Source organism: Scardinius erythrophthalmus (genome assembly GCF_964197995.2).
Source record: "Scardinius erythrophthalmus genome assembly, chromosome: 2".
NCBI classification, from domain to species: Eukaryota; Metazoa; Chordata; class Actinopteri; order Cypriniformes; family Leuciscidae; genus Scardinius; species Scardinius erythrophthalmus.
Window position 1 is genome coordinate 70,081,292 of NC_138222.1, and position 72,089 is coordinate 70,153,380.

General features: G+C 40.7%; 2 protein-coding genes across 3 annotated transcripts in view; one reads left to right on the forward strand and one right to left on the reverse strand.

The window, feature by feature from the left end:
* The first annotated feature begins 9,718 nt into the window (after positions 1 to 9,718).
* Positions 9,719 to 42,012, forward strand: LOC308686867 (uncharacterized protein). The gene is made up of 9 exons (XM_081358935.1): positions 9,719 to 9,859; positions 10,765 to 10,874; positions 13,086 to 13,170; positions 13,697 to 13,892; positions 14,118 to 14,186; positions 14,315 to 15,249; positions 39,588 to 40,363; positions 40,471 to 40,674; positions 41,325 to 42,012. Exons 1-9 carry the CDS (start codon positions 9,747 to 9,749, stop codon positions 41,561 to 41,563), a joined length of 2,727 nt encoding a protein of 908 aa, XP_081215061.1. The 5' UTR covers positions 9,719 to 9,746; the 3' UTR covers positions 41,564 to 42,012.
* A 6,519-nt stretch (positions 42,013 to 48,531) lies between these two features.
* The window catches only part of LOC308683257 (butyrophilin subfamily 1 member A1-like), a 33,378-nt gene continuing 9,820 nt past the window's right edge, over positions 48,532 to 72,089 (reverse strand). The window contains exons 3-9 of one of the 2 annotated variants that reach the window (XR_014029241.1): positions 71,169 to 71,528; positions 68,493 to 68,786; positions 58,040 to 58,141; positions 57,929 to 57,949; positions 55,499 to 55,540; positions 53,190 to 55,375; positions 48,532 to 53,055 (exon numbers count right to left, since the gene is read on the reverse strand). Coding sequence is in view for 1 of the 2 variants with exons in the window: in XM_081353616.1 (XP_081209742.1) it covers positions 54,783 to 55,375; positions 55,499 to 55,540; positions 57,929 to 57,949; positions 58,040 to 58,141; positions 68,493 to 68,786; positions 71,169 to 71,528 (1,412 nt within the window). In the remaining variant the exon portion in view is untranslated. Of the gene's footprint in view, positions 55,376 to 55,498; positions 55,541 to 57,928; positions 57,950 to 58,039; positions 58,142 to 68,492; positions 68,787 to 71,168; positions 71,529 to 72,089 lie in introns of both variants that reach the window. The other variant, XM_081353616.1, reaches the window with a different exon arrangement.

Here is a 72,089-nt window from a genome sequence, read left to right on the forward strand (position 1 = left end):
TAAATACAAGCACCACCTCAGAATAACACGTTTTTATATTTAAATACATGCAGTTAATTAGCATTACTCAAAATATACAGTAAAATGTACTTATTTATATATTAACTATACTTCAATACGAGATATACTCCCTTATACTCGAGATACAGTCATATTTACTCAATGAATTCTTTAAGATCAGATTTAGATAAAAGCGTCACATATTAAATGCACAGAAACAGAACACTGTAATGCATGAGCAATATTGATAATTTTATAAATATGAACCATTTAGGAGGTCTAAAAAAATACATAATTTGCATGCATTAACACTAGAGCTGCCAAGGCAGTCATTTTGACTTTTAAAACTTTGCAATGTACTAACTTTGTTGAAATAAAACCCATGTAACTATAGGACCCTGACTTTTCCTAAATGTGTCTATATTTTATTTTATCATTGTTATTTTATTAAAATTACAAGACACAAAAGAGTTTTGAGTATTTCTATCTTCAATGGCCATAACAGTCACACTGACCGTTTGCTCCTTTTTCCCGCTCTTGAAGATGCATCGCCGTTACCTAGCAACAACAGTTGTTTGTTCAGGCTATAGACCTTATGGCGTGTGTTATGCGCATGCTCAGCCGCATCTAACTTCCACTGTAAACACATGTATGATACGAAAACAAAACCATCGAGCGAAATACCGGAGTGAACATGGCTGTGAACGACTTTTGCAGATTATGTGAAGTAAATCTATGCATCCACGGTACAATCAGCGTCTACGTCACGGCTCTCAGCCCGCCCTCTGTTTGTTGATTGGCCGGCTGTTTTCAGGCCGGAGGAAAACGGGGAGATAGGTCGCTATCTCAGACTGAGTACAGAAGCTAAATGAAATTGAGCAGAAGTACGAAGTCTGACGTAGTCAGGCTATAGACCTTATGTAGCCCCGCCCTTTCTCAGCGCCGCGCTCGTTGTCTTTTGACTTCCGGTCTGTATTTTCACAGCGATTTTGCGTGTTTATGAATGAACGGCTCGTTTTAAAATCTTCCCGGTCGACTGACATTTGTTAACCCTTAATCGCTGTTAAAAAAGGACAACATTTAAGCTGTTTGGGGTCATTTTGACCCCAAACTTTTAAAGAGCAATTGCATAAGGAAATATACATTTTTTATATGGAAAACTATATATCATTTTTTTTATTTACTTCTCAACTATACATTTATGCTGTGTTTTTGTGGAAATTTTGAAGTTTTTTACCTATTTACTGCACAATTACATAACTAGGCCATAAATTGGCTCATGAAAAATGATTTTTTAAAGAAAAAATCACTTAAATGATGATCTTAATTAAATCTAAATAGTTTTTGGACATTGCTCTATGTGTTAGAGATAGAATACTGACATCTGCTAGTTTGTGGAAAAATTTTAGAAATTATAATTAAAGAAAGAAAGTGCAATGACCACATATATCCAATAGAGGGCCATAGAGACTCATTCATTTTCACTTTATTGTTTGTGATGCTTCAACTTCTCCTCACAACTTTGATATATATATTTTGTGAATATTTATTTAAACATTTTGAAATACATAAAAAAATCTGTATTTTTGTCAGAGTTAGAATTTGTTGTTGTTTTCTGATATATTTTGAATTATCTGCTTTTGCAAATTATTATACATACATTTGCAGAACCATTACAAGTCACCACTATGACATGACTGTGGTGTGTGTGTGTGTGTGTGTGTGTGTGTGTGTGTGTGTGTGTGTGTGTGTGTGTGTGTGTGTGTGTGTGAACAAGCTTGTTCCATGTTGCATATGTGACATTTTTCAGATTTATGCCAGTTTAGTTGATTTTATTTGCCAATTTCTATAAAAATGCTCTCTGTTGCAGTGACATAGATGTGTGTGTTTGTGTGTGTGTGTGTGTATGAGATAGAAAGTTCGTTCCACTTTGGGTTTATGCTCTAGGACCAGACCTTGATTTAAATGTAATTTTTTTTTAGATTTATGCCAGTTTTGTTTATTTTATTTGCCAATTTCTATAAAAATGCACTCTGTTGCAGGGACATACACGTGTGTGTTTGTGTGTGTTTGTGTGTGTGTGTGTGTGTGTGTGTATGAGATAGAAAGTTTGTTCCACTTTGGGTTTATGCTCTAGGACCAGACCTTGATTTAAATGTAATTTTTTTTTTAGATTTATGCCAGTTTTATTTATTTTATTTGCCAATTTCTATAAAAATGCTCTCTGTTGCAGTGACATACATGTGTGTTTGTGTGTGTTTGTGTGTGTTTGTGTGTGTGTGTGTATGAGATAGAAAGTTCGTTCCACTTTGGGTTTATGCGCTAGGACCAGACCTTGATTTAAATGTAAATTTTTTTAGATTTATGCCAGTTTTGTTTATTTTATTTACCAATTTCTGTAAAAATGCTCTCTGTTGCAAACACATACATTTGTGTGTTTGTTTATGTGTTTGTGTGTGTCTGTGTGTGTGTGTGTATGAGATAGAAAGTTCGTTCTACTTTTTATTTATGCTCTAGGACCAGACCTTGGTTTATATGTATAAATTTTCAGATTTATAATGGATTTAATTTTATTTTTTTGACAAACAAAATAAAAAAAAGTCATTTTTTTCATTTTCCCATTCATTTTCAATGTGGGGTCATTTTGACCCCAAACAGCTTAAACGGTAAATTTTTTTTTACACACCTTTAGAACAACCAAATCAAGCCCAGTTTTTTTGTGCATGTTTAGATAGGTTATTTAGGAAAAGTCCCAGAGTTTCATGCCTCTGATATGAAGGTAACATTTTTAAAAAATGAAAGAAAAGTCCAGTGGGGTCATAATGACCCCAAACAGCGATTAAGGGTTAAGACATCTGCTTTAAACATTACAGTCCTCATGATAATTTTCGTTAACTTTACATTAAGTAAATCCACTTCAAGAGGTAATTACTCCTGGACAGCAGCGCCATAGAAATACACAGAGCGACCGCAAAAACGGAAGTTAAAAGACAATATTCGAAAGATGGCGGCGCGCTCGTTTCTCTGGCGCATAAGTGCTGCGTTCCAGTGCACTTTTAGACACGCACTTGCGAACTTGCCTAAGCACTTCCCCTCGGGGGAATCCCTGCCGCCATTTTGAAGTGTGTTCCACTTCGTGAAGTGGACGAGGGAAGTTTAGATGGACAGACCCTCGATTTTGACCGAGGGAGCGAGTCTACTTCATATGTACACTTCAGGCACCTATATGTCCCACAATGCAGTACGATTGTGACGTCACCAAAGATCTCGTCTAATCACCACCACAACAAACAACTCTATGATATATTAATTATATATATTTTTTTAATTTAAAACAACCCACGCACACCTATGTACATTTGGATGCTGCATTAAACAAATTCTTAAAGGGAAACAGATGTAAATAATAAATCAACTCCACAGCTGATTCCAAGTGATCAAGGGCTTAGGACGTTCCAGTTCAGCCCATTGCAGTTTCCGCCAGTAGTGGGCACTCGTGCAACACAAGCAATGACGTACATCCGAGTGAGTGAGACGGAGGTAAGTTAGCGAGTGAAGGGCATGACAATTTTGGACTGGAACGCAGCAAAGGTCTATTGCAAAGCTGGAATCTAGCTTTAGCTTCGAGCTAAAACCAAATTGAAAAATTGAAAAGAGAATATCAGAGCAATGTCAGCAAGAAGAGTGACTGCCAGCGAGGCCCATGATCAGAGCCTTGATGAGGCTGATGGAGATGTTCCAGGAACGTTAGGCTGCGATCTTGTGAGTTTCTTAGCCCATACATAGGCTAATATTAGCCCTGATAAAATACATAGTTCATGAAATAAAACAAACTAATTAGGCTTTAGGATTTATTTTTGTGCTGTGCCAACCACAAGAGCACTCGAGCGGCATGAAGCGGCGAAAGACGGCACAGAGAGTTATACTGTTATACAGTCGGGTGACGTCATGACAGCGCTCGCCAAGCGCACCGCTGAAGATGCCCACCGCTCCACCGCTGAAGATGCCCACCGCTGAAGATGCCCACCGCTCCACCGCTGAAGATGCCCACCGCTGAAGATGCCCACCGCTCACCGCTGAAGATGCCCACCGCTGAAGATGCCCAACGCTGAAGGTGCCCACCGCTCCACCGCTGAAGATGCCCAACGCTGAAGATGCCCACCGCTGAAGATGCCCACCGCTGAAGATGCCCACCGCTGAAGATGCCCACCGCTCCACCGCTGAAGATGCCCACCGCTGAAGATGCCCACCGCTCACCGCTGAAGATGCCCACCGCTGAAGATGCCCAACGCTGAAGGTGCCCACCGCTCCACCGCTGAAGATGCCCACCGCTGAAGATGCCCACCGCTGAAGATGCCCACTGCTGAAGATGCCCACCGCTGAAGATGCCCACCGCTCCACCGCTGAAGATGCCCACCGCTGAAGATGCCCACCGCTCACCGCTGAAGATGCCCACCGCTGAAGATGCCCAACGCTCCACCGCTGAAGATGCCCACTGCTGAAGATGCCCACCGCTCCACCGCTGAAGATGCCCACCGCTGAAGATGCCCAACGCTGAAGATGCCCACCGCTCCACCGCTGAAGATGCCCACCGCTGAAGATGCCCACCGCTCCACCGCTGAAGATGCCCACTGCTGAAGATTCCCACCGCTCCACTGCTGAAGATGCCCACTGCTGAGAATGCCCACCGCTGAAGATGCGCACCGCTGAAGATGCCCACTGCTGAAGAAGCCCACTGCTGAAGATGCCCACCGCTGAAGATGCGCACCGCTGAAGATGCCCACTGCTGAAGAAGCCCACCGCTGAAGATGCCCACCGCTGAAGATGCCCACTGCTGAAGATGCCCACCGCTCCACCGCTGAAGATGCCCACCGCTCCACCGCTGAAGATGCCCACTGCTGAAGATGCCCACCGCTCCACTGCTGAAGATGCCCACTGCTGAGAATGCCCACCGCTGAAGATGCGCACCGCTGAAGATGCCCACTGCTGAAGAAGCCCACTGCTGAAGATGCCCACCGTTGAAGATGCGCACCGCTGAAGATGCCCACTGCTGAAGATGCCCACCGCTGAAGATGCCCACCGCTGAAGATGCCCACTGCTGAAGATGCCCACCGCTGAAGATGCCCACCGCTGAAGATGCCCACCGCTCACCGCTGAAGATGCCCACCGCTGAAGATGCCCAACGCTCCACCGCTGAAGATGCCCACTGCTGAAGATGCCCACCGCTCCACCGCTGAAGATGCCCAACGCTCCACCGCTGAAGATGCCCACCGCTGAAGATGCCCACCGCTCCACCGCTGAAGATGCCCACCGCTCCACTGCTGAGAATGCCCACTGCTGAGAATGCCCACCGCTGAAGATGCGCACCGCTGAAGATGCCCACTGCTGAAGATGCCCACTGCTGAGAATGCCCACCGCTGAAGATGCGCACCGCTGAAGATGCCCACTGCTGAAGATGCGCACCGCTGAAGATGCCCACCGCTGAAGATGCGCACCGCTGAAGATGCCCACTGCTGAAGAAGCCCACTGCTGAAGATGCCCACCGCTGAAGATGCGCACCGCTGAAGATGCCCACTGCTGAAGAAGCCCACTGCTGAAGATGCCCACCGCTGAAGATGCCCACCGCTGAAGATGCGCACCGCTGAAGATGCCCACTGCTGAAGAAGCCCACTGCTGAAGATGCCCACCGCTCCACCGCTGAAGATGCCCACTGCTGAAGATGCCCACCGCTCCACTGCTGAAGATGCCCACCGCTCCACTGCTGAAGATGCCCACCGCTGAAGATGCCCACCGCTCCACTGCTGAAGATGCCCACTGCTGAAGATGCCCACCGCTCCACTGCTGAAGATGCCCACCGCTGAAGATGCCCACCTCTCCACTGCTGAAGATGGCCACTGCTGAAGAAGCCCACCGCTGAAGATGCCCACCGCTGAAGATGCCCACTGCTCCACTGCTGAAGATGCCTACTGCTGAAGATGCCCACCGCTGAAGATGCCCACTGCTGAGAATGCCCACCGCTGAAGATGCGCACCGCTGAAGATGCCCACTGCTGAAGAAGCCCACTGCTGAAGATGCCCACCGCTGAAGATGCGCACCGCTGAAGATGCCCACTGCTGAAGAAGCCCACCGCTGAAGATGCCCACCGCTGAAGATGCCCACTGCTGAAGATGCCCACCGCTCCACCGCTGAAGATGCCCACCGCTCCACCGCTGAAGATGCCCACTGCTGAAGATGCCCACCGCTCCACTGCTGAAGATGCCCACTGCTGAGAATGCCCACCGCTGAAGATGCCCACCGCTGAAGATGCCCACCGCTCCACTGCTGAAGATGCCTACTACTGTAGAAGCCCACCGCTGAAGATGCCCACCGCTGAAGATGCCCACTGCTGAAGAAGCCCACCGCTGAAGATGCCCACCGCTCCACCACTGAAGATGCCCACCACTGAAGATGCGCACCGCTGAAGATGCGCACCGCTGAAGATGCCCACTGCTCCACCGCTGAAGATGCCCACCGCTGAAGATACCCACCGCTGAAGATGCCCACCGCTGAAGATGCCCACCGCTCCACCACTGAAGATGCCCACCGCTGAAGATGCCCACCGCTCCACTGCTGAAGATGCCCACTGCTGAGAATGCCCACCGCTGAAGATGCCCACCGCTGAAGATGCCCACCGCTCCACCACTGAAGATGCCCACCGCTGAAGATGTGCACCGCTGAAGATGCGCACCGCTGAAGATGCCCACTGCTGAAGATGCGCACCGCTGAAGATGCCCACCGCTGAAGATGCCCACCGCTCCACCGCTGACGATGCCCATCGCTGAAGATGCCCACCGCTCCACTGCTGAAGATGCCCACTGCTGAAGAAGCCCACCGCTGAAGATGCCCACTGCTGAAGATGCCCACCGCTGAAGATGCCCACCGCTGAAGATGCCCACCGCTGAAGATGCCCACCGCTCCACCGCTGAAGATGCCCACCGCTCCACCGCTGAAGATGCCCACCGCTCCACCGCTGAAGATGCCCACCGCTCCACCACTGAAGATGCCCACCGCTCCACTGCTGAAGATGCCCACCGCTGAAGATGCCCACCGCTCCACTGCTGAGAATGCCCACCGCTGAAGATGCCCACCGCTGAAGATGCCCACCGCTGAAGATGCCCACCGCTCCACCGCTGAAGATGCCCACCGCTGAAGATGCCCACCGCTCCACCGCTGAAGATGCGCACCGCTGAAGATGCCCACCGCTGAAGATGCCCACCGCTGAAGATGCCCACCGCTCCACCGCTGAAGATGCCCACCGCTCCACCACTGAAGATGCCCACCGCTGAAGATGTGCACCGCTGAAGATGCGCACCGCTGAAGATGCCCACCGCTGAAGATGCCCACCGCTGAAGATGCCCACCGCTGAAGATGCCCACCGCTCCACCGCTGACGATGCCCATCGCTGAAGATGCCCACCGCTCCACTGCTGAAGATGCCCACTGCTGAAGAAGCCCACCGCTGAAGATGCCCACTGCTGAAGATGCCCACCGCTGAAGATGCCCACCGCTGAAGATGCCCACCGCTGAAGATGCCCACCGCTCCACCGCTGAAGATGCCCACCGCTCCACCGCTGAAGATGCCCACCGCTCCACCGCTGAAGATGCCCACCGCTCCACCACTGAAGATGCCCACCGCTCCACTGCTGAAGATGCCCACCGCTGAAGATGCCCACCGCTCCACTGCTGAGAATGCCCACCGCTGAAGATGCCCACCGCTGAAGATGCCCACCGCTGAAGATGCCCACCGCTCCACCGCTGAAGATGCCCACCGCTGAAGATGCCCACCGCTCCACCGCTGAAGATGCGCACCGCTGAAGATGCCCACCGCTGAAGATGCCCACCGCTGAAGATGCCCACCGCTCCACCGCTGAAGATGCCCACCGCTCCACCGCTGAAGATGCCCACCGCTCCACCGCTGAAGATGCCCACCGCTCCACCGCTGAAGATGCGCACCGCTGAAGATGCCCACTGCTGAAGATGCCCACTGCTGAAGATGCCCACTGCTGAAGATGCCCACTGCTGAAGATGCCCACCGCTCACCGCTGAAGATGCCCATGGGACAGTGGATGCACTAAAGGCCTTCACTGCTCTACTCTACATTCGGGGGCGCAGCGTGGAAAAAGCATGGACTTAGCGAGCTTTTGCTCGGCCGACTGGGGCTGTGCATTTTTCAAGGAGACCATGTCCCAGACGCACGCCCGCAGGAGGACAGGTCTGCCCTGATGACCGAGGTTGGGGAGAGACTCGTCCAGAACAGCAGCGCTTGATGAGCAGCTCTTCCCGACAAAAGCCAGGAGCAGCTTCACCAAGTGTATCGCAAGCAAACCTGATAAATTTGGTATAAAGTTCTACCAAATATATGGTGAATGGTGTGCCATATCTGGGTGAAGACCAAACGCGGAGGCCAGGCCAGCGACCAGGAGACAGTGTGGTGTTGAACATGGTTGAGCCTTACCTGGGGAAGGGGAGGAACAACCTTTATACTTCCCTCGAACTGGCCAAGGCACTACCGGACGAGAAAACCAGCCTGGCACAGTAAAGAGGAGCAGACGAGAGCACCCCCCACGCGTAACGGAGCAAAGACAATGCAACGTGTGAAACTCAGTGAAAGCCCCCACACGCAGATGGCCAGTGTTTGTGTATAATGTCCTGGCTGCAATAAATGCTTCCGTCCAGTTCAAGAAATGCAGCAATGAGAGGATGTCACGGAGAACTTCATAATGAAACTCGCAAATGAACTTCGCTCCGACCACATGAGCGCTCCACAAGTGACGGTGCGAGAGCCAGGAGCCGATGGACGGAGAGGGCAGTGCCACTGCGGAGGACACCTGAAATGTCTTAAGGCTGTGTGTGGGAGCAGCACACGAGACTACCTGTGTTCACTGTGAGTAACTGATCCAGCGTCAGTGAAACTGATGCACTGTTCGCCCCCAAAACAACCCGAGTTAGCCCGCTTAGTGGAGAATACTGTCATTATGATTTCACTGCATGATATTTTTGCTCACTAAAACAAATATTGCTTAATAAATCAGTTTGTTTTCTCGCAGTTTATTATATTTTCATATTCTTTTCCCGTGATGGTCAGAATGACTGATTGACAGTTGCGTTTCATATGTGAAACGTTTTACCTGTGCATTGAAATGCATATTGGCGATGGTTTTGTAAGTTATTGTATTCTAATATCCAAGGATGAATACATTTGTTTTCATTTTAGAAAGAAAATAATAGAAAATTGATCAATTTCGACTTTGTATCTGTAATTACAATAGCTGTTCAGTGGCTGTCAATTAACTAATACATTTTCACATACAGTAGAATTAAAATGTAGTGTTCTGATGTTTATTATTATATCCTAACAATTGCAGATCCATTTATTCTTAGATTTGATAGCCAGTGATGCACTGATCAATATAAATGATTAGTTTATAATATTATTGTATATAGATGATGCACAGAAACATGAACATTGTAATGTGTGAGCAATAATAAAATAGACAACTGTGTAAATATTAACTATTTAGGAGATCTAAATGCATAGAAATTCCCATGCATTAATTTAAATTATTTTCAATTGAATGCTCGAGTTTCTACTTGAGTTTTCCATGAATGCTGTCTGTGATGCACTGATCTATATAAGTGATCAGTTTATAATATTACTGTTTACGCTGGAGCCCATGTCAGGGCCTGGCTAGCGGAGGGCTTCTGCGCATGCGCACCGGAGCAGCGCTAATGGCGGAGAGCGTGCGGTCGCCGTTCGATTACCGGGATCCCCCGACCCTCGACAGCGACGGGGACGGCAGCAAGCCTCCGCCACCGCGCGGGTGAGTCTCTTCCGCTAACGGAACCGATCGGGGCGTTTAATTCGGTGGGGAACGCTGGGATTCGCGTGCGTGCTAACGGCTAGCAGGTCCGGTTCTGTTGTCCTCGTGCCCACCGTGATGAGAGAACACCCGTGGCCGTTCTATCTCGTTCTCTGAGTTTGCGTGTGTCTTTACAGTGTGTGTGTGTTTACAGTGCGTGTTTTCCTTACTGCTTTACCGGGGAACCGTAACGCGGCCGCGACTCGAACTATTAGCAAAACACCGCGCGAGTGCGCGAAACCTGTGAGCGCGTGCATGTGTGCAGGCGACCGTTACAGCAGTTTGCCATGGTAACCGTAACGCAAAACATCGAGCGAATTTTTTTTTTACGACCGATGGCGATTCGTTTTGTGCTTCAATGTGTCCATTAATCGCTTTCTTTAACCCATTTTGATTGGCTTAGTTTTGCTTTTCATATCTAACTAAATTGTCAAACAGTTAACATATGCATTTTGTATACAACGATAGTAATAATTTACATTAGAATGTGTTTGTGTTATGTATATGATGTCTGATATATCTATATATATATATATATATATATATATATATATATATATATATATATACATACATACATACATACATACATACATACATGTGTGTATACATGCATGCACACACACACACACACATATATATTTATATTTATACATACATATATAAACACATACACACACACACACACACACACACACACACACACACACACACATATATATAACAGGTGAACTTTTTTTGTGATAATTAATTTTAACATTATTATTTACATGATTCTTTATTTATTATTAATTTTTTGTGTTTATTAAACTGTTATTGTCAGCACTGCATTGTTCTGCATGTAATGCTGTGTGTGTGTTTCGCAGGCGTGTGTGTGGCAGGAAGAGGAAGGGGACGCCGGTGAAAGTGTGTGAACGAGTCGCGTATGTGACGGAGGATGAAGAGGAGAGTCTGTCTGAACACAGTTACAGCCCAGGTACTATTTTATATACATAAATGCATACATACACACACAAACACACATACATACACACACACACATATATATATATGGGGGAAAATGTTTGCGCACTTTTAATCCCATTTCATGCATTTATATACCTTTAGGGACTATAATGATACAAAATCCAGGAAATAATTAAGTTGATTATTGATAAATTTTGCCAAAAAGAATATAGTAGGCTACTAAACTATGTATAAGAAAAAGATGTCTTACTTACTTTATTGTTTATTAGGGGCCGATCGCCAAGACTTTAGGCCAGGGGTGGGCAAACTACGGCCCGTTAGGCTGTTTAATCCGGCCCGCCGAGTATTTAAAAAAAAAAAAAAAAAAAATTCGATCTTATGAAAGTGTGAATACCACGAATTGTATTTGTAGTGCATAATATGTTTTCGCGTGCATATGATATGCACTTTATGGCGTGTAATAGGCACGCACTCCACACCCCTAATCCTAACCAAGGGGTTTACAGTGTGTAGCATGCACAAAAAAAAAAAAAAAAACTTTTTGGCATATAAATGGCACGAGAAATAAAATTTTTGGTATAGATATGCACTTTCATGAGATCGTGCTTCATAATCTGCTACTGGGCCGGCCCTCTGTCAAATTTTTAAAACCCAGTGTGGCCCTTGAGCCAAAAAGTTTGCCCACCCCTGCTTTAGAGAATCATTTTATAAAGTCAAAAATGTTCACCATTAATGTTTTGTGTGTAAATAAAATGTAAATAATGCGAGACTCAGTTTCCACTGTAATGTAGAAACAACATAGACAGTATATTTTAAATAATTGTTTAATGGCGTATTTTTATGAATGAAGGCCTGTATCACTGATATTAATATAGCTACTGATGTCTCCATGAAAATGATTTTTTACTTTTGAAAATTATAACAACTTAAACAATCCTCAAATAAACCCAAAAAGAAATGTAATATTTACCTGTGCCTTTCCTGTCTAACAGGTATGCGGATAAAAAATCATAACAAACGAATTTGTAGGTGGGGGGGGGGGGGACACGAATGTGTGTGTGTAATTGGTTTTCTAAACTGGTATTATCTAATTGTGTAGTTAAATTTACCAGCTGACAGATATTCAACATAATTCATGTGTGAGACAGTCTAACAGAAGGACGGGCTAAACCAGTCAAATTAGGGCTGAACGATACCTCGAATTTTCATCGTCATCGCGATATTAACTCGCGCGATGAACACATCGCAACACACAGCCTGACACGATGAATAATGCCTGGTTCAGATTACAAGATTTTTGTGTCTGTTACGATAGTTACGGTGTCAGATTACTCGATTTTGACTCCTAAAATCTTGTCGTGGACAAGAAACATGTCAGACTACACTTCCGACCAGTCATCGCCGTCACACGCACACATTCACTCGCAAACATTCACGCTCACTCACTCACTTCAATTACACTCACTCACTCACACACTCGCGCACACACACACACACTCACTGTCCCTCGCTCACTCACTCGCGCCCACACACACACTCGCTCACTGGCGCACACACATACTCACTGTTGCTAGCAACCTCGCTCACATACTCAACACGTAGTGGAGGACCGTTAAAAAAATTAAACATGCTAGTCTTTCTGTCGTGATGTCGTGAAGCATCGCAGATGCGACGTAGGTTGTCGCCCACATACGAGAAACGATCGAATCTTGCGTCCTGGGGCCCGTTGTCGTTTACGAATTCCCACAACACCCTACGTCAAACGGATCGTGCCAAAACCGCGCTAAAATTGTGAAATCTGAACCAGGGTGGTAATAAACGTTTGACCTAACACGCAAAGAACCTATTAAAGCACTAAGAGATGGGATATAGCTAACATTCACATTTGAATATTTATTGTAAGTCATATCGTCATCGCAATATTAAACAATGTTATCGCACATAGCAGCTTTTCCTCATATCGTGCAGCCCTAAGTCAAATATCAACTGAGTTCTGCTCATATTTCATTACCATTCTCTAAACTATAGCGAATAAACTGATAATGTGAGAAATGCTGAAGGAGTCTGGATACATTTTGTTTTGACTGTATATCATTCTCAAGCTTAAGCTTTAACAAACTTCCATTTTTAAAAGTATAATTTGATATGTTAAGCTGTACAGGGTTAATTTCCTCATGTTTTGTGTGTGATTGACGGTTTTAACCCTTTGTTGTTGTGTAAGGGGACGAGCCGTACGCAGAGGGAGCAGAAGATCGTCTTCCCCCGCCGGGGAGCCCGTACTTCATCACCGACCCGTCACAGCTCTGGTACTGATGCTCTCAACTCTTAAAGATGTTGTTTCAGGCTCTACTAGAACAGGTTTTCCTGCTGTAATGTTGATTATTCTCCTCATATTCTCCATTGTTGCGGCTCCTCTCTTCCCAGTCTGTCAGTAACGCTCTGTTTACTTCCTGTCTCTATGAAGCCCCTCCTTCTGAAAAGCACACTGTGCTCTGATTGGTCGGCTGGAGCAGTGTGTTGTGATTGGTCGAGCGCTTCGAGAGTGTTTTGGAGATGCCCCACCCCTTTCCATAACCGCCAGTTTAACACACTACTAACTAACTCAACCAGGCCCCGCCCCTTTATTCTGCGCATTAATTATTATAATGAGGAATATTGTGACGTGTTCGTTCCCGGAAGAAATTCAAGACTACAATGTTCAGAAACACTGACACTGATTTAGAGGAGAACTGCATTTTTCATGCTCAAACAGCAGCAGAAACAGCAGAATATGGCTCTTTAATGCGAGTTCGTATTGTGTGTGTGTGTGTGTGTGTGTGTGTGTGTGTGTAGTGTTCCTGAGCTCGGGGAAGAAGGAGCGAGTGGCGTTCGAGGTCCTGTGCTCTTCCACCCGCCGGCCAACTGCAGGATTAGAGAGGTGCATTGTGGGAATCAGGTCCGGCTTGTCGTCATAGCGATTCGAGACATTGCCAAAGGTGAGGAGATCACAGTGGACTACAGCCTGAACGACTGGGGAGAAAACGCCTTGGTGAGTCGGCTGAATACAGTTACATTATCAAACAATTAATCAGATGTTATTTTCCTATTGTTCAGTTAAATTAGAATTTATTAATTGTCACATGTTTAACTCCCACACAACCTTTATGTTTGAAAATCCCCGATGGGCCCGTGATGTTAAACGTTCCAGGTCCTGTTGAGACTCAGTGTGTGTGTGTGTGTTTCAGCACATTCTTCTGTGTTGTGTTTAATACAGGGGTTTCACAGCTCAGTGTCTCCACGCGGCTTTGAGTGTGGATTCAACCCAGAGGGAGACATCAAGAAGGTGAATCACACACACACTCACACACACTCACACTCTTGAGGAAAACATCTTCCCAAAAACACTTTCAGTGTTAGATTTTTAGATGATAGTGTCTCACTTCCAGCTCATTTCTGTCTCCGTGTCTGTAGGAGGAGGATCCCGGTTCCCTCCCTCTCTCTCTCAATGTTTCCGACTACCTCACTCCCTCATGGTCTCTGTCTCCCTCCTCCTCTCCGGCGTCCCACTCCGAACCCAGCGACTCCGACCGCGAGGATGAAGAAGAAGAAGAAGAAGAGGAAGACGACGATGACGACGACGACGATGAAGAGCTAGAGGAGCTGAGGGGCCGAATGATGAGGCGGCGCAAGAAAAGAAAAACCTCAGCCAGTGTGAAGAAAAAGACTCAGCCCCGCCCCCTTTCGTTCGCTAGCCCCGCCCCTTCATCCGCCTCCCCCTTCCAGCAGCCTCTAGCCCCGCCCACCACCAACATAAACAATAACATAAACATAAACATCGGGCACGGCGCGAGTCGCAGACACTGTCCGTACTGTGGACGCCACTTCCGCTCGCTCGCACGACACCTGGAGAAACACCACGATCAGCAGCCTGAGGTTCGAGCCGCCATGGAGCTATCGCTACTCCCCGCTAATGCTACGCCCACCGACTCCTTCCTCTCTCCCGCTCAACCCTCGTCTTCCTCGCTGGGAACGCCACTGTTTTCCCGAGAGCAAGAGCCTTTGTCTTCGCCATCTAAACCTGGAGCCGTCTCCTTCTCGCTCTCGGTGTCTCCGCCTCCGAATACCTCGAAGAAGACGAACGCGACGCCGATGCCCACTAGGAAGGGTGTTAGCAAGAGCGTTAGCAAGAGCGTTAGCAAGAGCGCTGTAACACACACGCCTCCACCTCCCGCCAGGAGGGGGCGCCCGCCGAAGAGAGAGAAGGAACTGCAGCAGAAGAAACAGGAGGAGATGGAGAAGACAAAAGAGGAGGCGCAGCCCACGCCTGGAAAAGAGGAGGAGGAGGAGGAGGAGAACGAGTTGCACGTGAAAGGAGACGGAGAAGAGAAGAACGGTGAAATGACGAGGTAAGTTTTTGTTTGAAACTTTTGTTGCTTATAACAGTTCGCTTGAAATCAAAACTGGAGTTGAATGGAAGCTTGTTTCCGCCACAAAATAAAAATGGTAATGACAATTTAGTCTTTTTATCTCAGAATTGTGTGATATAAGGGATCTGTGTTAGGCCCTCTATTATTCTCAATATATATGCTGCCACTTGGAAATATTATAAGGAAACATGGAATTAGTTTCCATTGTTATGCTGATGACACTCAAATCTATATTTCATCACGGCCAGATGAAAACGCTAAATTATCCAAATTGACAGAGTGTGTTAAAGATATAAAAGATTGGATGACGCATAATTTTCTTTTATTAAATCCAGACAAGACAGAGGTACTACTTATCGGTTCAAAAAACCACCCACAAAACCTCTCACAATACAACTTTAACATAGTAGGGTGTCCTGTTACTTCATCCTCTACAGTAAAAGACCTGGGTGATATATTAGACTGCAACCTGTCTTTTGAAAATCATATTTCATATGTTACAAGAACAGCCTTTTTCCACCTTAGAAACATTGCTAAGCTACGTAATATCCTATCAGTTTCTGACGCAGAAAAGTTAGTTCATGCATTCATGACCTCGAGACTAGATTACTGTAATGCGTTATTAGCCGGTTGTCCTGCATCCTCAATAAACAAGCTACAGTTAGTCCAAAATGCCGCCGCTAGAGTTCTAACTAGATCAAGAAAATATGATCATATAACACCGATTTTATCATCCCTACATTGGTTACCTATAAAGTCCCGTATTAATTACAAGGTATTGCTACTGACTTATAAAGCCCTAAACGGCTTAGCTCCAGTCTATTTAACGGATCTTCTATCGCCCTATAATCCATCGCGCTCTTTAAGGTCACTAAATTCGAGGCTTTTGGTCATACCTAGGATATCTAGGTCCACCAAAGGAGGGAGAGCATTTTCACATTTAGCACCAAAACTCTGGAATAGTCTTCCTGATACTGTTCGTTACTCAGACTCGCTCTCCCAGTTTAAAACTAGATTAAAGACGCATCTCTTCAGCCAGGCATTCATATAATACTTTTAATCCTACAGTTAAATCCGACCTCTAGTTCATAAACGCCAGAGGAGAACTGGCCCCCGACTGAGCCTGGGTTCTCCCAAGGTTTTTTTTTTTCTCCATTAGGTCACCTGATGGAGTTTTTCGGTTCCTTGCCACTGTTGCCTTTGGCTTGCTCAGTTGGGGATATTTGGGGATATTTAATTTAATTAATCAATCAACGATACTATTGATCAGCATTACCAAACGTAGACAAACATTGATGTATTGTTCTAATTTATTACTGTGAAGCTGCTTTGATACAACCTGTGTTGTGAAAAGCGCTATATAAATAAACTTGACTTGACTTGACTTGATATAAAGTTGCAATTGCGAGTAAAAAAGTCAGAATTGCGTGATATGAAGTTAAAATTGAGTTATAAAGTCAGAATTGCGTGATATAAAGTCAGAATTGTTAAGTGGCAATTGTGAGTTATAAATATAAAGTCAGAATTATGTGTTATAGAGTCAGAATTAAAGTCAGAATTGCGTGATATAAAGTCAGAATTGCGTGATATAAAGTCAGAATTGCGACATGTAGTCAGAATTGCGTGAAATAAAGTCAAAATTGTGATATAAAGTCAGAATTGCGTGATATAAAGTCAGAATTGCGTGATATATAGTCAGAATTGCGTGAAATAAAGTCAGAATTGCTTGATATATAGTCAGAATTGCGTGAAATAAAGTCAGAATTGCGTGATATAGTCAGAATTGCGTGATATATAGTCAGAATTGCGTGATATAGTCAGAATTGCGTGATATATAGTCAGAATTGTGTGATATAAAGTCAGAATTGCGTGATATAGTCAGAACTGCCTGATATAAAGTCAGAATTGCGTGATATAAAGTCAGAATTGCCTGATATAAAGTCAGAATTGCGTGATATAAAGTCAGAACTGCCTGATATAAAGTCAGAATTGCGTGAAATAAAGTCAGAATTGCGTGATATAGTCAGAATTGTCGGATATAAAGTCAGAATTGCGTGATATATAGTCAGAATTGCGTGAAATAAAGTCAGAATTGCGTGATATATAGTCAGAATTGCGTGATATAAAGTCAGAATTGCGTGATATAGTCAGAACTGCCTGATATAAAGTCAGAATTGCGTGAAATAAAGTCAAAATTGCGTGAAATAAAGTCAGAATTGCGTGATATATAGTCAGAATTGCGTGATATAGTCAGAATTGCGTGATATATAGTCAGAATTGCGTGATATAAGTCAGAATTGCGTGATATAGTCAGAACTGCCTGATATAAAGTCAGAATTGCCTGATATAAAGTCAAAATTGCGTGAAATAAAGTCAGAATTGCGTGATATATAGTCAGAATTGCGTGATATAGTCAGAATTGCGTGATATAAAGTCAGAATTGCCTGATATAAAGTCAGAATTGCGTGATATAAAGTCAGAATTGCCTGATATAAAGTCAGAATTGCGTGATATATAGTCAGAATTGCGTGATATATAGTCAGAATTGCCTGATATAAAGTCAGAATTGCCTGACATAAAGTCAGAATTGCGTGAAATAAAGTCAGAATTGCGTGATATATAGTCAGAATTGCGTGATATAAAGTCAGAATTGCCTGATATAAAGTCAGAATTGCGTGATATATCAGTCAGAATTGCATGATATAGTCAGAATTGCGTGATATATAGTCAGAATTGCCTGATATAAAGTCAGAATTGCCTGATATAAAGTCAGAATTGCGTGATATATCAGTCAGAATTGCGTGATATAGTCAGAATTGCGTGATATAAAGTCAGAATTGTTATTAAGTGGCAATTGTGAGTTATAAAGTCAGAATTATGTGTTATAGAGTCAGAATTAAAGTCAGAATTGCGTGATATAAAGTCAGAATTGCATGATATAAAGTCAGAATTGCGTCATGTAGTCAGAATTGCGTGAAAAAGTCAAAATTGTGTGATATAAAGTCAGAATTGCGTGATATAAAGTCAGAATTGCGTGCTATAAAGTCAGAATTGCGTCATATCAGAATTGCGTGAAATAAAGTCAGAATTGCGTGATATAGTCAGAATTGTCGAATATAAAGTCAGAATTGCGTGAAATAGTCAAAATTGCGTGATATAAAGTCAGAATTGCGTGAAATAGTCAGAATTGCGTGATATAAAGTCAGAATTTCCTGATATAAAGTCAGAATTTCCTGATATAAAGTCAGAATTGCGTGATATAAAGTCAGAATTGCGTGATATAGTCAGAACTGCCTGATATAAAGTCAGAATTGCCTGATATAAAGTCAAAATTGCGTGAAATAAAGTCAGAATTGCGTGATATATAGTCAGAATTGCGTGATATATTGTCAGAATTGCCTGATATAAAGTCAGAATTGAATGAAATAAAGTCAGAATTGCGTGATATATAGTCAGAATTGCGTGATATAGTCAGAATTGCGTGATATAGTCAGAATTGCCTGATATAGCCTAAAGTCAGAATTGCCTGATATAAAGTCAGAATTGCCTCATATAAAGTCAAAATTGCGTGAAATAAAGTCATAATTGCGTGATATATAGTCAGAATTGCGTGATATAAAGTCAGAATTTCCTGATATAAAGTCAGAATTGCGTGATATAAAGTCAGAATTGCGTGATATAGTCAGAACTGCCTGATATAAAGTCAGAATTGCGTGATATATAGTCAGAATTGCGTGATATATAGTCAGAATTGCGTGATATAAAGTCAGAATTGCGTGATATATAGTCAGAATTGCGTGATATATAGTCAGAATTGTCGGATATAAAGTCAGAATTGCGTGATATATAGTCAGAATTGCGTGAAATAAAGTCAGAATTGTGTGATATATAGTCAGATTTGCGTGATATAAAGTCAGAATTGCGTGATAGTCAGAATTGCGTGATATAAAGTCAGAATTTCCTGATATAAAGTCAGAATTGCCTGATATAAAGTCAGAATTGCCTGATATATAGTCAGAATTGCCTGATATAAAGTCAGAATTGCGTGAAATAAAGTCAGAATTGCGTGATATATAGTCAGAATTGCGTGATATAGTCAGAATTGCGTGATATAGTCAGAATAGCGTGATATAGTCAGAATTGCCTGATATAGCCTAAAGTCAGAATTGCCTGATATAAAGTCAAAATTGCGTGAAATAAAGTCAGAATTGCGTGATATATAGTCAGAATTGCGTGATATAAAGTCAGAATTGCGTGATATATAGTCAGAATTGCCTGATATAAAGTCAGAATTGCGTGATATAAAGTCAGAATTGCGTGATATATAGTCAGAATTGCGTGATATAAAGTCAGAATTGCGTGATATATAGTCAGAATTGCGTGATATATAGTCAGAATTGCGTGATATAAAGTCAGAATAGCGTGATATATAGTCAGAATTGCGTGAAATATAGTCAGAATTGCGTGATATATAGTCAGAATTGCGTGATATAAAGTCAGAATTGCGGGATATAGTCAGAACTGCCTGATATATAGTCAGAATTGCATGATATATAGTCAGAATTGCGTGATATAAAGTCAGAATTGCCTGATATAAAGTCAGAATTGCGTGAAATAAAGTCCGAATTGCGTGATATAGTCAGAATTGTCGGATATAAAGTCAGAATTGCGTGATATATAGTCAGAATTGCGTGATATAAAGTCAGAATTGCGTGATATAGTCAGAACTGCCTGATATAAAGTCAGAATTGCGTGAAATAAAGTCAAAATTGCGTGAAATAAAGTCAGAATTGCGTGATATATAGTCAGAATTGCGTGATATAGTCAGAATTGCGTGATATATAGTCAGAATTGCGTGATATAAGTCAGAATTGCGTGATATAGTCAGAACTGCCTGATATAAAGTCAGAATTGCCTGATATAAAGTCAAAATTGCGTGAAATAAAGTCAGAATTGCGTGATATATAGTCAGAATTGCGTGATATAGTCAGAATTGCGTGATATAAAGTCAGAATTGCCTGATATAAAGTCAGAATTGCGTGATATAAAGTCAGAATTGCCTGATATAAAGTCAGAATTGCGTGATATATAGTCAGAATTGCCTGATATAAAGTCAGAATTGCCTGACATAAAGTCAGAATTGCGTGAAATAAAGTCAGAATTGCGTGATATATAGTCAGAATTGCGTGATATAAAGTCAGAATTGCCTGATATAAAGTCAGAATTGCGTGATATATCAGTCAGAATTGCATGATATAGTCAGAATTGCGTGATATAAAGTCAGAATTGCCTGATATAAAGTCAGAATTGCCTGATATAAAGTCAGAATTGCGTGATATATCAGTCAGAATTGCGTGATATAGTCAGAATTGCGTGATATAAAGTCAGAATTGTTATTAAGTGGCAATTGTGAGTTATAAAGTCAGAATTATGTGTTATAGAGTCAGAATTAAAGTCAGAATTGCGTGATATAAAGTCAGAATTGCATGATATAAAGTCAGAATTGCGTCATGTAGTCAGAATTGCGTGAAAAAGTCAAAATTGTGTGATATAAAGTCAGAATTGCGTGATATAAAGTCAGAATTGCGTGCTATAAAGTCAGAATTGCGTGATATCAGAATTGCGTGAAATAAAGTCAGAATTGCGTGATATAGTCAGAATTGTCGGATATAAAGTCAGAATTGCGTGAAATAGTCAAAATTGCGTGATATAAAGTCAGAATTGCGTGAAATAGTCAGAACTGCCTGATATAAAGTCAGAATTTCCTGATATAAAGTCAGAATTGCGTGATATAAAGTCAGAATTGCGTGATATAGTCAGAACTGCCTGATATAAAGTCAGAATTGCCTGATATAAAGTCAAAATTGCGTGAAATAAAGTCAGAATTGCGTGATATATAGTCAGAATTGCGTGATATATAGTCAGAATTGCCTGATATAAAGTCAGAATTGAATGAAATAAAGTCAGAATTGCGTGATATATAGTCAGAATTGCGTGATATAGTCAGAATTGTGTGATATAGTCAGAATTGCCTGATATAGCCTAAAGTCAGAATTGCCTGATATAAAGTCAGAATTGCCTCATATAAAGTCAAAATTGCGTGAAATAAAGTCATAATTGCGTGATATATAGTCAGAATTGCGTGATATAAAGTCAGAATTTCCTGATATAAAGTCAGAATTGCGTGATATAAAGTCAGAATTGCGTGATATAGTCAGAACTGCCTGATATAAAGTCAGAATTGCGTGATATATAGTCAGAATTGCGTGATATATAGTCAGAATTGCGTGATATAAAGTCAGAATTGCGTGATATATAGTCAGAATTGCGTGATATATAGTCAGAATTGTCGGATATAAAGTCAGAATTGCGTGAAATAAAGTCAGAATTGTGTGATATATAGTCAGATTTGCGTGATATAAAGTCAGAATTGCGTGATAGTCAGAATTGCGTGATATAAAGTCAGAATTTCCTGATATAAAGTCAGAATTGCCTGATATAAAGTCAGAATTGCGTGATATATAGTCAGAATTGCCTGATATAAAGTCAGAATTGCGTGAAATAAAGTCAGAATTGCGTGATATATAGTCAGAATTGCGTGATATAGTCAGAATTGCGTGATATAGTCAGAATAGCGTGATATAGTCAGAATTGCCTGATATAGCCTAAAGTCAGAATTGCCTGATATAAAGTCAGAATTGCCTGATATAAAGTCAAAATTGCGTGAAATAAAGTCAGAATTGCGTGATATATAGTCAGAATTGCGTGATATAAAGTCAGAATTGCGTGATATATAGTCAGAATTGCCTGATATAAAGTCAGAATTGCGTGATATAAAGTCAGAATTGCGTGATATATAGTCAGAATTGCGTGATGTAAAGTCAGAATTGCGTTATATATAGTCAGAATTGCGTGATATATAGTCAGAATTGCGTGATATAAAGTCAGAATAGCGTGATATATAGTCAGAATTGCGTGAAATATAGTCAGAATTGCGTGATATATAGTCAGAATTGCGTGATATAAAGTCAGAATTGCGGGATATAGTCAGAACTGCCTGATATATAGTCAGAATTGCATGATATATAGTCAGAATTGCGTGATATAAAGTCAGAATTGCCTGATATAAAGTCAGAATTGCGTGATATAGTCAGAATTGCGTGATATAGTCAGAACTGCCTGATATAAAGTCAGAATTGCGTGAAATAAAGTCAGAATTGCGTGATATATAGTCAGAATTGCGTGATATAGTCAGAATTGCCTGATATAAAGTCAGAATTGCCTGATATAAAGTCAGAATTGCGTGAAATAAAGTCAGAATTGCGTGATATATAGTCAGAATTGCGTGATATAGTCAGAATTGCGTGATATAAAGTCAGAATTGCCTGATATAAAGTCAGAATTGCGTGATATAAAGTCAGAAGTGCCTGATATAAAGTCAGAATTGCCTGACATAAAGTCAGAATTGCGTGAAATAAAGTCAGAATTGCGTGATATATAGTCAGAATTGCGTGATATAAAGTCAGAATTGCCTGATATAAAGTCAGAATTGCGTGATATATCAGTCAGAATTGCATGATATAGTCAGAATTGCGTGATATAAAGTCAGAATTGCCTGATATAAAGTCAGAATTGCCTGATATAAAGTCAGAATTGCGTGATATATCAGTCAGAATTGCGTGATATAGTCAGAATTGCGTGATATAAAGTCAGAATTGTTATTAAGTGGCAATTGTGAGTTATAAAGTCAGAATTATGTGTTATAGAGTCAGAATTAAAGTCAGAATTGCGTGATATAAAGTCAGAATTGCGTGATATATAGTCAGAATTGCCTGATATAAAGTCAGAATTGCCTGATATAAAGTCAGAATTGCGTGAAATAAAGTCAGAATTGCGTGATATATAGTCAGAATTGCGTGATATAGTCAGAATTGCGTGATATAGTCAGAATTGCCTGATATAGCCTAAAGTCAGAATTGCCTGATATAAAGTCAAAATTGCGTGAAATAAAGTCAGAATTGCGTGATATATAGTCAGAATTGCGTGATATAAAGTCAGAATTTCCTGATATAAAGTCAGAATTGCGTGATATAAAGTCAGAATTGCGTGATATAGTCAGAACTGCCTGATATAAAGTCAGAATTGCGTGATATATAGTCAGAATTGCGTGATATATAGTCAGAATTGCGTGATATAAAGTCAGAATTGCGTGATATATAGTCAGAATTGCGTGATATATTGTCAGAATTGCATGAAATAAAGTCAGAATTGCGTGATATATAGTCAGAATTGCGTGATATAAAGTCAGAATTGCGTGATATAGTCTTAATTGCGTGATATAAAGTCAGAATTTCCTGATATAAAGTCAGAATTGCCTGATATAGGCCTAAAGTCAGAATTGCGTGATATATAGTCATAATTGCCTGATATAAAGTCAGAATTGCCTGATATAAAGTCAGAATTGCGTGATATAAAGTCAGAATTGCGTGATATAAAGTCAGAATTGCGTAATATAAAGTCAGAATTGCGTGATATAAAGCAAAAATTACATGATATTAAGCAAAAATTGCGTGATATAAAGTCAGAATTGCCTGATATAGGCTATGCAGAATTGCGTGATAAAGCCAAAATTGCATGATATTGGCCTAAAGTCAGGATTGCGTGATATATAGTCAGAATTGTATGATATAAAGTCAGAATTGCCTGTTATAAAGTTGCAATTGTTTTATAAAGTCAGAATTGCCTGATATAAAGTCAAAATTGCGTTATAAATTCAGAATTGCGTGATATATAGTCAAAATTGCCTGATATAGTCAGAATTGCGTGATATAAAGTCAGAATTCCGTGATATAAAGTCAGAATTGCGTGATATATAGTCAGAATTGCCTGATATAAAGTCAGAATTGCGTGATATAAAGTCAGAATTGCGTGATATATAGTCAGAATTGCGTGATATATAGTCAGAATTGCGTGATATATAGTCAGAATTGCGTGATATAAAGTCAGAATTGCGTGATATATACTCAGAATTGCGTGAAATAAAGTCAGAATTGCGTGATATATAGTCAGAATTGCGTGATATAAAGTCAGAATTGCGTGATATAGTCAGAATTGCGTGATATAAAGTCAGAATTTCCTGATATAAAGTCAGAATTGCGTGATATAAAGTCAGAATTGCGTGATATAGGCCTAGTCAGAACTGCCTGATATAAAGTCAGAATTGCATGATATATAGTCAGAATTGCGTGATATAAAGTCAGAATTGCGTGATATAAAGTCAGAATTGCGTGATATATAGTCAGAATTGCCTGATATAAAGTCAGAATTGCGTGAAATAAAGTCAGAATTGCGTGATATATAGTCAGAATTGCGTGATATAGTCAGAATTGCGTGATATAGTCAGAATTGCCTGATATAGTCAGAATTGCCTGATATAGCCTAAAGTCAGAATTGCCTGATATAAAGTCAGAATTGCCTGATATAAAGTCAAAATTGCGTGAAATAAAGTCAGAATTGCGTGATATATAGTCAGAATTGCGTGATATAAAGTCAGAATTTCCTGATTTAAAGTCAGAATTGCGTGATATAAAGTCAGAATTGCATGATGTAGTCAGAACTGCCTGATATAAAGTCAGAATTGCGTGATATATAGTCAGAATTGCGTGATATAAAGTCAGAATTGCGTGATATATAGTCAGAAGAATTGCGTGATATATAGTCAGAATTGTCGGATATAAAGTCAGAATTGCGTGATATAAAGTCAGAATTGTGTGAAATAAAGTCAGAATTGCATGATATATAGTCAGAATTGCGTGATATAAAGTCAGAATTGCGTGATATAGTCAGAATTGCGTGATATAAAGTCAGAATTTCCTGATATAAAGTCAGAATTGCTTGATATAAAGTCAGAATTGCGTGATATATAGTCATAATTGCCTGATATAAAGTCAGAATTGCCTGATATAAAGTCAGAATTGCGTGATATAAAGTCAGAATTGCGTGATATAAAGCAAAAATTACATGATATAAAGCAAAAATTGTGTGATATAAAGTCAGAATAGCCTGATATAGGCTATGCAGAATTGCGTGATAAAGCCAAAATTGCATGATATAGGCCTAAAGTCAGGATTGCGTGATATATAGTCAGAATTGTATGATATAAAGTCAGAATTGCCTGTTATAAAGTTGCAATTGTTTTATAAAGTCAGAATTGCCTGATATAAAGTCAAAATTGCGTTATAAATTCAGAATTGCGTGATATATAGTCAAAATTGCCTGATATATCTAGTCAGAATTGCCTGATATAAAGTCAGAATTGCGTGATATAAAGTCAGAATTGCGTGATATAAAGCAAAAATTACATGATATAAAGCGAAAATTGCGTGATATAAAGTCAGAATTGCCTGATATAGGCTAGTCAGAATTGCGTGATAAAGCCAAAATTGCATGATATAGGCCTAAAGTCAGGATTGCGTGATATATAGTCAGAATTGCGTGATATAAAGTCACAATTGCGTGTTTTAAAGTCAGAATTGTGTGATATGAAGTCAGAATTGCCTGATATAGTCAGAATTAAAGTCAGAATTGCGTGATATATAGTCACAATGGCGTGATATAAAGTCAAAATTGCGTGATATAAAGTCAGAATTGCCTGATATAAATTCAGAATTGTCTGATATAGTCAAAATTGCATGATATAAAGTCAGAATTGCCTGTTATAAAGTTGCAATTGTTTTCTAAAGTCAGAATTGCGTGATATAGGCCTAAAGCGCATAGGCCTAAACGCAATTCTGGCAACCAGTCACCTAAAGCTTTAATCAAGAGATGTTCAGAAGCGTCAAGTTCATAAGTGACTAGGAGAACAGCAGTATGAAAACCGAACAGCAGCTACTGTTAGTGTTGACAAAGTAGTGTAAATTATACACACCTTGTACTGCTCCATTATTTTACATAGCTCGGTGAACACAGACACACCGCGCTCCCTCTCAGTGCGTGTGCACGCGCGCGTCTTTTGCATCAGTAAAATGCGATCGGTTAATTTGAGTGACAAGTTTTAATCACGCATTGAATCGAAGCAAGCTTTTATCAGCTATTTCAGTGGCCAATTGTTTGGAGTTAAAAATATATAACTTGCGCTGCATATTTAGTCATTTTTGCCTCTCAGATACAGGATTATACATTTGCTTTAACAAGCAGGTTGTTTATTACCATGGCAACCGCTCGCGTGTCATGCTGAATGCGGGTTTCATGTTTAAAAAGTAACTATACATAATAGACAGAAAGATGCAGACAACTATACATTACTTAAGTTTATTTTTATTCGTTACGATATTAATCAACTGTTGTTTTCAAGTAAGCTTCATGCATTCCCCGTTGCGAACGCGCACTCCTCTATACTGTAGCCTACGGGTGCTGCACTGCTCTAGTTGACTGCTGCGCCTTTCTCCTCGAAAATATCACGTTAACAACAACCCTTTAGAAAACGTAATTCCTTTGTGGATCCTCTTGATCTGCTTTCTCGATGTTTCTTTGACAAATCTCAGTGTCTCAGTCTCACGCACGCTGCACGTGAGTTAACCACACCCACTTATTTACATGTCACGGTATCACCGAATGAAAAAATCTGTTACGGTTGACATTTTCTACCGCGGTAACGATATATACCATCATACCGCCCAGCCCTAGTCAGAATTGCCTGATATAGTCAATATATATAGTCAAAATTGCCTGATATATCTAGTCAGAATTGCCTGATATAAAGTCAGAATTGCGTGATATAAAGTCAGAATTGCCTGATATAAAGTCAGAATTGCGTGATATAAAGTCAGAATTTCCTGAAATAAAGTCAGAATTGCCTGATATAAAGTCAGAATTGCCTGATATAAAGTCGCAATTGTGTGATATAAAGTCAGAATTGCCTGATATAAAGTCAGAATTAGGGATGGCGAAAACAAAAAATTTTCTTGACCGACCACCGAGCCTCATTAGCCGGTTGAAACCGGTTAACCGATTAGTTTAAAATATGCTAGTAGGGCTGTGCGCATGAGCAATAGTCACATCGCCGGAACATGCGATGTGAAGGGTAGTAGCACCCATGGTGTATTAAGAGAATGATGATTTCGTACAAAAATTAAAGTCAAAATCAGCTATTTGGGACTATTTCGTCTACAAAAAGGAGGATGTTGACCAAAAAGAGGTACTTTGACTGGAGTGTTATAAAGTTGTGGATGGTTGTCTTTTTTAAACAAGTCTTTTGTCTTTTATTTTTCGTGTTCGCATTTATGAGGAAAAAAACTATTTTACGTGACAGTTCTCCATTACGGACGCGACCGATCAAAGCGGCACTAAAAGACTGCTTTAAAACTTTCACAGAGACCTCAAACAGAAAGCACAAAGCCTTTCTTTAAAACGAATTTCGTTTTGTATTAATTGTATCTTAATTTTAATCAGTGTTTCATTATCCAATTTTCTAAAATAAAAAGTAAATAGCAGATAGCTATGCACGACACACGGAGGCGCCAGCGCCTGAACTGGAGCTAACGTTAAGCTATCATCCATGAACCGAAACTCAACGTATAAGGTAGCCTATACTCGCCTCACACACCTAAAAAAAAAATAGAAATAGATCTATTATCTACAGAAATCTCTACTTTTAAACAGAACCATTCAAAACAAAATAAAACGATTTAATCCGTAAATGTGTATTTCTCTCCGGCGCGTTCATTACTGCGAAGATCGCGAGTCAGACTTCACCTTTGCAGCCGACACAGAAAACACTTGTTTATTAATAGACAATTAAAATGTCTCATCGCAATATTTTACATATTCATTCATTCATCATTACTTTTGCTGGTTCTTTGTGACAGCTTTTAGGTGCCGTTTACATGAACGCGTCACTGCATCAGCACCGAAAACAGAGAGAGAGAGAGAGATTTTTATTTACTTATTTTGAGGAAATAATGAACAAAAAAACATCTGTTAAGAGCGCCGCCAAGTTGGATTGCGTAGAACGTTCACCGAATTCTGACAGAAATATGTTCTAATTTTGGAATAAAATATTAAGTGACCTTTTTGTCACTTGTAATGAAGCTTGCTTATTAGTGAAATTATTAATATGGAATGGTAATTATTGACTTTAGTATATTGATCATGGCTCGCAATACATATCGTTGGGAAAAAAATAGCCTATCGCAATGTAATTTTTCCCCAATATCGTAATATTTTCCTAATATTGTGCAATATCGTGATTGCAATTTCGCAACTCTGTCGCATCTTGGATCTCTCTGCCGCTCTGCCTCCCGCTTTGGCTACCTTTCTCACCCGAAGCTTGCGGGTGTCGCGTTTTCAGGTGATACATCATATGATGTGTTACTACTGTATTTAAGCACTGTCTGTATCACACAAGTTGCAACTTACATCTGTGTCATTCTTTTTTGGTGAAATGGTCTCACACACTTCTTTGCACGCTTCATCCTGTCGTCTGCCCTGGCTCTAACCTCGAGTGTTTTAGCCTGTTGCCTTTACTTTTCGCAAACCTTGTGAGGGCGCGAACCCAAACGCTGTGACCTTGCGCCAAATGTTTTTATTGGTTTATTAAGTACAAACAGGCGAGTTATGAAAAATTGAGTGTGAGGGATTTGTTCACTTCACACAAAAAGAAATTGGAATGAGATGGCTAACTGTAGTAGCGTTTAGTCCACTGTCTATATTAACCTAATTTAGAGATGACTTTTTTTTTTTTAACCGACTACCGACAATTTTGACCGGTTAACGTTGATACGGTCAACCATCGGTCAAACGGTCATCGGTTAACATCCCTAGTCAGAATTGTGTGATATAAAGTCAGAATTGCCTGATATAAAGTCAGAATTGCCTGATATAAAGTCAGAATTGCCTGATATAAAGTCAGAATTGCGTGATATAAAGTCAGAATTGCGTGATATAGTCAGAATTGCCTGATATAAAGTCAGAATTGCCTGATATAAAGTCAGAATTGCCTGATATAGTCAGAATTAAAGTCAGAATTGCGTGATATAAAGTTAGAATTGCGTGATATAAAGTCAGAATTGCTTGATATAAAGTCAGAATTGCCTGATATAAAGTCAGAATTGCCTGATATAAAGTCAGAATTGCCTGATATAGTCAGAATTAAAGTCAGAATTGCGTGATATATAGTTATAATTGCGTGATATAGGCTTGGCTAAAGTCAAAATTGCGTGATAAAAAGTCATAATTGCATGATAGTCATAATTGCATGATATAAAGTCATAATTGCATGATATAAAATCAGAAATCTGTGATATATAGTCATAATTGCGTGATATAAAGTCATTATTGCGTGATATAAAGTCATAATTGCGTTATATAAAGTCATAATTGCGTGATATATAGTAATAATTGCGCGATATAAAGTCAGAATTGCGTGATATAAAGCTGCAATTGTGTGATATAAAGTCAGAATTGTGTGATATAAAGTCAGAATTGCCTGATATAGTCAGAATTGCCTGATATAAAGTCGCAATTGCGTTATAAAGTCAAAAATGTGTTATAAATTCAGAATTGCGTGATATAAAGTCAGAATTGCCTGATTTAAAGTCGCAATTGCGTGATATAAAGTCAGAATTGCTTGATAAAGTCAGAATTGCGTGATGTAAAGTCAGAATTGCGTGATATATAGTCAGAATTGCGTGATATAAAGTCAGAATCGCAAAGTCAGAATTGCTGATATAAAGTCAGAATAGCGTGATAGAAAGCCGCAATTGCGTGATATAAAGTCAGAATTCACTGATGTAAAGTCAGAATTGCCTGATATAGACAGAATTAAAGTCAGAATTGCGTGATATAGGCTAAAGTCAAAATTGCGTGATAAAAAGTCAGAATTGCGTGATATTTAGTCTAGTCATAATTGCATGATATAAAATCAGAAATCCGTGATATAGCCTATAGTCATAATTGCGTGATATATAGTCATAATTGCGTGATATAAAGTCATAATTGCGTGATATAAAGTCAAAATTGCATGATAAAAAGTCAGAAATCCGTGATATATAGTCATAATTGCGTGATATATAGTCATAATTGCGTGATATAAAGTCAGAATTGCGTGATATATAGCCTAGTCATAATTGCGTGATATAAAGTCATAATTGCCTGATATAAAGCCGCAATTGCGTGATATAAAGTCAGAATTCCCTGAGGTAAAGTCAGAATTGCCTGATATAGGCTAGTCAGAATTAAAGTCAGAATTGCCTGATATAAAGTCAGAATTGCGTGATATAAAGTCGCAATTGCGTGATATAGCCTAAAGTCAGAATTGCTTGATAAAGCCAAATTGCGTGATGTAAAGTCAGAATTGCGTGATATATAGTCAGAATTGCGTGATATAAAGTCAGAATTGCCTGATATGAAGTCAGAATTGCGTGATATAAAGCCGCAATTGCGTGATATAAAGTCAGAATTGCCTGATATAAAGTCAGAATTCCCTGATGTAAAGTCAGAATTGCCTGATATAGTCAGAATTAAAGTCAGAATTGCGTGATATATAGTTATAATTGCGTGATATAGGCTAAAGTCAAAATTACGTGATATAAAGTCATAATTGCATGATATGAAGTCAAAATTGCGTGATTAAAAAGTCATAATTGCGTGATATATAGCCTAGTCATAATTGCATGATATAAAGTCAGAAATCCGTGATATAGGCTATAGTCATAATTGCGTGATATATAGTCATAATTGCGTGATATAAAGTCAAAATTGCATGATAAAAAGTCAGAAATCCGTGATATATAGTCATAATTGCGTGATATATAGTCATAATTGCGTGATATAAAGTCAGAATTGCGTGATATATAGCCTAGTCATAATTGCGTGATATAAAGTCATAATTGCCTGATATAAAGCCGCAATTGCGTGATATAAAGTCAGAATTCCCTGAGGTAAAGTCAGAATTGCCTGATATAGGCTAGTCAGAATTAAAGTCAGAATTGCCTGATATAAAGTCAGAATTGCGTGATATAAAGTCGCAATTGCGTGATATAGCCTAAAGTCAGAATTGCTTGATAAAGCCAAATTGCGTGATGTAAAGTCAGAATTGCGTGATATATAGTCAGAATTGCGTGATATAAAGTCAGAATTGCCTGATATGAAGTCAGAATTGCGTGATATAAAGCCGCAATTGCGTGATATAAAGTCAGAATTGCCTGATATAAAGTCAGAATTCCCTGATGTAAAGTCAGAATTGCCTGATATAGTCAGAATTAAAGTCAGAATTGCGTGATATATAGTTATAATTGCGTGATATAGGCTAAAGTCAAAATTACGTGATATAAAGTCATAATTGCATGATATGAAGTCAAAATTGCGTGATTAAAAAGTCATAATTGCGTGATATATAGCCTAGTCATAATTGCATGATATAAAGTCAGAAATCCGTGATATAGGCTATAGTCATAATTGCGTGATATATAGTCATAATTGCGTGATATAAAGTCAGAATTGCGTGATATAGTCATAATTGCGTGATATAAAGTCAAAATTGCATGATAAAAAGTCAGAAATACGTGATATATAGTCATAATTGCGTGATATATAGTCAGAATTGCGTGATATATAGCCTAGTCATAATTGCGTGATATAAAGTCATAATTGCGTGATATAAAGTCAGAATTGCGTGATATATAGTCAGAATTGCGTGATATATAGCCTAGTCATAATTGCGTGATATAAAGTCATAATTGCGTGATATAAAGTCAGAATTGCGTGATATAAAATCAGAATTGCCTGATATAGTCAGAATTAAAGTTAGTTGAGTGATATGTTAGTTATAATTGTGTGAGATAGTCAAAATTGCGTGATATAAATTCATAATTGCGTGATATAAAGTCAGAATTGCGTGATATATAGTCATAATTGCATGATATAAAGTCAGAAATCCGTGATATATCATAATTGTGTGATATAAAGTCAGAATTGCGTGATATAAAGTCAGAATTGAGTGATATAGTCATGTCGTGATATAAAGTCAGAATTGCGTGATAAAGATAACTATATTAGCAGTGGACGATATCGTTCTGTTTATTTGTCGACTGCCGCTTTAAATGCTGGAGCTTGTTACAGCAGGATGGATTCTGATTGACTGTCAAATAAAAATTTTAATTTTGAATATTCATCGAATTTAAAGAAACCTGCACATTCAAATGCAAAATTCATTTCTGCACTAGTATAACCTAATTTTCCTTTCATGCACATTGAGGAAATTATGATTATTTAAGAACAACTGTTTCAAAAGTTAATGCACATTAAAAAGTGAATTTCATTTCAATAAACGATTTTGACTGTTTTGACTAAAACAATCATGAACCATTTAGAAAAACCAAACTGGATCAACACACCTGTCCAGCAGAATCAGAGCCTCCTGAATGTCAGATCGGAAGCCCTTCTGCCGGCGGAGTTCTCACAACCTTTTGAATGCTTTTCCGATGTAAATTCGGGACTTCGCGTTCCTTCTCCTTTTCCCTCTTCTTTGTTATTTGTTCATCGGAGCGTCATCTCTTTGGTCGTGTGTCGGCCATATCAAAATTCTCAAGACTATAAATTTTTAACGTTAGTCGTTGTGGTTGTCTAGGACATCTCTCCTCTAGCTAACTTCCCTCTTCATGCTTCTCTCTCCTCCACCCCCCACACCCCCTTTCATGAGCATGCGCACTAACCCCCCCCACCCCCACCCCCAAATCATTCTTGTCGGTGATTGGCTGGAACGCTGTTTGTTATGTTTCGTGGTCCAGGCTGGGCCAGTTTGTTTTTGTTGCCGTTTGTGGAGCCTGGGCTGTCTACAGAGACCGCGTTTCTTCACAGTGTGTTCAGGTGACAGGCAGCTAGCGGATAGTGAGGAGATGCTAGCGTATAGTGAGGAGATGTTTGCTGGATGTGACAAAAAATGTTTTGGCCTAAAAAACGTGTCACATCGCTTAGAGCAGCTTTAAGGATTGCCTTTAGAACTCGAAAATAATTCAGTTGCTGATATTTTAAAAAAAAATTGAATTTAGCTTTTCAGCCATTTTGACTGCCCTAATTCTGATTGGCTGTCAGTGTTTTTTTTCGTTCATCCGATTATGTCGTTATTGTTATAGTTGTGCTGTGGACTCTGGTAATCTTTTTTATATTTAGAACAATATCTTTATTTATCGTTACAGTGATAGTCTTCAGTGTGAACGGGCTTTAATGCAGTGCTTTTTAACTTGTGGGTCACAACCCTGAAGTGGGTCGCAGGTCTGTTCTGAAACAGTGCTATTGGACTGTGCAGGTGTGGTGACAAACTAAATTCTATCACTGAATAAGAGACAAACATTTCCAGTTGTCTTTGATGAGGTTTATTTAGGCCAGCAGTCGTACAGTCACACATCCTTCATCCTTTATAGTCTTGACTCCCAGAATGTTATCTTTCTAGGCCAATGATGGTATTTTCAAGTGGAGGCCCTCCTGTCACGTACCAACACTCTTTACCATTCAAATACAATTCCATATTATAATAAGGTTTATGTGTGCTCTTTTATATCTGTCATATGATGGTCACACACAGCTTAAAGATAACATTTCTTCCACAATTCCCCAATTCATTGATAAATAATACAATAATACAGCAAATTTAAGTCATTATTTCACATTATACTCTTCATCTCTGATTTTCATATAAACGATCACTCTCTTAAACTTGTTAAATAAGATTTAAAATGAAGAAAGCTTCGGCTGTTTTTTGTCGGGATAGTCCCTTAACCCCCTGAGGTCGGCGGTATCGCCGGCGATACCAGCTCGTTTTTTTTTTAGCAGTGTAAAAGAAACTCATAAATACTCGGTTGACTTTGATTTTCCATTGGAGTTTCATACATCAATCGATTCTGTTAAATGTGTATTATTTTTGTGTATACTCACAATAAAAACAAAGTGTTGTGCTTTTTGCCAAATAAAGAAAAATAAACACGAAGCGAGTTCTGCCTCCTCTCTGTCAGTGTAGTCCATTCTGAAACGCGTCCGAAAATTAACCATAACTCAGCAAATACTCAGTCAAACAGGCATACAGACATACAGGCATGAAGCTTGAATTATCTTCTTTTAAACAAAGTAATTTTTATAAAAAACAAATATTCACAGTTTATGTAATATGTATGCAAAGAGAGAGATGTCAGTCGTTCTCATCTCAGCTAATTAAGTTTTAATGTGCTCCGCCCACGGAGAGCGCGCACTATTCAAACGCAAATGTGAGGCGATCCAAACAAACCTGTGAAACGCCCACATCAGCTGGATAACACACACCGCGAGTTCACTTTCAGACTTATGTACTTTACGATGCTGTGAGGAATAATACTATCTTGATAATAATCCTGCAAAAATTTACCTCAGAAGTTCTGGAAGTATCATTTCGAGGAGCAAACGGATCCCGCTGAGGAATTAGGTCAGTTCTGTTTGCTTTGTTCTAATCGGAATGAATGAACGCACAGATGCGTGCTGTTGTGGAGCTACTATAGCTGGCAAAAATACTGTTTAAATATGAATCGAGTTTCTATGAATGAATGAACGCACAGATGCGCGCTGTTGTGGAGCTACTATAGCTGGCAAAAATACTGTTTTAATATGAATCGCGAATACAAAGAAAGATTACACTGGAAATATTGTTGCAATTTGAAATGTTGTTGTAATTGTATAACCTTAAAAAAATAAATTATATATATATATATATATATATATATATATATATATATATATATATATATATATATATATATAAAAGGATAGATGTAAACAAAATCTTAAAAGGTCATTATAAGCCTTCTCTTTAAATAATTTTATTATGCTTTATTAGTGACACATTTGGGAAGAGAATATATTCCAAATCTGAAAATACAGTATGAGAACAATTAACTGCACAATTACTAGAAATGTTTACATTGGATATTGTACAATTTGCAAGCAAAATTTGTGGAAAAAACAACAAACCAGTTATATATTGTCCTTGCATTCTTGTGTTCAGTCACACACCTGAATGAAAGGCTCATTACGTATGCAGCCTCATTATGCGGGCCCCATTGACTCCGCAGGTGTGAATCACGCCCACCCGCATATGGCCTTTCCAAACAAAAAGTGTTTTACAAGATTTAAATCAATGTATTGTGTTATGTGAATGATTAGGCAGGATGATTTTCACATAATTTTGAAGAAAAAATTCTAGGCAACGTCATCCATTAGTCAAAAGTCTTATTTACATATATTTAGAATGTGTTTTATGGCCTTATTTCAGAAACTTTAGTTTTTTGTTTTTTTAAAAACCATGCATAAACATTATTCTATCAAAAATACAAACATGTACATGCAAGTTGTTCACATATTATGGTAGCCCTGTTTGTGCTAAATAGAGTGAATTTACACCTTTGCCATTAATATGTTTATAAGCAACTGAAAAAAGCACAAATGTCAGAACATCTCAAGGACCCCAAAAACCCCTCAGACCCCAGAGGGTTAAGTATTTAGCAAGCAAGTAAAGACTTAATCTGAAGCCGGGCTGAATGAATAAACACTGTTATTGCTTCTGACAACAATTCAGACCCTCAGTATTTAAACAAGAAAATAGTATAGATGTTCAGAATAGGAAAAACATACCTTAACTCAATTAATACTTTTCACTGTAACTTCCGCTGGTCGTATCATCATCAAATGGTTTTCGACATCATCAAATTGATCCTCATAATTAGGCATTCAAAGCATTTGATATGAAACTACTTTTCACCACTAAAGCTGGAAAAAACATAGTATTACACATGGCATGCACATCAACACCAAAACTCCTATCACTATCAGCACTGTGTCATGTCCAATATTCCCACTCTCCCCAGTGGTTGGTCAACCATTCAAACCAGTGAGTGATCACTTCTGAGTGGCTCTTTTACAGCCAATCTCATGTGCTCAATTATATTGGCTATGTTGTCACTATAGTCTGGAATGTTAAAACAACATGATATATCCCAACATTTTACACACTCCTCCTGTCTCAGTTAACATGTCTGACAGTAATCTATTCCGTATAACAGCATCTCTGATGTGTCTCATTTCATCATTAACCATTGTTAGATCATTCTCAGTGCTGTTTGCTGTTTCCAACACAGTAGAGCTCACATGAAAAATACAATAATAGTCCAATTCAACATAAATTAATATAAACCTAAACTTTGTAAAATACTCATTAGCCTTGTTACTACACCAAAATTGTTATAATTTGAACAAGAACAGTCAGATTTTTTTAATGCCCTAATAACTTCATAAATCCCCCGGTTTGATGTCGTGCAGCGGTGTATCAGCTGCTTTTCCTCGAGCTGCTCATCTAAATATAAATGTTAGGTAGGAGAGAAGACATTTCTTTACAACATGTCATGTTCACACAACTCGGTTGATGGCACTCGTTGTTTAACCCCTTCCATTCCCATAAATGGGTTTTCCAAACAATATCCAGAGCAAACCTTTTTTTTTTTTTTTTCAAAACAGAAGTTATCATCCCCCCTTTTGATGCATGGTCCAACCTGTGCATCGTTTATTATAGTGTTTGAAGAAATGTTTTGGTAAACAAGGTTTGCCATCAACACTAAACCTAACCCTTCCTTTATACAGCAGCCAGAGTTACTTCTCTGTGTCTTAATCAGAAGACTGATGCTCTGTAACGAGTCAGAAAAATAACTTTCAGATAACATGTTACACTTAATCTCCTTCGGTTGGGTGGCAGCAGTTTTTCAGCCGGGTCCACCATGCCATTTCCTATAGAAATAAAATATTTTTTGTTAGTATGCGCTGAGCATTTACAAATAGAAATTTGATCAGGCAACAAGATAGCATCCAGCAAATTTGATATTAACCCATCATGAAAGATAGGTCGACCATCTGACCACAGCCACAAAATCAGAAGCAACTGCAAACAAATTACAATAATCTGTGTAAATCGATCTCACATTTTCCTTTCGTTAATTTCCAGGCTTCTGTTAAAGCCACAAACTCAGCTCCTCAAACAGAGTAATGAATGCCAATGGCCCGAAGACTAACGCTTCAGCTCCAGAGGTCACTGCCTATCTTGCTCGATACAGCCAACTACAAACAACACAATTGTTGGATTCATCGTCTGTCATTTTACATCATCCTGTATTTATCCATTCACCAAAAATTATTATTATAGATCTTTCCTTCAAAATGATTTCCTTAAGACTTCAATTTTTTTTACCTTATTTTGATCTCATTCTCACAGTTTTCGAGTCTTGTGTCTATCCGGTCGGGTCATGGTGTACAGACATAGTCAAGGACAGTCACACATCAGTGATGTTCCCGTCCTCCTCCTTTGTTCACCCACTAGCCTTTCACAAATTTTACAGGGCTCTCTTGATCATTTTTATGATGACTTTGTCAATTTGTCACTTTTTGGCTAAGTCACCATTCACTTTTTGATCAGAGATAGTTGAATCTTTAAATTTAGACTATATATTTACTCATATTTCTAGACCAGGGATTTTAACCCATGATGGACTCAATCTTCAACTTTCCAATTCCAATTTACATAAATACTCTTAAACATATTAATCCAGAGAGTTATTCAAATAACATCATAAATGATAAAACTAGTCATAATTACCAGTAGCAGACAGAGCTGGTAACTAATCCAGTTAAAGCTCGTCCCATGTTCTGCATCATCTTTGACATGCTTTTTCAAATAAACATAATTTTATATATTTTTCAAACTCACAATTGTTGCCGACAACAAATTGTGGTGGCAAACAATTTTCTAACGCCACTTCAGTTCTTCTGATGATTCCAGTGGTGTCGGTCCTGGCCCCTGCGGTCGGCCCCTCGTCTCTCAAGTTTACGAGGTACGGCTGGAACTCAGTCCCCGTCCGCTCTCGGGTCCAAGAGGCACATCCAACGAATCCTGCCGACTACGCCAAATTGTGGTGGCAAACAAAATTCTATCACTGAATAAGAGACAAACATTTCCAGTAGTGTTTGATGAGGTTTATTTTCTTGCAAGAAAAGGCCAGCAGTCGCACAGTCACACAGAGTGTCTTGCAGAGTGACCGTGAGGGAGGGCATCCTTCATCCTTTATAGTCCTGACTTCCAGAATGTTATCTTTCTAGGCCAATGATGGTATTTCAACCATATGTGGAACATTCTTAGACTTGTTCATCATATTGTGTCCTTGAGTGGAGGCCCTCCCTGTCACGTACCAACACTCTTTACCATTCCAATACAATTCCATATTAGAATAGGGTTTGTGTGTGCTCTTTTACTGTCATATGATGGTCACACACACCTTAAAGATAATTTCTTCCTCACAGTTAATCGAAAAATAAAAAATAAATTACTGAGATTATCAATGTGCTATTTTTCGAACCATCTTCTTAAACTTGTAACGACAAACCAATTGTCAACAAAACTAAAATAAAATAATTAAAATGTATCTAAAAAACACAATTTATACACAATAAATGCTCATGATATTGCATTGAACTGACTTTGCTCACACAGTGTATAACAACTTCTCAAAACATTTATATTTTTTATCCTTTTGGGTTTTTTTTCCATCTTGTTGCACTTGCAATGTTCCAGGTTTACTAAAAAGTTCTTATAAATCTTCTATTATGATGTTATTGCCAAATATTGGATTCAATCTTTTGATTAACTTGTTTTCTTTCAGATAGCACAGATTTTGTTTTATACCTCATTTAAGCCCGATCATTTTAGACCCGAAACACCAAATTAGGTAAAAGATTTTCAGAAAGAAGTCATCATGAAAGGGAAGTTGCACTATTCTTTTTTCCTCTAATGTATCGAGTGAAATTGGCTGATCTCATGTGAGTGACAGGTTGCCCCGCCCACATCATCAGAGAAGAGAAGAGATGCTGCAAGAGGAAAGGGAAGTTATTCTTAGGGATGCACAATATATGGTATCGGCCGATATTCATTTTCAATGTTATCGTTATCGGCCCGATAAGAAAATTTGGCTGATATATTAAAGCCAATAAATAATGTATTATTTCCTTCAGCTGAGATGCTTCAGATGTGCACTGTTCAACATGATGATTTTGAACTGCTTTAAAGAAGTTTGAAATCACTTCCAAAAGGAAAATACAGTAAAGTGCAACATGTGCAGCGCAAGTCTGTCATATCAGCTGGTTGGTAGATGCACTGGGGACCCGATTATAGCACTTAAACACGGAAACAGTCCAACTTTCACGATATGTCCCCTTTACAATGCTGATCTTTCAGTGTGGTGTTTGTGTTTCCCGTGCAGCTCGCAGCGCTCACACATGCCTCCTCTGCTGTCGTCTCTCTCCACGCTGGTCATGTTCCTGCGCCGGCAGCAGCACTCCTCGTTCCTCACGCTGTCCCGGGCCTCGGGCTCGGCGGAGGCCTGGCGTCTGCTCTGCCACTCCAGCCTAGCTCTGCTAATCCTCTACAACCGGCACCGCGAGTGCGAGGTGGCCAAGCTCACCATCCAGGACTACCGGGACCGAAACTCAGTCCTCCCGTCGGACGAGTCTCTTTCCCCTTTCGAGCGGCACGTGCTCTGCCACCTCACTCGCGTGGGCGTTTTAGGCAAACGTGGTCGCGTTCAACCGCTAATCCTTCCTCCGCATTCAGAAGCGTGTCTGGATCTTCTCTTAAAGACGTCAGGAGATGTAGGAGTCGATCCTGAGAGCCCATACGTGTTTTCCCGGCCGTATCACTCGCCAGCTACGCCACTGCGCGGCACTGACCTTCTCCGGAGCCTAGCACGCACTAGCGGCGCTAAAAACCCCACGACGCTAACCGCTCCCCGCGCCCGCCGCCAGGTGGCCATCCTAACCCAACTCCTGCTGCTCGAGGAGGGAGAAAAGGCCACAGGCGCTGCGACCAAACGATTGGAGGATTTCCTGCAGAGGGAGTACCATGTGACCCAGAGCTGCGCTCGGATTGGTCAGGACCCGGCGCTGATGAACCGCGTGGGGCGAGTGGTGTTGTACGGGGAGCGCGAGGGGGTTCTGTTCAGAGGGATGAGTCTGCAGCACATCTGCCTCGAGCTGGACGGTAAGATTCGAGCTGATTACTAAGGCATAGAGATAGACAAGCGTACACTTTTAAAGTATTGCATCTGAGCACAAACGACGGTTAAAGTTTTCTCTCTGTTCCGGCAGTGATGTCGGGAAACTCTGCCGACTCTTTCTCGGAGGATTCGGATGGGGAAGGCAATGGGAATAAGGAGAGAGCTGTCGTTGTGAAGAAGAGAGTAGCCAGTACTCGATCGCCGCGGCAGAAGAAGGGAACTAGCCCGCGCGTGTCACAGGCCACGCCCTCTCCGTCAGCTGGGCTCAAGAGGCGGAGCTCACAGGTCAAATCAGGTGAGTCACATGACACACTACTGAGCTTGAGATTACACACAACTGGCTTCTTTTCTTTACTAAAACAGTAATGACATTTAGTTCTGTTTTGTAAAAGTTTGGTTAAATTAGATATATCGGATATCGGCATCGGCCATCAAAAAATCCATATCGGTCAACCACTAAATAAAATCTTTAGTTTTTATCAAATTTTTAGCAAATTCATATATTTTCCAATTCAGAATTTCTAATTCAGTAAATATGTCAAATAAATATTCATTTTATTGAGCAATTGTTATTCATGTGTTATTTACTGTCTTTAAATAAATATATCGGCCAATATTTCGGACATCGCCAATGGCCATTAAAATTTTTGCAAATATGTAAAATAAATATAAATTTTGAGTAATTAATATTTATGTGTTATTTATCACCGGTAAATTAAATATATCGACCGATATATTGGACGTCACCAATGGCAATCAAAAATATTGTAAATATGTAAATTATTTAATAATTTAGTAAATATGTAAAATGAATACCAGTTTTATTGAGCTATTGTTATGAATGTGTAATTTACTATGTACTATTTTAATATATTATTTAGTTTAATGTATGCGAGGACTGATCTCAGGGGTTTGTGTAATGCGTGTTGTTTGCATGTTCGCCAGGCAAGCGCGGCGTCCTGAAGCGGCCCTGGTCGGAGGCGGAGCGTGTTGCCGTGGAGACGCACCTGAAGCGCAACATCGTGGATCTGCGTGTTCCTGCGAAGGCGGACTGTGAGCGGTGTCTGCAACTCTGCCCTCTGCTGGCCAGCAACCAGCGCGACTGGAGGGCCATCAAGTTCTACTGTCACAACCGCATCCAGTTACTGAGGAAACAGGGGCGGCGGGACGGGAACACGCAGTAACACACACACACACACACTCACACACACACACACTCACACACACACACACACACCGCATCCAGTTACTGAGGAAACAGGGGCGGCGGGACGGGAACACGCAGTAACACACACACACACACACACTCACACACACACACACACACCGCATCCAGTTACTGAGGAAACAGGGGCGGCGGGACGGGAACACGCAGTAACACACACACACACACACACTCACACACACACACTCACACACACACACACACACACACACACATCACACACACCGCATCCAGTTACTGAGGAAACAGGGGCGGCGGGACGGGAACACGCAGTAACACACACACAGACACACACACACACACACACACACACACACACACACACCACATCCAGTTACTGAGGAAACAGGGGCGGCGGGACGGGAACACGCAGTAACACACACACAGACACACACACACACACACACACACACACCACATCCAGTTACTGAGGAAACAGGGGCGGCGGGACGGGAACACGCAGTAACACACACACAGACACACACACACACACACACACACACACACACACACACACCACATCCAGTTACTGAGGAAACAGGGGCGGCGGGACGGGAACACGCAGTAACACACACAGACACACACACACACACACACACATCCAGTTACTGAGGAAACAGGGGCGGCGGGACGGGAACACGCAGTAACACACACACAGACACACACACACACACACACACACACACACCACATCCAGTTACTGAGGAAACTGGGGCGGCGGGACGGGAACACGTAGTAACACACACACACACACTCACACACACACACACACACTCACACACACACACACACACACACACGCACACACCGCATCCAGTTACTGAGGAAACAGGGGCGGCGGGACGGGAACACGCAGTAACACACACACACACTCACACACACACACTCACACACACACACACACACACACATCACACACACCGCATCCAGTTACTGAGGAAACAGGGGCGGCGGGACGGGAACACGCAGTAACACACACACACACACACACTCACTGTCATTGTTTACATTGACTCTGCGCCGCGAGTAAACAATGACAGGTTGTTATGTTAAGCTATCACACAGTGCAATGATGATGTGTGTATCGCACACACACCTCCCACATTCCGGTGTGTGTGTTTCTAGGACCACTTCTCCGTTCCACACACACACTCCAGTATTCAGACTCGAGCTCACGCTGTTTCTACATGATGACATCACTCTCCCCAGAGTTTGCTGTGATGGACTGAGTTCTCCTGTTTCTCTCCACCGACTGTCCGAGGTCAGAGCTGCTGAGGTCACTGTCAGAGGTCAGAGGTCAGACCTGCTGAGGTCACTGTCAGAGGTCAGACCTGCTGAGGTCACTGTCAGAGGTCAGACCTGCTGATGTCACTGTCAGAGGTCAGAGGTCAGACCTGCTGATGTCACTGTCAGAGGTCAGACCTGCTGATGTCACTGTCAGAGGTCAGAGGTCAGACCTGCTGATGTCACTGTCAGAGGTCAGACCTGCTGAGGTCAGAGGTCAGACCTGCTGATGTCAGAACGCGTCCAGCTCATATTTCACCGCTAAACCGGCAGGATAATATGATCCAGCGCGTGACGATGCCGAAGCCGGTTATGATCTTTCTGCTCGAGGTGTGTTAGCTGTTGATGTCGGCAGGATAGTTTACGGTCACTAACCGTTACTGCGCCTCACACTATGGCTTCAATCAAGTAATAATGAAGTAAACAGTAACACTTTACGAGCTCTCATTAGTTAGCATTAGCTGATGCGCTAGTTAACATGAGCTATGAGCGATACAGCACGTATGAGCTTGTGCTAATGTTCGTTAATAAACGTTTATGATCTCATGATGCCGTTTCTGAGTGTGGAGAGTTGCAGTTACTGATATTAATAAGTGCCGTATAAGTATTGTTTATGTTGTCAGCAAATGAAAGCTTTTGTAAAGTGTTCCTGTTTATCTTCGTGATCAGCGGTGACACACAGGACTCAACATCCACATATTCAGAAGAAGACTCTTGCATTACATTAATGATTTTTCAATTTTATTTATGTTCTTATATGTCTGAAAATTGTGGAAACTTGTTTCCGTGGAATAAAATAATAATAATAATAAAAGGTAATTGCGACTTTTTCCCCACAATTTAAACTTTTCTCATAATTTCCAGATAAAAAGTCGCAATTACGTTTTTCATTCTTTAATTCCACGACTGACTCGAGTTTCCATAGAAACCTCTGATCTGAGAACTGTGCATGCGTGTTTAGGTGTGTGTGAACTCTGACCTGGACGTGTTGGGTGTTCAGCTTCAGTGTTCAGTCTGAGATCAGTCACACACACTCCGGCGGGTCTGAGATCAGTCACACACACTCCGGCGGGTCTGAGATCAGTCACACACACACTCCGGCGGGTCTGAGATCAGTCACACACACTCCGGCGGGTCTGAGATCAGTCACACACACTCCGGCGGGTCTGAGATCAGTCACACACACTCCGGCGGGTCTGAGATCAGTCACACACACTCCGGCTGAGCTCTGTGCCAATCAGAAGAGGTCGGCGAGTCCTTCACGCGTGTGTGTGTGTGTGTGTGTGTGTGTACAGTGGCGTACCGTAACCTGGTGTTAGACGTGCTCATGTACATTCTGTAAATACTGACTGCATTTTAAACTTGTTTTCTTAAACGCTGTTGTAAAGGTCTATCAGATTTTAGCCAGATGATGATATCCTGACGAACACAGAGGTCAGTGTCACATTATTTGAATTTCAGATTGTCATGTGCTTTTATTAAATTACAAACACATGGAGAATAAACTGTGTCTTGATGTCATTTATGAGTGTTTTCACTTGATCTGTCAAACATGATCTGTCATTAGTGTGAGTGTGTGTTACTCCTGTGGCCAGCAGCTCTACTAGTGTCCTCCATTACCAGAGGTGGGTAGTAACGAAGTACATTTACTTCGTTACATTTACTTGAGTACTTTTTTAGAAAAATTGTACTTTTAAGAGTAGATTTGAATGTGGGTACTTATTACTTTTACTCGAGTACATTTCTAATGAAAAAACTGTACTTTTACTTCGTTACATTGGGCGACGTTCCTCTCGTTACTTTATTTTAATGCAATATGTGTTGTTAAATGCGTAGTTTATTCCAAGCGCGCTGTATCTTTTTTCTGGACTTGAGCGATGCTCAATTCACAAATGAATGACTCTTTTGAGTCGATTCTGTTCAAAGACTTCATCAAGTTGGCAGATCTGTCTAAATCGGTTCGCGAATCAGTTTGAATGATCTGTTCAGTTCCTGCACGCACTGAATCATCTGAAGCCCTTTCAATTCACACTCGACTCGGAGTCGTAACAGGAAGATTTAATTGTGCGTTCAAGTCATCTCGTATAGATCGTATTTACGAGTTGAACGCACATGAACGCCACCACAATGTCGTAAATACCAGTGGGGAGCTCGGGATTTTCTCTAAGCTCCGATCTTTACGAGTTGGGGGCGTGTCAGTGATTAACATGGCGGAATGCACAATACGTAAAGGTATTTAGCTGTGATATTGTCAGGCTTTTCTATTTACAGTGCAGTTAGCTAATTGCCAACACAGAATATGATAGTATTATAATATAACAATGCAACATGTAACGATGAGTTGGCAGTGGCTTCATAAATTAATTAAAAACATAAAAATACAAAGTACACCTGATGCACATTTCTTTGTTCTTCATTTTCTAGAACAAGAGTATAAGAACCTTATTGTATTTTTGTGTAATTAATTAAGAGAAAGTACTTCGCCATTTTGCTCCGACGAAAGTGACTAGAACGCACATGTCGTTATAAGCACGACTTCCCACCTCGTACGTACGAACTTCCCAGGAGGACTTGAATGCACCATAAGCACATCAAGAGCGTTAGATGAAGTGGCAGTGGACCTACAGTAGCTACTAGCTACAGTCAAGTGAGAGCAAATCTTCAAATGCATCAACTTTTTGCCAGCGATAAAGATCTTTATTAGTTGAACATCTTCGTAAGCTGTCTGTGAATGAATGATTCCACAGGACGATATATTCGATTTTTATTTCACTCAGGTAATACATTTTACAACCAAACAGATTACTACGCCACGATACTAGAAAGTATGACATTACCCGTTTTTTGGACATATAAATTAATTTACATTAAATAAAGCTACCATTGTTCACAGTTAATGAACCCCCGCCATCCCGCGGTAGTGTGTGTGTATTGTTGCGCAGTGGCGTGCGAACTCGACTTGAAAACGACTTTGCCTGCCGTTGACAGTTAACCAGTTTAAACATGCTTGCAGAAATATACATTTGATTATATTTTTGGAGAACAGTCAGAAGAAGAACCGTCGATGTAACGTTACTTTTTTTTTTTTTTTTTTTGTGTGTGTGTGTGTGCAGATGTTCAGTTGAGCGCGAGCACATGTGAAGAGTTTTTAACTCTTCTCTGTAAATACCTTTGAATGCAACACTGCAGATTAATTTTATTTCGAAATTTTCTAATAATCCAAATGTAGTTGTATAAGTTAATAGTATACAAACCAGAGGACAGGCAATGATTTTCGAGCTATACAGATGGCAGAAATAATGCTTATGTCTCTCTTCTGTTTTTGTTGCAAAGATAGCTGATAATAATAGTCATTTAAATAAACAAAATCTAAATATATCATTTTATATATAGCCTACGACTTCAGAGGCAAAAGCCTCTAAGTACCATCTGAAATTTTCTTCTAAAAGAGCATTTTTATCAAGCTTGTATGTTTATGTTCACACTTAAATGGCAATGAAAAGTAGCCTACCTATTAATTGTCATTAAAGTGAAATTACTAACCTTAAATATACGAGCTTGATACAAATGATTGTTTTAGAAGAAAATTTCAGATGGCACTCAGAGGCTTTTGCATCATGAAGTCTTCATATATTGTTTTGGTTGTTGTTGTTGTGTTTCCTTGCCTTCCTACTATGTAAAGCGACCTTGGGTTTGAGAAAGGCGCTATATAAAATAAACTTATTATTTTATATATATATATATATATATATATATATATATATATATATATATATATAGAGGCCTATATGATCCGAAGTAACTAGTTACTCACTACTTGAGTAGTTTTTTCATTGGATACTTTTTTACTCTTACTCAAGTAACTATTAAGATTATTACTTTTACTTTGAGTAAATATTTCTATAAGTACTTGTACTTTTACTGAGTACAGTTTTTGGGTACTCTACCCACCTCTGTCCATTACAACAGGAGCTGGTGTCTGAGTCTGTACAGTTACACTGTACGATATTACAGAAAATCAAATAAATCCATTGCCTAATCTTAAAAGAAACGAAATACATCAACATTAATGTTTTTAAAATAATAATTTTTTGTAGTTAATTGTTCATGTAATATTTCATATAATGAGCCACTCATTGTTTCAGCTCTCAGCAGATCTCATGCAGAAACACACACTCATGTTTCCTGAGCTCGAGCGCAGACACTGCTGATGAACACTAGGTGGAGCCACAGCATTACTCCCGCCAGTGAATCAGTGTTTGTTCAGAACAACACGTGTGTGTGTGTTTAATCTGCTCGTGTGTGTTTGCGCTCGGTGTGCATTACACAGATTTTAACAACACCAGAGCAACGATGCATTTCCCATAATGGTTGTTGAAACCACACATGTACATTTGACTTCTCCCAACAATGCTAAAAAATAAACGTGTGTGAGCGTGTTGTGGGCTTTATGTCGTGTTATAGCCAGATATGACGATGCTAATGCAGACGAGCATCTCTTCATCAAGCCAGCGTGCGAACTATCGCAGATCATCTTCATTAAAAGTAAAGAACAGAATGATCTCACCAGGGCTGTTGCCTCTCTCTTATTGCTTACTCTTATTGTCTTTAACTGTGAAATTAGCTGATGATCAATACAATGCAGCTCATGTTGATTTCGGTTATGTAAATCTGCATGTAGCGCGGGAATTTAAGGTCGGATTTATATCCGTTCTGCGAAGACACGTGTAGCCTATGTGAGCAGGTGTAAACGGGCCCTTAAAGTTAAAACTCCCCCTTTCTGTTAAAACTCATCTCTGATCACCAGAATTACACATTTAAAAGTTCTTTCCTAGAATTTTTTTTATTCACGCCTTAAAATATCTTGAATGTAACTCGACACCCTTGCCACATTTAGTATGCGTGGTTCTATGAATATGCAAATGAGCCCCGCCTCCACTCACTCCCTCAGCTCAGAGATCCACTGGTTGACGATCACACGTTGATCTGATTGGTTACAAGGTAGTTTGTGACGTCATAAACACCAGCGATTTCAAAGCGTGTTTTTGAGACTGTCTTTGGTTCACTGCAGTTTTAAGGAGGAAATACTCAGCAATGCTGTCGACTTATGAACTTACACATGGTTTGTCTTAAATCAGATTAAAAACACCACATGGAGGACTTTAAATAATTTAATCAGACCCAAAATTGGATTAAAAATGCAAAATAACTATTTATTTCCAAGATGCACCATTAGAACTGTGTGTTTATCATTGTTTACTGCATACTTTCACACACCGATTCATGTTTATAACACTTTCCTGACATCTTTCATTCAAAGCCCTTAACACACGGACTCAGCCATTCTTAATGTTAAAACGTATTAATTGACTGTTTCTCAGTTTAGACCTGTTGAATTCTCTCTGTCATTCATGCAGCAGAAGATGTGTGTGTACTTAAGATGTTCAGCAGCTCTCAAACACACACACACATTCTGTAAGTATGAAACTATTAATCATCTAGCACCTCTGTGTTTATGTCAGGCATTTATTAAGCTCTTTTAATCTTATCAGTGAGATGAATGTTGTGTAACCGACCCAATACTGCTGTAGATTTACTGTATTTGTGCATTTGTGTCATTTATGTTGATTTGTGGAATCATACTCAGACTTTGCATTTTTTATTAAAATAACAACAACAGTTCATGACAGACAATTGCACTAATAAAAAAATAAAAAAAAGAGTATAGTTATATGTTTAAGTTAAGAGCACCACAAACACTTTACAGAGCAGTTAAACACATGCGGTACAACAAGCTAAACATCTAATGCATGATTTATCAGGAATTATGTCCAGCTATAATCATTGCACGTTTATGTAGATCAGTTCAACCTCATTAGCTGCCTTTATATTTACATAATAAATAATCAAAACTTTTTTCTTTCTATACATTGTCTCCCATCAATATTCAATGAAAATGATATTTGATTGCCATATATTTTTGGAAGCAGAATCATTAGGGATCATCATCATCCTTATCATTTTATCATTACTATCATCCGTAGGGAAAAGGGATCATTTTCCTCCAGGGATCATGTTTCAGCGCTGTTGTACTGTCCTGTCGGCAGACGATTGCCTTCTCAAAGCAACACATTGTATATTGTGATGATTATATGCTCGCAAGTAAGTGAAGCGTTTAAGCCTGTCCTATAAATGAATTACTGAGAATAAGCCGAGAAGAGAGAATAAAAACATATATTAGGGCTGGGTTGGCAATGTCAATTTCTTGATTTTAACTGGTTCTTATTTTGATGAACCGATTCTTTGTTACGGTCACAAAAGGTGATATTTCACACCAACAACTGTCCATTGTCGATGTAAGAGCTCTAACAGAAGTCAAACCAAGCAGATTTTGGTTTGTCAGCGCAGTGAATTCATGTGACCTTAAATATGAGCGTAATCTGTGTGTGAAACTCCTGATCGGAATTGGATCAACAATTGGAATGACTGGATTTCACTGAGCAACAAACCGCCGGCGACAAAGCGACATGATCCCATTAATTTCAAAGGAGAGCTTGCAATTTCCAGCAACACTTACTACTAGTTACAACAGCAAATAAACATGAATGAACATCAGAAGTAATGTTGAAAGATACTAAATCAATCATGTCTCATCATCTCATGTAATCCATCAGTGCTTCAACCGCCAGAAGACGTCAATAAAACGGCTTATAAACAATGTCACGTAACGTTACCTCAGAAAATGCCTTTCAATGACTACAAACTCAGTGTTCGAATACATATATACACTATATCTACATTTTTTACTTAACCTGTACTTGAATATTTAATGTATGTTTGAATAAGTCATGAAAACAAGTTTTTATTACAGCCACAGTTTATATGTAAATAAATAATTGTGGTATAAACATATTATATGTACATACATATATACATACATAAAAGTTTGTATATAAATCAGTTACTTTTGATATTATAGTAATGTATCAATTGACCGGGTTCCCTGTATTTTCAGCTTTAGCTGAGTTTTTCTTTTTTTTACTTTGAGAATTTTATATTTACTGTACCTGATATAAATCCAAATGAATATGTATCGAATTGAGATCAAAACTCAAACCACAAGCTTGTGAATCGAAATTGAATTGAGAAATTTGTCAATACCCAGCCCTAATATGTCGTGTTATATTTACACATTAAACATTTAGTCTTACCCTTTACCTACATTTAGTACCTATTTCATTAATACATTTATTTGTCATCGGTTTAAATTAAATCATAAGATTGTGATTTCACACTCACACATAAACAAGTGCAGTTCAATCAGAATGCTTGGGTTCCCTATAAAATAATGAATCAGAAATGATATCAGCCAAAGCGCTGGATCACACAGGGTGCATAATTGTGTTTACTGTGCTGCTTTTAAGAAATTAAGGTTTTTGAGGAAAACATTCCAAACCGATCGTTTGTCTAGATTAGACCCTTATTTCTCGACTGGGATTGTGTCGAGACTTTGAAGCTGCACTGAGACGGACATTTGAGCCTACTTTGAACATTGGAATAGTTGGTTGCCATTGAAGTCCATTCTGTGTGGAAAAATCCTGGAATGTTTTCCTCAAAAACCTTCATTTCTTTTCGACTGAAGAAAGACATGGATATCTTGGATGACATCGGGGTGAGTAAATTATCAGCAAAGCATTTTTTGAAAGTGAACTAATCCTTTAAGATGTTTTTTTTTTTTTTAGGTTAAACCCTTTAAACCAAGACATGGTGTCTTGAAAATGCAAATGTCAAAGACGTCCATGTAGTCCAGTGCATGTTTAAGACCCGTTCACACCAGGAATGATAACTATAACGTCTCAGGTTATGCATATAACCATGGTTCCCTGAGAATAGGGAACCCGTGCTGTGTCCCCTAGGGGTCGCTATAGGGAATGCCTAGGGCGTGACCGGTGTCTGAAGTGGAAATCTAAACATTGGCCTTTGACATTGGCAGCTATGACAATCACTACAGGTGAGACCGAGAGTATAAAAGGGCACCTGTGCAATACGTCACCCACTTCTTGTCTGAAAGAGATGTGCAGGAATGCTGGAACCATGGCAAAGGGACATCCCTATTCTCAGGGAACCATGGGAACCTTTCCCTTTCGAAAGGGAACTTGGCCTGCGTCCCCTAGGGGTCGATATGGGGAACGGAATACCAGTGCTGAAGGGATGAGTGCCCTATTGGCTGAGCTAAGTCAAGGGACTCAAAAGAGTCCTCATCCCTATGGTCAACACCAGCAGTCATAGACTGCAGCTTCTCGAGAACGGAGGCTAACTACGTTCATATCCAGGCCAGCGTCAAGAGAGCCTAACACTCAGGACCTCTAGAGGCAGCGCTGAAGAGTGGAGGCCTCAACAAGACACTAACTTTAGGGCAGAACAGACGAAGCTCAGAAAGGAGCTAAACTCAGTCTGGCTGGCCCATGAAGCTCCGCAGAGTGGAGGCCTCAATACGATGACTCTCATAACAAGAGCAGGCATCGCAACACTCACTGAGGTCAGTAGCTAAGGAGGCTCCCAGTGAGCCTAGCAACCTAGCATACTACCTTACCGCCTAGCCAGGCTCTAGGAGCGGAGGCAGGGTCCGAAATTAACTTTTTGCTCACCTGCCACGGGGACTGGTAGATGAAAAAATCCACCAGCCAGGCATATTTTTTACCGGCCAAAATAATAAACGGCATTCTTTTTTTTTGTCACATATACATTCATTTAAAGTACATTTAATTGAGATAATAAGGTAGGCCAATTATGTTGAATACAATCATACAAAATTGTCCAGAGCAAAATTTGAAATGTATAATAAAAAAAAAATCTATATATATATTGATATATTGATTATGAGAGAAATATATGAAATATTACTATCATTGGGGTGAAATAAAAATTGTTTTTGTCAGTTGTGTTACCTGACTCATGTGGAGGGGAAGGCAGAACGTACTGGTTACTTACGTAACCTCGGTTCCCTGAGAGATAAAGGAACTAGTAGGCTATTGCGTTGCAAACGCTATAAGAAAACTAATTTTCTCGAGAAAAGAACGTCCATGGTGTGTAAAGCAGAAGCAGCCTGGCCAGCGGCGGAGTATGCACGATCCGCGAGTGCTGAAGACGTTCTGCACAGCTTTGATGAGCAGGACACAAATGGGCGGCGACCGCTTCTTCCAGTGGCGGGAGCTTCACATATCCTTTTTCCTCAGCGCCGTCAACAGATAGAGCGTTAACTGTACGTACACACCGCCGCCGACTTGAGCTGCAAAGAAGCTCTGGCCGCCCTGTCAGGGACGCTTATCAAAAAGTACGGGGAAGCTTGACGTTTGGCCGCTCTGAATAGTGAGTGCGCGCGGCCAGGGCTCTCTCCATAGACGGCTCTCTCTCTCTCTGCTAGTTTCTTAAGAGGCAGAAGAGCGCGTGCGCGCTGAAAATTGTATATTTTGGTATGAACATTCACCCGCCAGTGTGGCAGACAGCCTTTTTACTGGCCAAACGGAAAATCTACCCACATTTGGCGCTTGGCGGGTGTTAATTTCGGACCCTGAGCGGAGGCCTCAGTATTGATTACTCTCAAAAACAAGAGGAGGCCTGCAACACCCAACGGTCAGGACATCTTGCAAGGAGGCTCACAGAGGCCTACCACTAACAATGCTATCCTAACGGAGGCCTCAGTGAATAACTCTCTCTCAGCGAGAGGAGGCCTAACTACTTGATATCGCTATCCTTGCAAAGGTCTGAGGAGCAGAGGCCTCTATAACTCAACTCTCTATAGCGAGAGGAAGCCTGACAACGCCCAACCTGAAAGCAGTAGCCAAGGGGGCTCAGAGAGAGCCTAACTGCTCAGTACTCCTGCCTGGTCGAGCCCTCAGGACGGAGACCTCAGCATGATGACACTCCGAAGTGAAAGGAGGCCTAACTACATCCTACACTCAGGACAGCTATCAAGAAGGCTCACAGAGAGCCCAAATACTTGATATCGCTATCTGGGCGTAACTCTAGGGAGCGGAAGCCTCTATAAAGCAAGTCTCTAAGGCGAGAGGAGGCCCTGCGGTGCTCCGGATGAGTGCAGAAACTAAGGAGGCTCACAGGGGTGAGGGGTCACAGGGGTGAGGGGTCACAGGGTCACAGGGGTGAGGGCTCACAGGGGTCACAGGGGTGAGGGGTCACAGGGTCACAGGGGTGAGGGCTCACAGGGACACAGGGGTGAGGGGTCACAGGGGTGAGGGGTCACAGGGACACAGGGGTGAGGGGACACAGGGGTGAGGGGTCACAGGGGTGAGGGTGAGGGGTCACAGGGGTGAGGGGTCACAGGGACACAGGGGTGAGGGGACACAGGGGTGAGGGGTCACAGGGGTGAGGGGTCACAGGGGTGAGGGTGAGGGGTCACAGGGACACAGGGGTGAGGGGTCACAGGGGTGAGGGGTCACAGGGGTGAGGGGTCAAAGGGACACAGGGGTGAGGGGTCACAGGGGTGAGGGGTCACAGGGGCCCCTGGCTGAGCTCGCAGGTGTAGGTGGAGTTCAGGGGAGCGGAGGCTCAAAGAATAGAGGAGACCTAACGAAGATATATTAGCGACCCACTATATTAACTATATTAGCATCCACTCAACGCACAATATCGTTCTGTTTATCCTCATTTTTATCGTCTGCCGCTTCAAATGCTCGAGCTCGTTAAAGCAGGATGGATTCTGATTGGCTGTCAATGTTTTTATCGTTCATCAGCTGGAAAAAAAATTGTTCTGAAATTGGTTCCAATGATATCATTATTCTGTGCCGTTATCGTTATAGTTGTGCTGTGGAGTCTGCTATTGTTTTATATTCAGAACGATTTGTAAAAACTTGATCGTTGTCTTGATCATTATCGTTACAGTTATCGTGTGAACAGGCCTTTACAGAGAAAAAGCAAAAAAGCAGCGCAGTGGAACGCAAAGATCAAGTCAAGTCATCTTCATTTATATAGCGCTTTTAACAATGTAGATTGTTTCAAAGCAGCTTTACAGAGATAAGCGTATAATTTAAGGTAACAGAGATTGATTAAGCGCTGCATAATTAATGAAATATTCAAGATTATGATTACAGATGTTGCGAATATCTGATTGTTAAAGGTTTCTATTACTGTGTTTATTTAGATATCATTTAATTTGGATTTGAGAGCGGATGCGGAACTGGTTCACTCTAAAGATTGTATTGACGTTTGTTAATGATCAAACAGCATGGCAGCGTTTTACAAGAGTTTAAAAATATATATTCTGTTGTTTAACACAGACTAATCTAATTTAAGAGGTCAGTCAAACATAGTTCCCATAAAGGAGAAATGGTTTTCTTTTAGTTTTATTTACATTCCATCAAGAGCATCTCAGCAGCTGCCTTAATCTGTCGGGTTATGACTAAAATGCTTATTTTGTTGTTGTTGTTGTTTTCTATTAGTAACAGAGAGGATGAAGAACTCTTTAATATGTGAAGACTGTAATAACTCACTTCATCATCTCTGCTTTCAGACACTAGATGAATGTCAGACACTGTTGGTTCATGTTCAGTTTTCTGTTCTGCAGTTCAGTCAGTATCAGAGCAAGACGAGATCCCTGAATCAGTCAGATCAAGAGTGTCTCGAGCTGTAATAGTGTTGCTGTGAGCAGAGAATGTGCAGCATCTGATCTGATGATGTCATGCGATTATTGTAATAATATTGATTCATCTAAAGCGATGCTTCATCTAAAGCTGTCGTATCTTAAAGACTGAACTGATGCTGCTGTGTTCAAGCTGTACATTTTATCAGTATTCATGATCTTTGGGAATCAAACCATGAGCTTGATGCTCTACTTTTTTCATATTCGTTCTTCTGTCTAAACACACTGGATTGGTCAGTCAGGCGTCTGAGCTTTTACTCAGTAAAGGTTCTCTGGACTCTACAGCTGATTCTACAGGTTCTGGACAATCCAGAATTACAAGCGGACTCTGATCTCCTACTCCTGGATTAAACAGTGGAACGACTGATCCAGTGAATCTGGAGCTCATGGTCAGCAGATGTTTCCTCTCTTTGACACTGTAAAATGACAGCTGACCGGCACCATAATCTAACAGAACTCCCAGTTGTTCAGGTCTCGGCGTCAGTGAGAGTTTAACTGATGGATCAGAGCTGATGTAAAAGCCATTAGGGCCGTCTGAACACAAGAACCAGTAACCGCTTGATTGAGTTAAAGCAGATCTGTCATTTGAACAAAAACTTCCATCTTTCGCCACACCAATTAACCAGTAGTTTTTAGGAGGTGTATTTTCTTGTGCCAAATTAACCTCCCAATAGTGACGGCCAGATGAAAATCTTTGAGCTCCAAATGCACATAATTGATATGGAAATCCCTCTCTAGTGTGATTATATCCTGGAGCATCTCTCACTGTTTTACAGTCCTTAGAAACCCTCAGATCTGGATGTAGATGCTCAGGGTCAATAGTGATCTGAACTGAGGAAGAGATAAAACAACAATTATTATTCCTCATGTGTGAGATGATATTACACTTACTGTAGGAGCGTATATAACCGAGATGATGAAATATGTGCATATATAGCTGAGATATTGTCATACCTGCTTGTTTCCTCAGTTCCTCTATATTTTCATCTCCCATAACTAAATAAAAAATAAATAATTTGAGGTTTTAGAGAAGGAAAACTACAGCTGTAATTGAGGACATACAGTACAATTAATATAAATAGTTTAACTTTCATGAATTGTTCATTTCCCATATTGAAGTTGTATGTTTAATTATATTCACATTATGCTCTGGTAGACAATTATAATAAACTGCATATATTATTTCTTAAATAGTTCATAAAGTATACAGTGGGGTCTAAAAATCTGGGATTCAAAAAATACTAAACATAATCTATGTCAATGTAATATGACATTAAATGACTCCTGGAATAGAAGGTCAGATTTCCTTGATTCGATGAAGCACAAGATGCTCTTTATGCTGATTAAATTGTTCATGAAAGATGATAGTAAATTAGATAAACACAAAGCAGAAGCGTTTTCACTGGTTCTCTCAGACCAGTGAACAGTGAACAACATGACAGTACTGGTTTATTTTTAGCGTGTATGGAAAGTAATGATTTCTGGGTTGAAGCAGTTGCAGTTCTTAATATTGACTAGCGTTAAAGTTGCAAAGAACAGACAGCTACTAATTCCTTTTCTGTAGTTCATAACTCCATGCTCACAATCTAAAATCAGAGAAAATATCATTGATGGGGTTCATTATCAATCAACAAATACTTGAAAGACAATAAACCACATTAAATTACACTTCTAACCATGCCAGACGCTAAAGGGAGTCCAGCTTGTTTGTGTAAAAGTACATATCACTAGGATTCATCCATTTTATGCATTAGTTGGCATAAAAACATTTTCTTTTTCATTTAAAAGTCTTTTCAGATTGCAAAGAGATCAGATTAGTTAACATCATGTATATTCATCGAGTCATCCATCAGTCTTTGCTATCCACCTTATTCTGCTCTAAACAACGCGCGCTGCCATGACGACGACTCCGGTTGCCTACTTCCGGTTCGTAGCGCTTGACCTGTCAGACTAGCAGCGAGAGAATGAGTTCAAGCTCCTCGTGTGCTGCTGTTGTTTGTTTGAACAATTCAAAGAAGATTTCAAACTTTTTAGAAACTGAGTGTTTCGAGCATAAGATAAGAAGGAGATAAGAATTTTTTTTTAAAGAGCCGTGAGTCAAAAGAACCGGCTCTTTTCAGTGAGCTGAGTCAAACGAGCCGAAATGTTTACTTTTCACATCACATCGTTTTAAAAATAAAAACAGTACAGTACAGTAGTCATAACTTAGAATTTTATTATAATTGTATTTCATATAATATACAATAATGTAATTTTTACTTGTCCATAACAACCCGAAAACTTGCCTGCTTGCCTTGCACATCTAATTAATGGGCTAATTAAGTTTTCCGACTTTTTTCTTATGCTTCAGTTTTAATGCTAACCATTCTAAAAGTTTACTTTATTGAATGTGTCTGATACGTAACCGGATATGGGCATTATCTCCTTATTATCTTAAGCTCGAAACACTAAGTTTCTAAAAAGTTTGAAATTTTCTTTGAATTGTTAAAACAACCAACAGCACACGAGGAGCTTGAACTCATTCTCTCGCTGCTAGTCTGACAGGTCAAGCGCTACGAACCGGAAGTAGGAAACCGGAGTCGTCGTTATGGCAGCGCGCATACGTTATACTCTGAGAGGTTTGTGGTCCTAATTTATGCGTTTTTTAATGGCAAAACTATCAACGCCAAAATGAATCTGCAGCAGTCAGGTGGTACAACTAGAGCTCTGTAAGTTGTTTGTTCATTATAATTGTAATGTTATGTGCTTTGAGTCATGAGGAAGTTTAACACCGTCTCTTGTGAGGCTTTTGTTTGCTCATTGCTCTAAGCGTTCATGTGTTTTGAAGAAGGTGTGGCTTTGGAGATGCTCTGAAGGGAGAGTGGGATCTTATGCTTTCAAAGCTAGTTTTCGATTGCAACCCTACCTTTAAAATAATGGTGTCATATTTATTGATTCACCTTCAATGAAACAACATCTTTGTACTAAGATATACTTAAATATTATTAAATAAAAAGCAAAAGTAACGATAATCTCTTCTGTTCAGGGTCAGTGTCTGAAGATGTTCAAGTGAACACCATGACGCATGCGTGAGATGCTGACGCAGGAGCCGACCAATACTGAGCCTGCCTTCTGACATTGAACCCGGAAGCACTGCACTGTGTTTACAACGTGAACAGCCTCAGAGACTGACACGGAGTAGAGGAGATTGTTGAGTAAAGTCGTTATTTTTGTTTTTGGGGAGGGACAGAAAGCTCTCGGATTTCATCAAAAATATCTTCATTTGTTACCGAAGATGAATGAAGGTCTTACGGGTTTTGAACGACATGAGGGCGAGTAATTAATGACAGAATTTTCTTTTTTGGGTGAACTAACCCTTTAATGACATGAATTTATGGTACTTACTTTGTTCCGGTTGTTTCTTGCCTGCAAAACAGATACAAAATATTATGAGATGAAATGGGTTAAATAAAGACTGAAGACTAAATCTTTTTTAATCTTTTAACCAGATTGTACCTGTTAGTTTATGTCTGTATTTGTACAGGATCAACCCAACTAAACCCAGAAGTGCACAAATAAAAAGGGTGAAGAAAAGAGCCTTCCATGGATCTGATGAATCTGAGAAAGAGAAACCAGATCTAGCCAAACACCTTCAAAATATATAAATCAATCAATACAGTAAAGTAGAACAATAATTAAAAAAAAATAAGTCAACATAAAAATGCCAATTGCAACCCATTTTGCATTCGCATAATCCAAGAGAAAATAATGGATGTAAAAAGAGGGATTGATGACATCTATTATGGAAATATATATATATTTATTATAAATTATATTTATAGCTAATTATATTTGCACAAAATGTAATTAGTAATTAGAAATTAACGGAATGCATAGCTGATATAAAAAATTGGATTACTAGTAATTTCCTACTACTAAATTCTGAAAAAACAGAGATTCTAATTATTGGCCGAAAAACTTCCTCACGTAATAACCTAGAATACTGTCTAACACTTGATGGCTGCTCTGTTAAGTCTTCGTCGTCGGTTAGGAACCTGGGTGGGTGTGTGTGTGTGTGTGTGTGTGTGTGTGTGTGTGTGTGTGTGTGTGTGTGTGTGTATGTGTGTGTGTGTGTGCTCTTTGATACCAATCTTTCATTTGAAAGTCTAGTGTCTGTAAAACCGCATTTTTCCATCTTAAAAATATATCTACATTACGCCATATGCTCTCATTGAACGCATGAACTAATTGTTCTGCAGTTTTCATGACCTCAAGGCTAGATTATTGTAATGCTCTACTGGGTGGTTGCCCTGCACGCTTAATAAACAAACTACAGCTGGTCCAAAACGCAGCAGCTCGAGTTCTTACCAGAACCAGGAAGTATGACCATATTAGCCCAGTTCTGTCAACACTGCACTGGCTCCCTATTAAACATCATATACATTTTTAAATATTGCTGATTACTTACAAAGCACTGAATGGTTTAGCTCCGCAGTGCTTGAGCGAGCTCTTAACGCATTATAGTCCTTCACGTCTATTGCAATCTCAATTCCGGCCAGTTGATAATACCCAGAATATCAAAATCGACTGCTGGCGGTAGATCCTTTTCCTATTTAGCACCAAAACTTTGGAAGCATTTGTTCAAGACCTCTTATAGGGATACCAAGTACAATGTTTGGACAATGTTCCTAACATTGTCCGGGAAGCAGACACACTCTGTCAGTTCAAATCTAGACTAAAAACACATCTCTTTGACCTGGCATACACATAGAACATTATACATTTATATTATTCAAATCAGTTAAATTATTATTATTACAATGTTAGGCTGCATAGATTAGGTCAGCCGGAACCGGGAACACTTCCCGTAAATCCTGATGTACTCGTTACATCATACGAAGAATGGCGTCTACGCTAATATTAGTCTCTCTGTTTATCCCGAGGTTTACCGCAGTCCGCCGGATACAGGGCGTATCCAGATCTGATGAAGGACCTTCGCCTGGACCCGATGACAACGCAGTGATGAAGTGCCAACTAGGCTCTTCCCATTACCTCTGTACAGATAAAACGTTATCAAAATGATTCCAGTTCACATGGATCCGTGGAAACGAGTGAAAATTCTGTATTATGCAGGTCAGACAAATAATTTGGCGATGTCACTTTGTAAAGAAAGATAGAAATTAAACTTGGATATATTTTAGAATTGTCAATGTGCTGCTTGTTTAGCAGTATATATTTACTGTCCTCTGAAAATAACTCAACATACAGCCATTATTGTCAAAATAGCTGGCAACAAAAGTGAGTACACCCTAAGTGATGATAGCTGTACGTCATTTAACCATGCAAAGCCACATGTCCTATTCATCATTTTCATGTTTTTATCTGCTTGACACGACCATACAAATTGTTGTATCTTGTATTAGAGCAGTTAAAATCTGTGCTTAGAGTACAATTCTCTCATACTGACCACTGGATGTTCAACATGGCACCTCATGGCGAAGAACTCTCTAAGGATTTGAGAATTAGAATTGTTGCTCTCCACAAAGTTGACCTAGGCTATAAGAAGATTGGTAACACCCTGAAACTGAGCTACAGTGGCCAGGGTCATACAGAGGTTTTCCAAGACGGGTTCCACTCACAACAGCCTTTGTAAGGGTCAATCAAAGAAGTCGAGTCCTCGTGCTGTGCGACAGGTGCAGAAGCTGGCTTCAAAAAACAGACGCATGATCGTTCCAGCATTGCTTTAGAGGTTGCAGAAGCGAAAGGTCAGCTTGTCAGTGCTCAGACCATACACACTGCAACAAGTCGGTTTGCATGGCCGTCGTCCCAGAAGGAAGCCTCTTCTGAAGCTGGCTCACAAGAAAGCCCGCAAACAGTTTGATGAAGAGAACCTGTCCAACAGCATGAATTACTGGAACCATGTCCTGTGGTCTGATGAGACTAAGATAAACTTGTTTGGCTCAGATGGTGTCCAGAATGTGTGGCGATGCCCTGGTTTGGAGTACCAAGAGAACTGTGCCTTGCCTACAGTCGAGTATGGTGGTCTGGGGCTGCATGAGTGCTGCTGGTACTGGGGAGCTACGCTTCATTGACGGAAATATGGATTCCAACATGTACTGCGACATTCTGAAGCAGAACATGATGCCCTCCCTTCAGAAACTGGGCCGAACAGCATGATAACGACCCCAAACACACCGCCAAGATGACAACTGCCTTGCTGAGGAAGCTGAAGGTGAACGTAATGGAGGGGCCAAGTATGTCTCCAGACCTGAACACTACTGAGCACCTGTGGGGCGTCCTCGAGCGGAAGGTGGAGAAGAACCATGTGTCTAACAGCCAGCAGCTCCCTGATGTCATTATGGAGGAGTGGAAGAGGATCCCAGCAACAACCTGTGCAGCTCTGGTGAACCCCATGCCCAGGAGGATTAAGGCAGTGCTGGATAACAATGGTGCTCACACAAAATATTGACACTTTGGACACAGTTTTGACATGTTCACTTAGGGTGTACTCACTTTTGTTGCCAACTATTTTGACAATAATGGCTGTATGTTGAGTTATTTTCAGAGGACAGTGAATATATACTGCTATACAAGCAGAACATAGACTATTACCCATACAAACGTAAAACTCGCATACCTATAGACTAAACACGTCATGTGCACGCCGTCACCGTTTTCACAGATTCATGTTTATGAAGTTTACACAGAGATGGCTTGATACTCTGTCTCCTGATGCTCCCAAATTTATCTTAGGATACTTTAATAACTGCTCCTTGAAAAACTGTTTGAGGACTTACTACCAGTATGTGAACTGTTGCACCAGGAAAAATAAGACATTGGACAAGTGTTAAGGCAACGTTAAAGATGCCTTTTCTGCCTCGACACTACCTCTTTTGGGCAGATCTGATCATAGCGTTGTTAATCTTCGACCCAGATATTGAAGACTTCTTGAAAGAGAGAAGCCTCAGGTTAAGTCTGTAAAGATTTGTAATTAAGAGAGTATTATGTGCCTTCAAGGATGCTTTGAGTGTACTTTGTGGGAAACATTTGAAACCCTGATGGGGATACTCACACAAAGTTCTACCCATGAAAAGCTATAAATTATGTAAGGGATAATGTATAGAGAGGCGGTCGTTATAGCGAATAACAAGCCCGACAGGCTGAACGAGAACCCGACGCGAAGCGAAGTCTTGACAGCCTGAAGGGCTTGTTATTCGCTATAACGCCCGCCTCTCTATACATTATCCCGCTTATTACATGGCTACCTACAAAATAAATAATTAATTTGACACAAATTATTGATTTAAAAAGGAGTTTATTGTTTTAAAAACAATTGTATTGCTTCCGCCAAAGAAAATAGTCCGTTCCGCGTCCATAGCAACGCGCTGTTTTGCATGGCAACGGTCTGTTATAGCTCGCAGCGGTCTGTTATCAAGAAATAACAGACCGCATTCTACATTGGAATTTAGCCAAGCCATGTAATAATTCCAAATAATAAGCCATGCAGGTATCAAAGAAACTTAAACAACCACTAAATAAGAAGATGGTAGCATATTATAATGATGTTTTAGCTTAAAGGGACATTCAAAGGGAAATTAAAAGACAAATTAAGTTAGATAAGGCCCTATATAAACAAAATAATTCAGCTAAAATGTCACAGGGAAATTCTAAACAGGCATAGGAAGGTATTAGGACGATGATTAGTGTATCACATAAAAGTAAAGGAGAGTAGAACACAAATATGACAATCACAGATGGTAAAAGTGGGGATCTGGAGCTAACAAATAGTATATTTAATTTTTTTTTTTTTTTCACGTTTTGAAAGGGAATAGTGAGGATACTAATAGTGATGAAGGAACTTTCTTGACATATATGATAATGATAATGTTTTATAATTCTTTTATTGAAAGTATTGTTACATTTTGTATCACCTGTTGTTTTGAAAATGTCACAGTGGAACAAAAGAGTTCGCTTAGTAAAGTTTTGAATATTGCGAGTAAACTACTTGGTATCCCTATAAGAGGTCTTGAACAAATGTATCAAACCAGATGCCTTAGTAAAGCTATTCTTAAATGAAAGGTAGTTTTGGTGTTTACTGAGCGGGTCTCAGTGATGATTTTTTTTTTTTTTGGGGGGTGTTTTTCGTGTTTTTTATCTTTATGTATATTGTTGGTTCTTTGTGTTTATGCATGTTGAAACACAAGAAAAAAAAATTCCCCATGGGGAAAATAAAGTAATCAATCAATCAAAAGATGAAACACTGTTGTCATGCAAATGAACGGCCAGAAAGCATTAAAAGTTCCCTTTCGAAAGGGAACTCTACACTATGTCAGAATGACGCTATGGGGAACGCCTCAGGCGTGACAGGTGTCTGAAATAAATATCAACTCACGTCAATTATGTTGACCGGCGACAGCCCGTGAATCATCAGCTTGATTGATTAACGCGCAACCTGGATGTATAAAGGGAAGCCTTGCATACATGACAACATCTTTTCGTCTTCAGGGACTGTTTGTCTGTATTGAGAATATCGCTGAAGCGCGCGGGAGGCTCTCGAGAGAGCCTCTTGTGCAAACTGTGAGCGTTTTTTATTTAAAAATGCTCCGCTTTCGCGGACCCTTTTCTCGAGGGAGGAGGGTTCAGCATCTGAGCTGTGGTGCGTGCGATCTGTGAAACAATACTGTTTGGGTACGAGGCGTTCACAGCAGTTCCTGAGGGTGCTGGCAGTGTTCATTAAGAAATATCTCGGCGCGCGTGAGAAAGAAAAAATCCGTGCGCTGTCGGATGTTTCAACCTCGCACCTGTTGACTTTCTTCTCGAGGGATGAAAGCCAAATATTTTTTAACGGCTCTTTTCTCGCGCTTGCCGAGGCAGTGTGTAGATTACGAGAACGTATAAATGTTAAAACAGTATTGTCTGGTGAGTATGGCTGCATTTAATTCTATGAATTAAAATGATGGAATATTATCTGACTTTTAAGAAGTTAGATATTTAGTAATTCAGCCTATCATCCAGATCGCATTATCCAGTGTTTTTGGCTGCAATTTAATTGAAAAATGAGCAGTGAACAAAAAGAGCAGGTGTAATTCTGGTCTTTTTGTAAAATGTGAAATTAACATATTTCTGTTTCTTTTCAGAACACATCTCCTGTTTTAGAGTCTGGGGCAAAATGTTATGGGAGTAAATCTAAAGATTTTTTCGATGGTCAGGTAGTAGGTCTTAACAGGCCTCCTTGACCAGACAGTCCCCATTTTGCAACCGGACAGTGCTTGGGCCTCCCTGAGGTGAGCTCCCAGGAATTGACTGTCAAGGAGTAATGTGGTTATCAGGTTATAGGCCTCACTAGGCCTTCCTGAATATGAGCTTCCACATACTATGGTTAAATGAGCTCCCACATATTATGGTTATCAGGTCATAGGCCTCACTAGGCCTTCCTGAATATGAGCTCCCACATACTGTGGTTATCAAGTTATAGGCCGCTCCAGGCCTTCTTGAATATAGCTCCCATATAATGTGGTTATCAGGTCATATGCCTCACTAGGCCTTCCTGAAAATGAGCTCCCACTTACTGTGGTTGAATATGAGCTCCCACATTCTGTGGTTATCAAGTTATAGGCCTCACCAGGCCTTCTTGAATATGAGCTCCCACATACTGTGGTTGAATATGAGCTCCCACATTCTGTGGTTATCAAGTTATAGGCTTCACCAAGCCTTCTTGAATATGAGCTCCCACATACTGTGGTTATCAGGTCATATGCCTCACCAGGCCTTCCTGAGTATGAGCTCCCACATACTGTGGTTGAATATGAGCTCCCACATACTGTGGTTATCAGGTCAGAGGCCTCACCAGGCCTTCTTGAATATGAGCTCCCACATTCTGTGGTTATCAGGTCAGAGGCCTCACCAGGCCTTCCTGAATATGAGCTCCCACATTCTGTGGTTATCAGGTCAGAGGCCTCACCAGGCCTTCTTGAAAATGAGCTCCCACATACTGTAGTTGCCAGGTTATAGGCCTCACCAGGCCTTCCTGGTTATGAGCTTCCACATGTCAGGTTACAGGCCTCACCGGCCTTCCTGAATGTGAGCTCCCACATACTGTGGTAATCAGGTTACAGGCCTCATCAGGCCTTCCTGGTTATGAGCTCCCACATACTGTGGTCGCCAGGTTACAGGCCTCATCCGGCCTTCCTGGTTATGAGCTCCCACATACTGGGATATCAGGTTACAGGCCTTACTAGGCCTTCCTGAATATGAGCTCCCATACACGGTGGTCACCACGTTACAGGCCTCGCCAGGCCTTCCTAGTTATGAACTCCCACATACTGTGGCACCAGGTTACAGACCTCACCGGCCTTCCTGGTGATGGGCTTCTACATGTCAGGTTGCAGGCCTCACCCTGCCTTCCTGAATGTGAGCTCCCACATACTGTGGTCATCAGGTTACAGGCCTCATCCGGCCTTCCTGGTTGAGCTCCCACATACTGTAGTCGCCAGGTTATAGGCCTCACCAGGCCTTCTTGGTTAGGAGTTTTTCACATGTCAGGTTTCGGGCCTCGCCGGCCTTCCTGAATGTGAGCTCCCTCATACTGTGGTTGTACATGAGCTCCCACATACTGTAGTCGCCAGGTTATAGGCCTCACCAGGCCTTCTTGGTTAGGAGTTTTCACATGTCAGGTTTCGGGCCTCACCGGCCTTCCTGAATGTGAGCTCCTACATACTGTGAGCTTCCACTTACTGTGGTTATCAAGTTATAGGCCTTACCAGGCCTTCTTGATTATGAGCTCCCACATACTGTGGTTGAATATGAGCTCCCACATTCTGTGGTTATCAAGTTTTAGGCCTCACCAGGCCTTCTTGAATATGAGCTCCCACATACTGTGGTTATCAGGTCATAGGCCTCACTAGGCCTACCTGAGTATAGCTCTCACATACTGTGGTTGAATATGAGCTCCCACATTCTGTGGTTATCAAGTTTTAGGCCTCACCAGGCCTTCTTGAATATGAGCCCCCACATTCTGTGGTTATCAGGTCAGAGGCCTCACCAGGCCTTCCTGAATGAGAGCTTCCACATATTTTGGTTGAATATGAGCTCCCACTTACTGTGGGTATCAAGTTATAGGCCTTCACCAGGCCTTCTTGAATATGAGCTCCCACATACTGTGGTTATCAGGTCATAGGCCTCACTAGGCCTTCCTGAGTATAGCTCTCATATACTGTGGTTGAATATGAGCTCCCACATTCTGTGGTTATCAAGTTTTAGGCCTCACCAGGCCTTCTTGAATATGAGCCTCCACATTCTATGGTTATCAGGTCAGAGGCCTCACCAGGCCTTCCTGAATGAGAGTTTCCACATATTTTGGTTGAATATGAGCTCCCACATGCTGTGGTTGTCAGGTCACAGGCCTCACTAGGCCTTCCTGAGTATGAGCTCCCACATACTGTGGTTGAATATGAGCTCCCACATACTGTAGTTGCCAGGTTATAGGCCTCACCAGGCCTTCCTGGTTACGAGCCTCCACATGTTAGGTTACAGGCCTCACTGGCCTTCCTGAATGTGAGCTCCCACATACTGTGGTGAATATGAGCTCCCATGTTATATGGTTATCAGGTCAGAGGCCTCACTAGGCCTTCCTGATTTGAGCTCCCACATGCTGTGGTCGCCAGGTTAGAGGCCTCACCGGCCTTCCTGAGTATGAGTTCCCCCCATGCTGTGGTTGTATATGAGCTCCCACATACTATAGTCGCCAGGTTTTAGGCCTTACCAGGCCTTCTTGGTTAAGAGCCTCCACATGTCAGGTTACAGGCCTCACCGGCCTTCCTGAATGTGAGCTCCTACATACTGTGGTCATCATGTTACAGGCCTCATCTGGCCTTCCTGGTTATGAGCTCCCACATTCTGTGGTTATCAGGTCAGAGGCCTCACCAGGCCTTCCTGAGTATGAGCTCCCACATACTGTGGTTGTATATGATCCCACGTATTGTGTCTATCAGGTTGCAGGCTTCTTCTGGCTTTCCTGATTATAGGTTCCCACGTACGGTGGTTCCCTGGTTACAGGCCTCACCAGGCCTTCCTGGGTTTGAGCTTTTACATGTCAGGTTACAGGCCTCATCCGGCCTTTCCGAATGTGGGCTCACACATACTGTGTTTTTAGAGTGATGAAGTACGAGCAAACCTTTACTTCATTCCTTTTTGGTACATACGTTCCGTACCTTTTTTAAACCATGCTTATGGTAAGTCACACGACTTATGTCTTGTGTATTTTCTAAATCCATTTTCTATGGTAAGGGTCATGCGCGTATCGCTTCTGTCCCTTCCTATGTGGCTCAGACCCTGGTCTTACTTCCTGTCGTCACTTTATTACGACAGATGTTTTTCTCTAGCTAACTTCCACATTCTGATGAGCTCCCACACACTGTGGTCACCGTGTTACAGGCCTCACCGGCCTTCCCGAGTATGAGCTCCCACATGCTGTGGTCGCCAGGTTAGAGGCCTCATCAGGCCTTCTTGGGTTCAGAATGGCTAAGTACATGCACTTTCTTTCATGTACTTTCTATTTCCTTTTTTTATGGTAAGGGTTGTGCGCTGTACGCTTTATTCCCTTTCTGAAAGTGAGCTCCCACATCCTGTGGTCGCCAGGTTAGAGGCCTCACCGGCCTTCCTGATATGAGCTCCCACATGATGTGGTCGCCAGGTTAGAGGCCTCACCGGCCTTCCTGATAGGAGCTCCCACATGCTGTGGTCACCAGGTTAGAGGCCTCACCGGCCTTCCTGATATGAGCTCCCACATGTTGTGGTCGCCAGGTTAGAGGCCTCACCGGCCTTCCTGATATGAGCTCCCACATGTTGTGGTCGCCAGGTTATAGGCCTCACCGGCCTTCCTGATAGGAGCTCCCACATGCTATGGTCGCCAGGTTAGAAGCCTCACCGGCCTTCCTGATATGAGCTCCCACATGTTGTGGTTGCCAGGTCAGAGGCCTCACTGGCTGGGAGTCCCTTGGCCCCCCTAGCCACACTCCCTAGAAGGGACCCCTTCTTTTGGAAGCTGTGGTCCTAAGCCTTTGAGCTGGCCCAGATACCCCCCCCCCCCCCCCATTAACTATGTTCTGGTGGTTTCTTGGTTCATTAGCTTGGGTGATGACCGGTAGGGAGTGCTGTCACTGACAGCCCGATGTGACCTAAGGGTGAGTGGTTCCAGTGTTTTCTGAATTACTGGTTCGGACAGTTGTCACTGCCTTTGGGCATGCACTCCCCTCAGCATGGTGACGTTGGTATATCGTTCCCCATAGCGTCATTCTGACGTAGTGTAGAGTTCCCTTTCGAAAGGGAGAACAGGGAACGAGACACTACGTCTTCCTGCCATGCCTCGGGGCCTGCCTGCAACAGTCCCTTCAGACGATAGGATGTTGTTATGTATGCAAGGCTTCCCTTTATACATCCAGGTTGCGCGTTAATCAATCAAGCTGATGATTCACGGGCTGTCGCTGGTCAACATAATTGACGTGAGTTGATATTTGTTTCAGACACCTGTCACGCCTGAGGCGTTCCCCATAGCGTCATTCTGATGTAGTGTAGAGTTCCCTGTTCTCAGGGAACATAGGTTACAGTCGTAACCTGAGACCTTTTCTGTTTTCAGTTGAAACGGTGTTGTGTAAGCGGCCCATAAGTTAATAACTAATGATTTTTACAACGGAAGTGAATCAATCAAAAAATTTACTTAAGCTGGACAATAACTTTATTCTAGAGCTGCTGTAAAACCAAAACAATCTCTGTTCTATTATCACTGTAAAGCTGCTTTGAAACAATCTGTATTGTAAAAAGCGCTAAATAAATGAAGGTGACTTGACTTGACTTGATCACAGGGCTGAAGTAAAAGCTAACTTGATCACTTTTTTTTAGATAACTACCGTGAAATATCCCGCCATGTTCTGCAAGTTTAACATGTATGATTATGAGTGAAATGTTCTCTGACCTGAAGAGATGATGGCTTGTATGTTCAATCTTCCTTCTCTAAACTCTCCATTTTTGAGAGACATTGAGCATGAGACCAGTTGAGCGTCCGAGTGAGAGACGGCCGTCCAGCTGTGGACAGAGAACATCTCATCTGCTCCACGACTGCGAGACACTCCTCCAGGACGGAGAGCCGTTCGCTCATCTGACATCCAGGTGACGTCCGGCTCTGGATACCAGCCGCTGGACTTACAGCTGATGTTCACACGTCCATCATCCAGAGGCTGTGGAAACAGGACAGGAGCAGATCCTAAAGCTGGAAGAGAAGAGACAGACGCTCTACAAACACTGTGCAAGTATATTTTTAATTTCTTTGGGTAATCTCCAGTGGTTCAATGGAGGCTGCGTGATCTTTTTTTGGGTCAAAACTGGGTTTGACATTCCATTAGTTACAGAGTTGATGAAAGAAGGACACATAACTCAGTTTTGAATGACGTTAATTCTTTACTGAAGAACAGAGGTGGGTAGAGTACCCAAAAACTGTACTCAAGTAAAAGTACAAGTACTTATAGAAATATTTACTCAAAGTAAAAGTAAAAGTAATAATCTTAATAGTTACTTGAGTAAGAGTAAAAAAGTATCCAATGAAAAAACTACTCAAGTAGTGAGTAACTAGTTACTTCGGATCATATAGGCCTATATATATATATATATATATATATATATATATATATATATATATATATATAAGTTTATTTTATATAGCGCCTTTCTCAAACCCAAGGTCGCTTTACATAGTAGGAAGGCAAGGAAACACAACAACAACAACCAAAACTATATACTTCATATATATATATATATATATATATATATATATATATATATATATATATATATATATATATATATATATATATATATATATATATATATATATATATATATGAAGACTTCATGATGCAAAAGCCTCTGAGTGCCATCTGAAATTTTCTTCAAAAACAATCATTTGTATCAAGCTCGTATATTTGGTTAGTAATTTCACTTTAATGACAATTAATAGGTAGGCTACTTTTCATTGCCATTTAAGTGTGAACATAAACATACAAGCTTGATAAAAATGCTCTTTTAGAAGAAAATTTCAGATGGTACTTAGAGGCTTTTGCCTCTGAAGTCGTAGGCTATATATAAAATGATATATTTAGATTTTGTTTATTTAAATGACTATTATTATCAGCTATCTTTGCAACAAAAACAGAAGAGAGACATAAGCATTATTTCTGCCATCTGTATAGCTCGAAAATCATTGCCTGTCCTCTGGTTTGTAGAATATTAACTTATACAACTACATTTGGATTATTATAAAATTTCGAAATAAAATGAATCTGCAGTGTTGCATTCAAAGGTATTTACAGAGAAGAGTTAAAAACTCTTCACATGTGCTCGCGCTCATGACTGCTACTGAACATCTGCACACACACACACACACACACACACACAAAAAGTACATCGACGGTTCTTCTTCTGACTGTTCTCCAAAATATAATCAAATGTATATTTCTGCAAGCATGTTTAAACTGGTTAACTGTCAACGGCAGGCAAAGGCATTCGTTTTCAAGTCGAGTTCACACGCCACTGCGCAACAATACACACAAACTACCGCGGGATGGCGGGTGTTCATTAACTGTGAACAATGGTAGCTTTATTTAATGTAAATTAATTTATATGTCCAAAAAACGGGTAATGTCATACTTTCTAGTATCGTGGCGTAGTAATCTGTTTGATTGTAAAATGTATTACCTGAGTGAAATGAAATCGAATAGCCTATATCGTCCTGTGGAATCATTCATTCACAGACAGCTTACGAAGATGTTCAACTAATAAAGATCTTCATCGCTGGCAAAAAGTTGATGCATTTGAAGATTTGCTCTCACTTGACTGTAGCTAGTAGCTACTGTAGGTCCACTGCCACTTCATCTAACGCTCTTGATGTGCTTAAATCTTTCTGTTACGACTCCGAGTCGAGTGTGAATTGAAAGGGCTTCAGATGATTCAGTGCTTGCAGGAACTGAACAGATCATTCAAACTGATTCGCGAACCGATTTAGACAGATCTGCCAACTTGTTTGATGAAGTCTTTGAACAGAATCGACTCAAAAGAGTCATTCATTTGTGAATTGAGCATCGCTCAAGTCCAGAAAAAAGATACAGCGCGCTTGGAATAAACTACGCATTTAACAACACATATTGCATTAAAATAAAGTAACGAGAGGAACGTCGCCCAATGTAACGAAGTAAAAGTACAGTTTTTTCATTAGAAATGTACTCGAGTAAAAGTAATAAGTACCCACATTCAAATCTACTCTTAAAAGTACAATTTTTCTAAAAAAGTACTCAAGTAAATGTAACGAAGTAAATGTACTTCGTTACTACCCACCTCTGCTGAAGAACTGGATATTAATCACATGTAGTTTCAGACAAACTAGTGCCTACACATTCGGGGCAAATACTGACGTCATAACTATAGATATCCAAAAGGTACAACTGCGATTCATTTATAACTAAGAACATATAATCAATGTTCTACAAGAGTTATAGTAGTAGAAATCTGGAGAAAAGCCTAATCATGAAACATAACAGGTGAGCTATTCCTATAATGAGCTGTAGGTCCATAATACAATGAATTGTACTTTTTGACTCACCAGTGACTTTGAGAACCACCTTTCTGCTGTCATATTTACTTTCTCCACTGACGTAACAGTGAAATGAATCTTCATCCTGAATCCTGAGTTTCTCCAGGCGTAGAGAGACGTCTCCATCCTTCAGTCCACCAGACAGATCTGAGCGCAGAGTCAGTGAGCTTCTGTTCCTGAACGATTCCTCCTGGATGTCCTGGATCTTCCCATGCTGATAGAAGAGAACAGGGTTGCTGAACTCTTGACGGTACCAGCGGATCTCCAGAGCTTCAGCGTTCTCAGGAGGAGAGATCCAGCAGGGCAGAGTGACTGTGGACCCGACATGAGCCACTGTCTGATCATGAGGAACCACAACAGTGAAGGACTCTGAGAGAGACAGAAAGACACACCCAATGTTATATACCATGCCTTAGTCAATAATGCATATGCATTAGTGCAAATATTCTATGCACAAACTGTATTTGTTTGTATATCTTACATAATGAGAATTTGAAATTCTTCATTTGATTTTCCACTGATTTTAAACGCGTTTGATTTGTTTATTGTGCACCAAACATATTTGCTTATTCTTTGCTCATATAATTGTTATTTGGTTAAGATATAGTTTTTAGTTTTTTTTTTTTTTTTTTAAATCATGGAAGCAAGCAATCTTTTTGTTATGACCTTGTTGTCAAGAGTTATAGCATTCGGGTTTTAGTTAACCCCCTGAGGTCGACGGTATCGCCGGCGATACCAGCTCACTTTTTTTTTATCAGTGTAAAAGAAACTCATGAATACTCTGTTGACTTTGATTTTCAATAGGAGTTCTATACATCAATCGATTCTGTTAAATGTGTATTATTTTTGTGTATACTCACAATAAAAACATAGTGTTGTGCTTTTCGACAAATAAAGAAAAATAAACACGAAGCGAGTTCTGCCTTCTCT

Bases quoted from the DNA above. Each gene is read 5' to 3' on its own strand.
- LOC308686867 (XM_081358935.1), top strand. From the start codon at position 9,747: ATGCGCACCGGAGCAGCGCTAATGGCGGAGAGCGTGCGGTCGCCGTTC. The intron at 15,250-39,587 runs GTAAGTTTTTGT...TTTCCCGTGCAG, and splicing joins AAGAACGGTGAAATGACGAG to CTCGCAGCGCTCACACATGC. The intron at 40,364-40,470 runs GTAAGATTCGAG...CTGTTCCGGCAG, and splicing joins CATCTGCCTCGAGCTGGACG to TGATGTCGGGAAACTCTGCC.